The following is a 60948-nucleotide window of genomic DNA, read 5'->3' on the forward strand; positions in this document are numbered from 1 at the left end:
GATTCACATCCAATGTTCCTAACTTGAACCCGATGGGAGGTAACACTTTTAATAATTCTCTTACCACTAACCATGGATTCATGCAGGATACAGGTATCAATCATGCTATGGCCAGAGAACTACAAAAACTGAAGGATATGATATCAAGTGTTCCAGGGGTAGTCAAACCTATCCCAGAGATTGCAGATGGAAGCCATAAGGTATCTCGTTTTGCACCACCAATTTGTGATGCTGAGATACCCAAAAGGTTCCATATCCCTACTATGAAGCTGTATGATGGTACAACGGATCCTGAGGAACACATAGCACAATACAGGGAAAGGATGGAGATCAATCCAACTCAAGAAAAGCTAAAGGAAGCATGCTTATGCAAAGGATTTGGATCCACTCTTACTGGATCAGCTCTTAAATGGCTGCTAAGTCTTCCCCCTTACTCTATTACCTCATTTGCTAATCTAGTTAATTTATTCAATAATCAATTCTCTTGTAGTAGAAAATTTGAAAGATTGACTAGTGATTTATATAGGGTAACTAAGGGTCATAATGAATCATTAAGGGATTATATAACCAAATTTAGTAAAGAATCCTTGGACATTCCCAACTTGGATATGGCCACAGCTGTTGAGGCCTTCAAAATGGGATTGCTTAGGGATTCATTGTTCTATGATGATCTTGTTATGACACCATGCAGGAACCTAGATGAAGTAAGAACTCGTGCACTCAGGTTAATCCGGCCAGAGGATGACAAAAGGATCCAGGAAAGACAAGTAGGATCCTCAAAACAAGAAAAGCAAGGATCCTCTTTCAAAAGCAGCAGATTCAAATCCTACAATAGAAATGACAACCAGAACGTGCATGCCGTTGACCAAGAAGAGGATGATGAGGATTATCCTCCAATTTCTGAATACTGTTTTTCCGTTGATAACCATGAACTAATCCTTGCAATGCAGAATCTAGGAGAAAAAGCCAGATGGCCTAGAAAGAATGACAAACCAGCCGGAACTAAAGACAAATCGAAGTGGTGTGCATACCACGAGGATTTTGGGCATTTAACCGAAGAATGCATCGCGTTAAGAAAGGAAATTGGATATCTGCTAAGCAAGGGGCATCTAAAAGAGTTATTGGGAAGAAAAAAGCAAAGGACTCAGGATCCTGAAAGGATCCTTGAAAAAGCTCCAGCCCCTCCGGCAAATGCACAAGTGATCAACTTTATTTCCGGAGGATCAGACATATGTGGTACATCCTTCTCGGCAGCTAAAAGGCACGCAAAGGAAGCCAAAATGGATAACGGAGAAAGACCTATTCGAACATCAAGTGTCTCGGAAGGAAAAGTTATAACCTTCGATGAGGATGATAGAATTAACATCCAGGATCCTCATCGTGATAGTTTAGTTATTACTCTCTTTATTTCTAACCACTTTGTCCGCAGGATCCTTACTGACGGAGGAAGTTCGGTAAACATTGTCCAGCTTGATGTTCTGAAGAAGATGGGTATTCCTGAATCAGACATCACTCCAAGATCCTCCGTACTCGTGGGATTCAGTGGGGAAACTAAGAAAACCCTGGGGGACATCAAACTCCCAATTTATGTGGAAGGATTACATAATTATCAAAAATTTTGTGTTATAGACTGTTTGTCTTGTTGTAATGTTATCCTTGGCAGGCCCTGGATACATGATATGAAGGCAGTCCCATCCACCTACCATCAATGTGTGAAGCTCCCTAGCCCATGGGGAATAATCAAGATCGACAGTGATCAACAGGAGGCTAAGGATTGTTACACCTCGTCGATGAAACCGGCCTCGAAGCCAAGGGAGCAATAGCAATTACAGTATCCTCCAAGGGATGTCTTGGAGGCGAGAGAGCAGGATGTGGACGAAATCCTTTTGGATCCTAATGATCCTGAATAAAAAATCTATATCGGATCAGGGATCCTTGGCAAGATGAAAGAAGACATAGTATCCTTCCTCAAAAGAAGAAAGTCTACCTTTGCATGGAAACATGAAGATATGACAGGTATATCTAAGGATATTATCACTCATAAACTTGGCATTGACAGATCAATCAAAAAAATCCATCAAAAAAGGAGGAAGTTTGCACCGGAAAGAAATGCCATTATCCAGGAAGAAGTAGAAAGATTACTTCGAGCAGGTATGATCAGAGAGGTAAAATATCCAAAATGGCTAGCCAATGTGGTTGTTGTTCAAAAGAAAAACGGAAAGTGGAGGGTATGTGTCGATTTCACTGACTTGAATAAGGCATGTCCCAAGGATCCTTTCCCATTACCCCACATTGACTCCATGGTGGATGCAACGGCGGGTCATGAACTGTTAACCTTTATGGATGCATCATCTGGATTCCAACAAATTCAGATGGAGCCATCTGACCAGGAGGATACGGCTTTTATGACCCCAACCGGTTTATATTGTTATATTGCTATGCCTTTTGGATTAAGAAATGCAGGTGCAACATATCAAAGGCTGGTAAATATGATGTTCAAAGATCAAATTGGACAAACTATGGAAGTGTACATAGACGATATGGTGGTGAAATCCAAAAAAGCTGAGGATCACCTAAGGGACTTGGAGGAAGCATTCGATATCCTTGATAACTATAATATGAAGCTTAATCCTTCAAAATGTCACTTTGGTGTTAAAGTAGGAAAATTCTTAGGATATATGGTAACCCAGAGGGGCATTGAAGCAAGCCCGGAACAAATCAAAGCATTGGTGAATATCAAATCCCCTGCCAACGCTAAGGATGTGCAAAGGCTAACAGGCAGGATAGCAGCTCTAAACAGATTCATATCCAAATCCTCAGAAAAGTGTAAAGAATTCTATGACATCCTAAGAAAGAACAAGAAATTCGAATGGACTGAAAAGCATGAGAATGCTTTACAAGCCCTAAAAGAATACATGTCCTCAGCCCCAACATTGATGAAACCAGAAAAAGGAGATGTGTTATCCTTATACCTTGCGGTATCCTCAAAAGAAGTAAGTGCAGTCCTTGTTAAGGATCATGAAGGTACACAATATCCTGTCTATTATGTAAGTAAGAGTTTACTTGATGCTGAATCCAGGTATTCACACCTTGAAAAACTTATTCTTGCACTGATTATGGCATCTACTAAACTAAGACATTATTTTTAAACACATGTTATTCTTGTTAGAACTAATTTCCCAATTAAGAATGTACTCAGGAAACCAGAGATGTCCGGAAGAATGGCTAAGTGGGCAGTAAAGCTTAGCGCCCATGATATAAGATATGAACCCAGAACAGCCATCAAATCCCAAGCATTAGCAGACTTTGTGGCTGATTTCAGTAGTGATTTACAAAAGGAAGCCGAATTGGAAGTCCAGCAGCTGGATGAAACTAAGGATCCTTGGATACTACATACTGACGGATCCTCAAATGTCAAAGGCACGGGGCTTGGTATACTACTAAAATCGCCACAGGGGGACATAATACCCCATTCCATAGCTTGTGAGTTCCAAGCAACTAATAATGAGGCTGAATATGAAGCCTTAATCGTTGGTTTACAAATCGCTAAACATATGAGGATCAGGTATCTTGAGGTATACGTGGATTCATTGTTAATCACTAATCACTTTAACGGATCCTATGCTGTTAAAGGTGAAAAACTAACCAAATATTTAGAGATAGTCAAAGAATTGGCACTCTCCTTTGTTTCCTTCAGTTTGACACAGGTACCAAGGGAGGAAAATACAGAGGCTGATGCATTGGCCAATCTAGGATCATCTTTGAAGATCCCAGAGGATATAAGTATCCCCATCATCCATATCCTGGCTCCTGCTATTGAAACTCAGGTGGCCATGGAAATAGAAGAGGATACTCCAATGATCCCTAGTGAGGATACTCAATCTTATTCAGGATCATGGATCTCACCAATCATGAGATACTTACAACACGGGGAGATTCCTATGGGAGAAAATCCTAGGGCTTTCAGGATTAAGGTATCTCAATTCACAATCTTAAATAATGTGCTATATAAGCGATCTCTTGCAGGACCATATTTAAGATGTATCGAGGATCCTGAAGTTCAAGAAGTGTTAAAAGACTTCCATGAAGGAGATTGTGGAAACCACACTGGGGGCAGGGCATTGTTCTCAAGGATCTTAAGGACAGGATACTACTGGCCAACTATGAAAAGGGATGTTGTGGAGTATGCTAAGAAGTGTGATCCTTGTCAAAGACACAGCAATATCCTTCATCAGCCGGCTGAATTTCTACATCCTATACCATCCTCTTGGCCATTCATGAGATGGGGGATGGATATAGTTGGCAAGCTCCCTAAGGCACCTGGTGGAAAAGTATTCATGCTTGCTATGACTGACTACTTCTCCAAGTGGATAGAGGCTGAAGCTTTTGCCCAAGTCAGAGAAAAGGAAGTTATATCCTTTATTAAGAGAAACATTATAACTAGAATTGGCATTCCTTCTGAAATTGTATGTGATAATGGTTCCCAATTTATTGGGAGCAGGACTACTAACTTTTGTGACAGTTGGGGGATTAAGATGATAACATCAACACCAGTCCACCCACAAGCCAATGGTCAAGCAGAATCATCCAACAAGATCATCATCAACAATCTGAAGAAGAAACTTGGATCCAAGAAGGGGAAATGGGCAAGGAATTGCCTTATGTGCTTTGGGCTGATAAGACAACTCCCAAGAATGCTACTGGTCAAACACCCTTCTCTTTGGTGTTTGGGGCAGAAGCAGTGATCCCAACAGAAATGGTGGTTCCAACTGCTAGAACAAGTAATCGTGATCCTGAAGAGAATGCTGCAAACTTGGCTCAGGACTTGGATACTATTGAGGAAATCAGGGATCTGGCTAGGATAAGGATGGCGAGCTACCAACAAAGAATGGCTGGTACTTACAACAAAAATGTCAGGATAAGGAAATTTCAAGTTGGGGATATGGTGTTGAGGAAAGCATTCCAAAACACCATCAATCCTGCTGACGGGAAATTGGCACCAAAGTGGGAAGGCCCTTACTTGATTGAAGCCGAGGCAGGAAAGGGGGCATATAGATTGCTAACCATGGAAGGAAATTTGTTACCAAGAGCCTGGAATGCTGTTCACTTAAAGAAATATTTCATGTAAGCAGGATCCTCCTGGCACATATGATCCTTACATTGAAAGCATCCTCGAAGGATCCCAGTGATGTCAATACCCTGGTAATGTCCTAATCCCAAACTATTCCATTTTCTTATTTTTACCTAAGGATAAGGATCATGTATCCTTCATCCTCCTCTCAAGAGAATTTGAGTTCTGATAGTCCAGGTATCCACAGCATATCATTAAGAATCTTCAAAAGCATCTCAGATCCTTGGGTTCGACCCCAGTTATCCTTGGGCTTGTCCCCAGTTTTCGCCTGTAGCGCACGATGATCCTGGTATAGTTCATGTCTTTGGGACCAGTACCCACTTTAGGGGCTGATAACCTCATCGTACTGACTATACCTAGGATCCTACGTATAATGGTAGACGTACCATACATACGTTCCTAAGGTTTCTAACGTTTTCACGTTAGCTAAGGTTTTGGCATTTTCATGTCACTAAGTTTGGATAGTCGCCAGTAAGGGCCATACTCCAGTTTACATACGATCCTTGGGCTTGTCCCCAGTTATCCTTTGGGCTTGTCCCCAGTTACTAACATATCTTTTATATTGGCTTAGTCCCAAGTTATGTTTTACTTTTCAGGTTTTCAAAGTTAAACAATTAAGGATCCTTAATCCTTATTATCCATTAAAGTTTCACTTATGGTTATCTTGATTAAAAGATAGGATCCTAACTTGGATCCTCAGGTATGATCCTCAACTATTTTCAATTTCATTCATTAATTGTTTGAATAACCCTTAGACTTTGACAACTGAACCTATGATCCTTAAAATAAACTACTTTGAAAATTTTCGATAAAGGATATTTGATCCAGGATCATATCCTAAACATAATTTGCTTAACCTTTCTCACTCAGGCAAATATATATCAAAACAATTGGAAATTAAAAGGATAACAACACAAGATAAGCCAAAAAGATCAGAGTTATTCTATTAACAAAGGTTTAAAACCCTTCATAAGTTGTCAAAATTGCCAACCCACGTTTCTACCAGCAAAACGTGGCCCGTCCACATGGGTTGGCAAAGGGTGTCCATTGTTTGTGCGGTCATAGCATGCAGGAAATTAAAAGACGGCAGGATCACAATGGCTTCATCCCCCAAACAGAGGATCCCTCCACCATGTGTAATACTACCTATTGTCTGAAGGATCCTGGATCCTCAACCCTAAACCTATTGTTCGAAGTTACAGACCATAATTGTTTAAAAACATCAACAAACACAAAAAATTGGGCTCCGGCTATGTCTAGAAGTTTCCTTCATCGCCCAATCCTGCAGCTCAAGCCTTCGCTGCACCATCACCACCAGCTCCACTTGCCTCTCCACCCTGATCCTTGCCAACATCACCACCCTCAAGCATCGGGACCTCCTCAGCCTCTTCATCATCCTCCAACTCTGCCAGCCTCGCCTTCCAGCCCTCCACGTCCCATGTGCTTTTGTCGAAGGCAGGATCCTGAGCTTCCGCAGCCATCTGCAACTGGATCTTATACATGGTTATTGCAGCAGAAACCTTGGCTTCCTGGGTGATATCATGCTTCTCATAATCAAAGTTGATCAGCATTTTGGCAGCATCATCCTTGGTAGCCCGGAGCTCCTTCTCAAGATCAGCAATCTTGAGATCCTTCAGCACACCCATTTGTTGGAGGTCAGCGATTTGGCGGTCTTGATCCTCAACGTGGCCAACATAAGTCTCTATTTCAGCAAATTTCTGCAAGGAAGACAAGGCATAACATCAGAAACAAGTGATCCTCAAAACTGTCAGGATACACAAATAGGGGCAGTGATCCTTACCTCGTTGAAGTAATCCAGAAACTGTTGGCGGAGCAGGGGTAGACCTTGGAGATCCTCGGCTTCAGAGGCCTTTCTCTTCTTTCCTTTTCCCCTAATAGGTGCTTTAGGGGCCGACGCACTTGGGCTAGCAGGAGTCTTCTTCCTTGAGGATTTGACATTAGTAAGATCAGCAATACCGAACTTAGAAGCAGACTTAGAGGATTTTCCAGCACCTACACAACCAAAACAAGATAAGTATCTTAATTCTATTTGACTCTCATTATATATATACTCCTTAAAGGATACTTACTCGACATTGTAACAGAAGCAGAGGATACTTCCTGAGAATCCTGGATGATGATCTGGAAAGTTCTTGTTTCAGGATCAAGCTTCCTAAAGGCCAGCAGTCTCTCTTTGGCAGCAGGTGTCAACTTCAGATGAGAGATGGAGATAGCTGCACAAAAAAAAACAGAATATCAGTGATCCTCATCTTAAGGAACAAGTTCTGTGGTGATCCTTCCAGGATCCTCTATCCTACCATGGGTAGCCCACTCCTTGGGCAAATCCTTCCCATTAGGGATGGAATCTCTCCTAACAAAAAAGAATCGTCGCTTCCAGTTCGTGTCGTTTTTGGTCACTTTGAAAACAGGGTGATCCTCTCCAGCTTTTCGCTTGAACAAATATCGGTGGGATCCAAAAGTTGTAAGATCATACATCTCACCCAACTCCGCCATACCAAGGTCAATCCCCTCTTATTCAATGATCCTCTCAAGGGTGTATAACACCCTCCAGATCATGGGCATAGCCTGGATATAGCAGATGCCGGTAAGAGAGAAAAAGGATTGAGTGAACTGTGGGAAAGGATACGAATATCCTATCAAGAACGGAGTAACCGGGAAAGCTACCCAAGTATCAGAAATAAAATCACTCAAAGCAGTGGGGGTAAAAGACTTGAAGAGAGTGTTCGCCGGAAAACATTGACGGATTCTGTCGATCTGAGGATCGGTAAAACAGCATCTCTCGGTGGGAGAATCTTTGATGATCCCTTGACCCTTCAAGGGACTGTTCTTCTTAGGATCCTTATGCGGGGAGTTCCGGAGCAACATCTTTATAGAAGAATAGAAAGAAGAAGAAAAACAGAGCAAAAGAGAAGAAGATGAGAAGAAGAATACCTGGTTGATCTTCCGAATACGGTTATAAAGGGAGTCGCTTTGAATTTAAATGCGTTCGATCCTATCCCTAATTCTATTTATAATGATGATTTGTGCAAGGTTGTCACTTCCGTGACGTCAGATCGCAACGGATAGTTCCATTGTAACGGCTATATATCCGTTAAGTCAGTTAGAGATAAGACCGGCAAAATATAACTCGTTTATATTAGATAAATACTCCTTATATTTTGGGGGCAATTGTTAGGGCTGGATTTTTATGACTTATGATCCTTACATGTGATCCTAACCAGTGATCCTTGTTTCTTTGGCAGATAGTGATCCTCAGAAGAGTTCCAGGATCAGGATCACGGACCATCCTAGGGATCCTCATACTAACGATTGTTCTCTTTGGATTTAATGTTGTCTTGCAGGAATTTCGAGTAGGATCCGCTCTTAACAACGTAAACAAGGAACCTGTCACGCTACTTTGGCATATGCATAATCAAAGATGGACGTTGTGGACAATATGGAAACTCAGCACAATTTAAGGGCGATAATTTAGGCTAAATTTACTTCTATTCTTGAAGGGGTAACGAGCTAATAGTTAGGTTATTTACCTAAAATACGACCACACACACTTGTATAAGTAGCACTCTTCAACATTCGGAAGACACAACACATTTCTCACACGCTTTGACACACGATACTATAGTGATCCTTGTACCTAGCTCGTTACCATCCGAAGTTGTAAAAATATTGTTTGTTATATTGAAGTTTGGTGATCGGTAGTTGCCATCACCCGAGGTTTTTTATGCCGGAGATCATTCATTGATCAAGGGCTTTTTCCTCGTATAAATCTTTGTGTCACTCGCGTATTTTACATTAAAGTGATCCTTTACTTTGTTCAACATACCAAGCATCATTCCCCGTTTACATAAGAGTTTGGTTGCATTATCCTTGTGTGATTTTTGACCAAAACAGTTAGTAGTAAGAGAATTATTAAAAGTGTTACCTCCCACCGGGTTCAAATTAGGAACTCCGGATGTGAACCCATATTGTTGAGACTCTGGAATGATCAAAGGACCAGTAGAAGCAATGGTCTGCATTGGAATAAAATCTCCCTGATGGATATCCGAACTTCCTGATTGCAAACTCCTTAAGGATCACGGCATCTGGAAGGATCCATGAAACTGGGATGATCCTGGAACATAGGAGGATCCTTGAACCTGGGAGGATCCTGGAACATAGGAGGATCTTTAAACCTGGGAGGATCCTGGAACATAGGAGGATCCTTGAACATAGGAGGATCCTTGAACCTGGGAGGATCCTGGAACATAGGAGGATCCTTGAACCTGCGAGGATCCTTGGAATGGCCAGAACCCTTGAATCTGCTGCGCTCCTGGATATCCTCCTGAACTCGTGAAGGATCCTATATGCTGAGGATGGGATCCTGTTGGCTGGAAGTATGAACCTGATGCCTGAGTCATTGTTGTTGATCCGTAGTGCACTCCTTTTGGTCCTCCCACATATTGAATGTCTGGAATCACTGAAGGCTGAGAAGTTATCACCGGAGTATCGAAATTCAAAGATCTGGGCATCAGTGGGGAATGATCTTCTGCCGATCTCTTTTGTTTCTTGAGGTCTCCGATTTCTTTGAGAATCCTTTCGTTGGTCTTATCCTGCTGCTGTATATGCTCCTTCATCTGCAAAATCAAAGTAAACATGTCACTAGTAGTAGGAGTATAAGAAGCAGAAGAAGTTGGAGGTTTTGAGAAAATGGGAGTTGGTTTCTTCTCAGCATTTTTCTGAGATCCAGCAGGTGGTGGAGGCAAAGGTGGAATGCCCTAAGATGAATTGACCGCAGACATTGCAGTAGAAGTATTCTTTGATGATGAAGCCATGTACTTGAATGCAATGAACCGGAATGATCACAAATAGAAGAACTTCTTAGGAATGAAGCACCAATTGCCCCACGGTGGGCGCCAAACTGTTTTGGTCAAAAATCAGACGAGGATAATGCAACCAAACTCTTTGTTATGGGGTATGATGCTTGAATTGATGAACAACGATAAGGATCACTTCAATATGAATTGCACAAGTGACACAAAGATTTATACGAGGAAAAAGCCCTTGATCAATGAATGATCTCCGGCATAAAAAACCTCGGGTGATGGAAACTGCCGATCACCAACTTCCAATTAACCAATAATTGTTTACAACTTCGGATAATAGCGAGCTAGGTACAAGGATCACTATAGTGTATCGTGCAGAAATGTGTAAAAATTGCTAAGTGTTTTGCTGTATGCTCAAGAGTGCAGTTGTACGAGTGTGTGTAGCCAAAATTAGCCAAGTGTTTCTAAAGCTAGCTCGCTACCCCTTTTAAAATAGAAGTTAACTAGCCTAGCAAACTATCCGCAATTCGTGCCATGCTCCCACGTTCTCCACAACGTCCATTTTCAGTCAAACACGTGCGAAATAACCGTGGAATATTCCTTAGTAACGTTTCCAAGACCAAGTTCAACTTGTTACTCCTGCAAAACAATACGAAATTCAAAGTGAACAATCGTTAGTATAAGGATCCTTAAGGTGATCCATGATCCTGATCCTGAAGCACTTCTGAGGATCACTATCTATCACAGAAGTAAGGATCACTAAAAGGATAACACATGAGAATCACAGGTCATTAGAAAATCCTCCCCTAACACTTTGGAGAACAATGACCTGCCCCCAGTGTGGTTACCATAATCCCCTTCATGTATATCCTGAAGTACTTCTTTGGCTTCAGGACCCTCCAAGCACCTCAAATACGGTCCTGCAAGAGATTTCTTGTATAAAACATTGTTTATAATAGTGAATCGTGATACCTTCATCCTAAATGCCTTAGGATTTTCATCTCCGGGGATATGTCCTTCCTTGAGATATCTCATGATTGGAGTCATCCAGGATTTAGGATCCTTTTCAGGATACTCTGCTCCAGGATCCTGAATACCTGCTACTTCTTTATCCTGAGGATTCGTTGCAGGATACAAGATATGTAATATTGGTACTTGGGTCCCGTCTGGTATCCTGATCGATGATCCCAGGTTTGCTAAGGCATCTGCTTCAGCATTATCCTCCCTTGGTACCTGTTTAAGTGTAAAAACATCGAAATATCCTGCTAATTTTATGAGAATATCGAGGTATTCGATTAACTTCTCACCCTTGACTGCATAGGATCCATTAAAATGATTAGTAATTAACAAGGAGTCAACATATACCCGCAAATTCTTGATACTCGTATTCTTAGCCAATTCTAATCCTGCAATTAAAGCCTCGTATTCTGCTTCGTTATTGGTAGCAGGGAATTCACACCTAATAGCCTGGGGTAATATGTCCCCCTGTGGCGATTTTAGTAGTATTCCCAATCCTACTCCTCTTACATTAGATGCACCATCAGTATATAACGTCCAGGATCCTGAAAATTCTCCTAACTGCTGGACTTCTAGGTCTACCTCATCCTGAATGTCACTACTGAAATCAGCCACAAAGTCAGCTAAAGCCTGAGACTTTATGGCATTTCTAGGTTCATATACTAAGTCATAAGCACTCAACTTCACTGATCACTTAGCCATCCTACCGGACATCTCTGGTTTCCTAAGCACATTTTTAACAGGATAATTAGTTTTAACATGAATCCTATGTGTTTCAAAGTAATGTCTAAGCTTCGTTGATGCCATAACTAATGCTAGTATCAATTTTTCTAAATGAGAATACCTAGTTTCGGCATTTAACAAACTTTTACTAACATAATAAACAGGATATTGCTGACCTTCATGATCCTTTACAAGGACGGCACTTACAGCATTCCCTAATACTGCGAGGTATAGGGATAGTGGTTCACCATTCTCAGGCTTCATCAGTAGAGATGCAGTTGAAAGATATTGCTTCAAATCCTGCAGGGCTGCTTCATGCTTCTCACCCCATTCAAATTTCTTGTTCTTTTTCAGGATATCATAAAACTCTTTGCATTTTTTTGAGGATCTTGAAATAAATCTGTTTAATGCTGCCACTCTCCCTGTTAATCGTTGAACATCTTTCATATTTGAGGGTGATTTAATATCCAAGATGGCTTTAATCTGCTCCGGGCTCGCCTCTATTCCTCTTTTGGTCACCATATATCCTAGAAATTTTCATGCCCCCACTCCGAAATGACACTTAGTAGGATTTAGCTTCATGTTATATTGGTCCAGGATATCAAATGCTCCTTTAATATCCTGAAGGTGATCCTGGGCTTTCTTTGATTTTACCACCATATCATCAATGTATACCTCCATGGTGTCCCCCAGCTTGTCTTTAAACATCATATTTACCAATCTCTGGTATGTTGCACCTGCATTTTTCAAACCAAAAGGCATAGCCATATAACAATAAATACCTGTTGGTGTCGTGAAGGTAGTATCCTCCTGGTCAGAAGGTTCCATTTGAATCTGCTGAAATCCTGAGGATGCATCCATGAAGGTCAACATTTCATGCCCGGCAGTAGCATCCACCATTACATCAATGTGAGGAAGAGAAAATGGGTCTTTAGGACAAGCCTTATTCAAGTCTGTGTAATCTACACAAACTCTCCATTTCTCATTCTTCTTTTGAACCACTACCACATTTGCCAGCCATTTGGGAAATCTGACTTCTCTGATCATCTTGGATTTCAATAGTCTTTCAACCTCTTCTTGAATAATTATGTTCCGTTCAGGAGCAAACTTCCTTCTCTTTTGCTGTACAGGCTTGAACGACCTGTCGATTCCAAGCTTGTGAGTGATAATGTCTTTGGATATACCTGTCATATCCTCATGCTTCCATGCAAACGTTGACATCCTGCATTTCAAAAAGTTAGTTAACTGCTCTTCAATATCCTGAGGGATATTGGCTCCTACGAGCACCGAGATATCAGGATTATCCTGATCCAGGATAATTTTCTTCACATCCTGCTCCGGATCCTCCACGATATCCTGGGCCCGCATCTTTAATTGCTATGCTGCACTAGGTTTGGTCGAGGATTTCATCGAGGATGAGTAACATTCTTTCGCCTCCTGCTGATCACTATCGACTTTGACAACTCCCCAAGGGGTAGGGATCTTGATGCATTGGTGATATGTTGATGGCACAGCCTTCATATCGTGAATCCATGGTCTTCCCAGTATGATGTTATAGCAGGATAGAGAATCCATCACACAGAAGCGTTGTATCGAGTTGACTCCTTCAACATATACTGGTAACTTTATCTCTCCCACTGTGTTCCTAGCCTCTCCACTGAACCTAACAAGCACGGTGGACTTTGAAGTGATATCCATCGGAGATACATTCATTCTCTTCAGAGTCTCTAGTTGGATTATGTTGACGGAGCTGCCATTATCAACCAATATCCTGCGTACAAAATGGTTAGCCACATATAACGTTATTACCAGAGCATCATGATGAGGATCCTGGACAGTATCCCTGTCATCAGCATCAAATGTGATCACTTTGTCAGTTGTGAGGGGAGTCATCCTGACAGGTTTGTCTCCCCTTTCAGTCTTAGCTTCTTTTGCATGTCTCTTCGCCGCCGAATACGAAGTCCCACAAATGTCGGATCCCCCCGAAATGAAGTGGATTATCTTGGCATCCGCGGGAGGTGAGGCTGCTCGTTCAGGATCCTTGTCAGTATCCTGACCCTTATTCTTCTTTCTTCCTAAGAGATCTTTCAGATACCCCTTGCTCAGAAGATAGCTTATTTCTTTCCTTAGGGCAATACAATCCTCAGTCACGTGTCTGAAATCTTCGTGGAAGGCATACCATTTTGACTTATCTTTCCAATCAGCTTTTTATTGATTCTTTCGAGGCCACCTAGCCTTGTCTCCTAAACCCTGCATGGCATACATCAATTCAGGAATGTTAACAGAAAAGCAATATTCAGATAATTCAGGATATTCTTCAGGATCCTCGTCTTCAACAGCATTCACTTTCTTGTTATCATTTCTACCATATGGCTTAGAGCGGTATGGTTTGTACGAGGATTCTGACTTCCTGTTAGTTGATTCATATGTTGAGGATGCATTCATCCTCTCTTGCATTTTCTTATCATCCTCCAGCCTGATATATCTCAATGCCCTGTTACGAGCTTCGTCCAGATTCCTGCAGGGGTTCATTACAAGATCCTGGTAAAATTGAGAATCTTTTTGCAGCCCCATCTTGAAAGCTTGCACAGCTGTTGCAACATCAAGATGCGGAATGTCTAAAGACTCCCGACTGAACTTGTTCACATAATCCCTCAAGGATTCCTGAGGTCCTTGAGTTATCCTGTAAAGATCACTGGTTAATTTCTCAAAACTCCGGCTGCAAGAAAATTGACTATTAAATAAGTTAACCAAATGAGCAAAAGAAGTAATTGAGTGAGGAGGAACGTTTAACAGCCATTTTAAGGCTGACCCTGTTAAGGTAGAGCCGAAACCCTTGCATAAGCATGCTTCCTTAAGTTCCGGGGGGATAGGATTGATTTCCATCTGTTCCCTATACTGGGCAATATGCTCCTCAGGATCCGTGGTTCCATCATAAAGCTTCATGTTGGGAGTTTGGAATCTTTTTGGGATTTCAGCATCACAAATAGGATGCACAAACCGAGATATCCTGTGGCTATCCTGGGATACTTCAGGAATTGGTTGAACCACCCCAGGTACACTGGATATCATATCCTTTAGCTTCTGAAGCTCCCTAGATAATGCTGATGTCACAGCTGTATCCTGCAAAGATCCAACACTGTTAGTGGCAAGAGTATTATTATTATTAGACACGTTACCAGTCTGAGGATTCTGCCCATATCCTGAAGCATATCCTGAGCTCCTCATGGTTGACATCCTGACCGAGGAGGGTATTTCAGGAGTATGATTCTGAGGAAGGCTGGGCACAATATTCCCCCTATTATCCTCAGTATACACAGCCGAACTGAAGTTCAAAGTTATGGGTTGTAGAGGAGTGATGATATCTTCGGTGGATCTGCTCGAGCCAGCTTTTAAGAGTTATATTTCTCTTAACAGCATTTGATTAATTTCCTGTTGCTGTCTCATTTGTTCCTGCACACTTCCAAACAAGGTTAGAATTTCATCATTAGAAGCTAAAATCGGAGCAGATCCCTGAATACTCCGAGTAGGGATAATATCCTGAGGTTGTGAAGAAGATTGCATCCTTGGAGGAGGTGGTGGAAGCACCGGACCAGTAGTAGCAGAAGTTGTAGCAGACACAGTGGAGGAGCTCATGCTTGATCTTGTGGCCATTGTAAACAATGTGGCAAAAAGTTTTGAAAACAGAAAACTGATTAGCGATTTCACGAAAATTTTTAGTAAAGAGAGCACCACTTGCCCCACGGTGGGCGCCAAATTGTTTTGGTCAAAAATTACCGAAGCAATTAAGTGATCAAATTAGTTAAGTGAGGTAGTGTGCTAAAAAATGTGTTGAAAATATGTTGGTTAAGTTGTTTAGAAAAAACAGTGTACAGGATACGGCTCAGGATATTGAGCTGTATCTACGATCAAACAATGAGCAAAAAGTAAAGGGGTTGACACGAGATGTACGAGGAAAGCCCTTAATCAATCTAGATCGCCGGTATAAAACCTCGGGAGCTGACAATCGCAGTTGCCTAGTTCTTCTTATTGCTTCAAACTTCAGGATACAGTGCAGGATATTGACCAGATCGCTAAGTGTTACAATGCTTTGTGTGAAAGTAAAAGTTGCGAGAGAGCAAGTGTGAAAGTGTAGTGAGTGTTGATGTGATATCCTTTTATATCTGGTATACCCATCTATTTATAGTAACGAAATACAAACTAGAATTCCTATAAACATGGGATGCTCCGAATATTCCATAGTGAACGTTGTAGACCGAGTAATGCGGCTTCAACGGCTTCATGTGAACGACTTGGACCGAGTCTTAAGTAGAAAAGATCTTCATGAACGTTGCTAGCTTCTAACTCACGTACCTGCACATAATCCGTTAGTGATCCTGAGGATACCATTCAGGATGTTACCAATATCCTGAATCAGCATCCCGGATGTGAACAGATATCATATAACCAAGATATAATTCAAGATAATTCTCAGGATATGGGCTCAGAATTTCACCCATAACACATAGGATAGCTCTTCTGCCCATTTTCCTTTCTTGGATCCAAGCTTCTTTTTCAAGTTGTTGATGATGATCTTGTTAGATGATTCTGCCTGACCGTTGGCTTGTGGGTGGATTGGTGTTGATGTTATCATCTTAACCCCCCAGCTGTCACAAAAGTTAGTAGTTCTACTCCCAATAAATTGGGAACCATTATCACATATAATTTCAGAAGGAATACCAAATCTAGTAATAATGTTTCTTTTAATGAAGGATATAACTTCCTTTTCTCTGACTTGGGCAAAGGCTTCAGCCTCTATCCATTTGGAGAAGTAATCAACCATAGCAAGCATGAACACTTTTCCGCCAGGTGCCTTAGGAAGCTTACCAACTATATCCATTCCCCATCTCATAAATGGCCAAGAGGAGGATATAGGATGCAAAAGTTCAGCTGGTTGTTGAAGGATGTTACTATGTCTCTGACAAGGATCACAGTTCTTGGCATATTCCACAACATCCCTCTTCATAGTTGGCCAATAGTACCCTGTCATCAGGATCCTTGAGAATAATGCCCTGCCCCCAATGTGATTTCCACAATCTCCTTCATGAAAATCCTTTAAGACTTCTTGGATTTCAGGATCCTCGATACATCTTAGATATGGTCCTGCAAGAGATCGTTTATACAACATATTATTCAATTTTGTAAATTGAGATACCTTAATTTTGAAAGCCCTAGGGTTTTCTCCTGAAGGAATCTCTCCATGTTGTATGTATCTCATGATCGGGAGGATCCATGATCTTGAACGAGATTGAGTATCATCACTAGGGATGATTGCAGAATCCTCTCCTATCTCCATAGCTACATGATCCTCAATAGCAGGGGTCAGGATATGGATAATAGGAATACTTATATCCTCCGGGATCTTCAAAGATGATCCTAGATTAGCCAATGCATCAGCCTCTGCATTTTCTTCCCTTAGTACCTGTGTCAAACTAAAAGAAACAAAAGAGAGTGCCAATTCTTTGACTATCTCCAAATACTTGGTTAGCTTTTCACCTTTAACAGCATAGGATCCATTAAAGTGATTGGTGATCAATAATGAATCTACGTGTACCTCAAGATACCTGATCCTCATATGCTTAGCGATTTGCAAACCAGCTATCAAGGCTTCATATTCAGCCTCATTGTTAGTCGTTTGGAACTCACAAGCTATAGAGTGGGGTATTATGTCCCCCTGTGGCGATTTTAGTAGTATTCCAAGCCCTGTTCCTTTGACATTAGAGGATCCATCAGTGTAGAGTATCCAAGGATCCTTAGTTTCCTCTAGCTGTTGGACTTCTAACTCAGCTTCCCTTTGCAAGTCACTACTGAAATCTACCACAAAGTCAGCTAAGGCTTGGGATTTGATTGCTGTTCTAGGCTCGTGTTTTGGTCAAAAATCACACAAGGATAATGTAACCAAACTTTATGAAAACGGGGTATGATGCTTGGTTAATTATGAAAGTAAAGGATCACTTCTGTGATAAAGATGCAAAGACACAATGATTTATACGAGGAAAAAGCCCTTGATCAATGAATGATCTCCGGCATAAAAAACCTCGGGTGATGGCAACTACCGATCACCAACTTCAATATCACAAAAATATGATTACAACTTTGGATGATAATGAGCTGAGTACAAGGATCACTATTGCTTTTGGTGTCTAAGTGTGTGAGAGTTGCGTTGTATGTCGTGTGTGTTCTTCCAAATGAGGAAGAGTGGTATTTATACGTGTGTAGGTGACCTATTTTAGGTAAAAGGACTAATTATCAGCTCATTACCCCTTTAGAAATAATAGACAATCTAGCCTAAATTGCTGCCCATGGATCAAGCCATGTTTCCATATCTTGTGCAACGTCTATCTTCAATTAAGCTCTTGCCATAATTGTGAAGACGCGTCCCTGGATCATGATACCTAGAGCATATCCTGCTAGATGTTCCTGCAAAACAATATTGTATTGAGCGGAAGTGGCCGTTAGCATGAGGATCACCATAATGTCCCATGATCCTGATCCTGAAGTTCTGCTGAGGATCACTGTCTGCCAAAGAAACAAGGATCACTGGTTAGGATCATGTGTAAGGATCACCTATAATAAAAATCCAGCCCTAACAATTGCCCCCAAAATATAAGGAGTTAATTGTAAATAGACGAGTTATATTTTGTTTCGATCTTATCTCTAACGGGCGATTCCGAATAACTAGCCGTTACACATGGACTAGCCGTTGTGATCATTACGTCATAGATGTGACAATCCCTGCAAATCATCATTATAAATAGGAGATAGGGTTAGGATCATTCTACATTTAAATTCGAGATATCTTCCCTTTATAATCGCTACCGAAGACTGATCAGGTATCCTCTTCTTCTCTCTTTCCCTTCTTCCTTCTCTTTGCTCTGTTTTTTCTACTCCGTCTCTGTTTCTGTTCCGTCACAAACATGTTGCTCCGGAATTCTCCACACAAGGATTCCAAGAAGGATAGTCCCCTGAAAAGCCAAGGGATCATTAAGGATTCTCCTACGGAGAGATGTTGCTTTACCGATGCTCATGTAGATAGGATTCGTCATTGCTTTCCGGCGGATGCCGTTTTCAAATCCTTCACATCCACTGCCTTGAGTGATTTTACTTCAGATACCTGGGTGATCTTTCCTGCAACTCCATTTATCATAGGATATTCGTATCCTTTTCCGGCCTTCACCCAATCTTTCTTTTCTCTGACCGGCATATCTTATATCCAAGCTATGCCGATGATCTGGAGGGTCTTGTATACCTTCGAGAGGATCATCGAGCAGGAGGGGATTGACTTAGGGATGGCAGAGCTGGCCGCACTTTATGATCTTACCACGTTTGGTTCTCATCGATATTTGTTGAAACGGAAGGCCGGGGAGGATCATCCTGTTTTGAAAGTTACCAAAAATGACACAAATTGGAAGCGTCGTTTCTTCTTCGTGAGAAGGGATTCCCTCCCTAATGGGAATGATCTGCCCAAGGAGTGGGCTACTCATGGTAGGGTAGAGGATCCTCGAAGGATCACTATCAGTCCTGTCTCATTTGATGAAGATCACTAATATCTCTTTTCCTTTGCAGCTATTTCCATCGCTCATCTCAAGTTAACCCCTGCTGCAAGAGAAAGAGTTTTAGCTTTTAAAAGGCTTAATCCTGAGGTCAGAAGTTTTCAAGTCACCATCCGAGATTCACAAGAAGTATCTTCCGCGTCTGCCACAATGTCAAGTAAGTATCCTTACCAAAAAGTAAGTTTTAGGTAAAAAAATATTAAATTAGTTAGGAGACTTATCTTGTTTTGATTGTGTAGGTGCTGGGAAATCCGCTAAGTCTGCCAAATCTGCCTCCTTGTTTGGGATTGATGATCTTGCCAAGGTCACGTCTTCGAAGAAGAAGACTTCGGTTGCTAGTCCTTCTGCTTCAGCCCCTAAATTACCCATTAGGGGTAAGGGAAAGAAGAGGAAAGTTTCTGAGGATCTTCAAGGATTTCCCCTCCTCCGTCAGCAATTTCTTGATTCTGTCAACGAGGTCAGGATCACTGCCCCTGTTGGTTATCCTGATGGTTTTTGAGGATCACCCGTGTCTGACGTTATATCCTGTTGTTTTTGCAGAAACTTACTGAAATAGAATCTTATGTTAGCCACGTTGAAGATCAGGATCGCCAGATTGCCGACCTTCATCAAATGGGTGTGCTGAAGGATCTCAAGATCACTGATCTTGAGAAGAAGATCCGGGCTGTTAAGGATGAGGCTGTCAAAGCATTGATCAAGTTCGATTATGAGAAGCATGACATTACTCAGGACGCTAAAGTCTCTGCCGCGATAGCTATGTACAAGATACAACTGCAGATGGCCGAGGAGGCTCAGGATCCTACCTTTGACAAAAGCTCGTGGGATGTTGAAGGTTGGAAGGCAAGGCTGGCAGACCTGGAGGACGAGGATGAAGCTGAGGATATCCCAATGCTGGAGGGAGGTGATGCTGACAAGGATCAAGGTGGAGCAGCCGGTGGTGATGGAGCAGCAAAGGAGTAGGCTGCATGATTGGGCGATGATGGATATTGTTGACTAGGCCGGAGCCCAATTTTTTAGGTTTGGTAGTGGTTTTTGTGGTTGTTGATGGTTTGAGACAATTATGGTTTGTAATCTTCGAACAATAGTTTTTAGGGCTAAGGATCCTGGATCCTTTGAACAATGGGTAGGATTGCAAAAGGTGGAGGGATCCTCTGTTTGGGGGATGAAACCTTTGTGATCCTGCCGCTTTTTAATTTCCTGCATAATGCTAAGACCGCATAGACAATGGACACCCTTTGCCAACCCATGTGGACGGGCCACGTTTTGCTGGTAGAAATGTGGGTTGGCAATTTTGACAACTTTTTGAAAGGGTTAATGATCCTTTTATTTAATAATATAACTTAACTTTTCTGGCTTACCTCGTGTTGTTATCCTTATCTTCTTGTTTCTCAGTTGTTTTTGTAGTATATTTTAAAGTAGCAAGAGTTGAAAATATGTTATCCAAATTTAGGATATGATCCTAGATCAAATATCCTGATATTGAAAGTTTTCAAAGTACTTTAGTTCAAGGATCATAGGTTTGGTTGTCAAAGTATAAGGGTCGGTTAGGATAATGAGTATAATCAAAATAGTCAAGGATCATACCTGAGGATCCAAGTTAGGATCCTAACCTTCAATCAAGACAATCATAGATAATACTTTGATAGTTAATAAGGATTAAGGATCCTTATATGTTTAGACATCCAAAACCTGAAAAGTGAGATATAACTTGGGACTAAGTCAATGTAAAAGATAAATTAGTAACTGGGGACATGCCCAAAGGATGACTGGGGATGATCCCGGGGGATCACTGGGGACAACCCAAAGGATAACTGGGGACAAGCCCAAAGGATAACTGGGGACAAGCCCAAAGAATCGTATGCAAGCTGGAGTATGGCCCTTACTGGCGACTATCCAAACTTAGTGACATGAAAATGTCAAAACCTTAGCTAACGTGATAACGTTAGAAACCTTAGGAACGGATGTATGGTACGTCTACCATTATACGGAGGATCCTAAATATAGCCAGTACGATGAGGTTGTCAGCCCCGAAAGTGGGTACTGGTCCCAAAGACGTGAACTATACCAGGATCATCGTGCGCTGCTGGCGGAAACTGGGGATAATCCCAAGGATAACTGGGGTTGGACCCAAGGATCTGCGGTGCTTTTGAAGATCTTTGACGATATGCTGAAGATACCTGAACTTATCATAACTCAAATGTTTCGTGAGTAGAGGATGAAGGATACATGATCCTTATCCTTAGGTAAAAAGTAAGAAAATGCAATAGTTTCTAGGATAAGCATATTACCAGAGTAAGGATCACTGATATCACCGGGATCCTTTAAGGATACTTCAATGTAAGGATCACGTGCATGGAGGATCATGTTCACATGAAATATTTCTTTAAGTGAACAGCATTCCAGGCTCTTGGTAACAAGTTTCCTTCCATGGTTATCAACCTGTATGCCCCCTTTCCTGATTCAGCTTCAATCAAGTAGGGACCTTCCCATTTTGGTGCTAGCTTCCCGTCAGCAGGATTGATAGTATTTTGAAATGCTTTTCTCAACACCATATCTCCGACTTGGAACTTCCTTATCCTGACATTTTTGTTGTAGGTACCAGCCATTCTTTGTTGGTAGCTTGCCATCCTTATTCTAGCTAGATCCCTGATTTCCTCAATAGTATCCAAATCCTGAGCTAGGATTGCAGCATTTTCTTCAGGATCACGAGCAATTGTTCTAGCAGTTGGGATCACCATCTCTGTTGGGATCACTGCTTCTGCCCCAAATACTAAAGAGAAAGGTGTTTGACCAGTGGCATTCTTGGGAGTTGTCCTATCAGCCCATAGCACATAAGGTAACTCCTCTGCCCATTTTCCTTTCTTGGATCCTAGCTTCTTCTTCAGATTGTTGATGATGATCTTGTTGGATGATTCTGCTTGACCATTGGCTTGTGGATGAACTGGTGTTGATGTTATCATCTTGATTCCCCAACTGTCACAAAAGTTAGTGGTTCTGCTTCCAATGAATTGGGAGCCATTATCACATACAATTTCAGAGGGAATGCCAAATCTAGTTATAATGTTTCTTTTAATGAAGGATATGACTTCCTTTTCTCTGACTTGAGCGAAGGCTTCAGCTTCTATCCACTTGGAAAAATAGTCAGTCATGGCAAGCATAAATACTTTTCCACCAGGTGCTTTAGGGAGCTTGCCAACTATATCCATTCCCCATCTCATGAATGGCCAAGAGGATGGTATTGGGTGTAAAAATTCAGCTGGCTGATGGAGGATATTGCTATGCATTTGGCAAGGATCACATCTCTTAGCATACTCTACAGCATCCCTTTTCATGGTTGGCCAGTAGTATCCTGTTCTAAGGATCCTTGAGAATAATGCCCTGCCCCCAGTGTGGTTTCCACAATCTCCTTCATGGAAGTCTCTCAACACTTCTTCAATTTCAGGATCCTCAATACATCTTAAATATGGTCCTGCAAGGGATCGTTTATATAGCACATTATTTAAGATTGTAAATTGAGATACCTTGACCCTGAAAGCTCTAGGATTTTCTCCCATTGGGATCTCTCCGTTTTGCAAGTATTTCACGATTGGTGGGATCCATGATCCTGAATAAGATTGAGCTTCTTCACTAGGGATTACTGCAGTATCCTCTTCTATTTCCATGGCTACTTGATTTTCAATAGCAGGAGCCAGGATATGGATGATAGGGATACTTATGTCTTCTGGAATTTTTAAGGATGATCCTAGGTTGGCCAATGCATCAGCTTCCGTGTTATCCTCCCTTGGTACCTGTGTTAAGCTAAAAGAAACAAAAGAGAGTGCCAATTCTTTGACTATCTCTAAATATTTGGTTAGTTTTTCACCTTTAACAGCATAGGATCCATTAAAGTGATTGGTGATCAATAATGAGTCTACATATACTTCGAGATATTTTACCCCCATATCCTTAGCAATCTGTAAGCCAGCAATTAAGGCTTCATATTCAGCCTCATTGTTAGTTGCTTGGAACTCACAGGCTATGGAGTGGGGTATTATGTCCCCCTGTGGCGATTTTAGTAGGATCCCGAGCCCTGTGCCCTTGACATTTGAGGATCCGTCAGTGTGTAGTATCCAAGGATCCTTGGTTTCATCCAGCTGCTGGACCTCCAATTCTGCTTCTTTTTGTAGATCACTACTGAAATCAGCCACAAAGTCGGCTAAGGCTTGTGATTTAATGGCTGTTCTTGGTTCGTATCTTATATCATGGGCACTAAGCTTCACTACCCATTTAGCCATTCTCCCTGACATCTCCGGTTTCCTGAGGACATTCTTAATTGGAAAATTAGTTTTAACAACAATAGTATGGGTTTCAAAATAATGCCTTAACTTAGTGGATGCCATGATTAATGCAAGAATAAGTTTTTCGAGGTGTGAGTACCTGGATTCGGCATCAAGTAGACTTTTACTTACATAGTAGATAGGATATTGTGTACCTTCGTGATCCTTGACGAGGACAGCACTTACAGCGGTTGAGGATACCGCCAGGTATAAGGATAATACATCTCCTTTTTCCGGTTTTGCTAATGCTGGTGCTGAGGACATATATTCTTTAAGGGCTTGTAAAGCGTTCTCATGCTTCTCAGTCCATTCAAACTTCTTATTCTTCCTTAGGATATCGTAGAATTCTTTGCATTTTTCTGAGGATTTCGATATGAACCTGTTCAAAGCTGCTATCCTGCCTGTCAGTCTTTGAACATCCTTGGCATTGGCAGGAGATTTGATATTTATTAATGCTTTGATTTGTTCCGGGCTTGCTTCAATGCCCCTCTGGGTGACCATGTATCCTAAGAACTTTCCTGCCTTAACACCAAAATGGCATTTTGAAGGATTAAGTTTCATGTTGTAATTGTCAAGGATATCGAATGCTTCTTCCAAGTCCCTTAGGTGATCCTCAGCTTTCTTTGATTTGACTACCATATCATCTATGTATACTTCCATAGTTTGTCCAATTTGATCTTTGAACATCATATTCACCAGCCTTTGGTATGTTGCACCTGCATTTCTCAATCCAAAAGGCATGGCAATATAACAATACAAACCTGTTGGGGTCATAAAGGCTGTATCCTCTTGGTCCGATGGTTCCATCTGAATTTGTTGGAATCCAGATGATGCATCCATAAAGGTTAACAGTTCATGCCCCGCCGTTGCATCCACCATGGAGTCAATGTGGGGTAATGGGAAAGGATCCTTGGGACATGCCTTATTCAAATCAGTGAAATCGACACATACCCTCCACTTTCCGTTTTTCTTTTGGACAACAACCACATTGGCTAACCATTTTGGATACTTTACCTCTCTGATCATACCTGCTCGAAGTAGTCTCTCTACTTCTTCTTGGATAATGGCATTCCTTTCTGGTGCAAACTTCCTCCTTTTTTGATGGATTGGTTTGATAGACCTGTCAATGCCAAGTTTGTGAGTAATAATATCCTTAGATATACCTGTCATATCTTCATGTTTCCAAGCAAAGGTAGATTTTCTTCTTTTGAGGAAGGATATCATGTCTTCTTTCATCTTGCTAAGGATCCCTGATCCGATATAGATTTTTGATTCAGGATCACTAGGATCCAAGAGGATTTCATCTACATCTTGTTCCCTTGCCTCCAAGACATTTCTTGGAGGATACTATAATTGCTATTGCTCCCTTGGCTTCGAGGTTGGCTTCATAGATGAGGTATAACAATCCTTAGCCTCCTGCTGATCACTATCGATCTTGATTATTCCCCATGGGCTAGGGAGCTTCACACATTGATGGTAGGTAGATGGGACTGCTTTCATATCATGTATCCAAGGCCTGCCAAGGATTACGTTGCAACAAGATAAACAGTCAATAACACAAAATTTTTGGTAATTATGTAATCCTTCCACGTAGATTGGGAGTTTGATGTCCCCCAGAGTTTTCTTCGTCTCCCCACTGAATCCTACAAGCACGGAGGATCTTGGTGTGATGTCTGATTCTGGGATTCCCATCTTCTTCAGGACATCAAGCTGGATAATGTTCACTGAGCTCCCTCCATCAATAAGGATCCTGCGGACAAAATGGTTAGAGATAAAGAGAGTGATAACTAAACTATCATGGTGGGGATCCTGAATGTTGATGCGATCATCCTCATCAAATGTTATCATCTTCCCTTCTGAGACACTTGATGTTCTAATAGGCCTTTCTCCATTATCCATTTTTGATTCTTTTGCATGTCTTTTGGCCGCCGAGAAGGATGTACCACAGATGTCTGATCCTCCGGATATAAAGTTGATCACTTGTGCGTCTGCCGGAGGTGCTGGAGCTTTTTCGGGGATCCTTTCAGGATCCTGGGTCCTTTGCTTTTTTCTCCCCAACAATTCTTTTAGATGCCCCTTGCTTAGCAGGTATCTAATTTCTTTTCTTAAGGCTATGCAATCTTCAGTCAGATGCCCGAAATCCTCATGGTATGCACACCATTTGGACTTATCTTTAGTCCCGGATGGTTTACCATTCTTCCTGGGCCATCTAGTTTTTTCACCTAAATTCTGCATTGCAAGGATCAGTTCATGATTATCAACGGAGAAACAATATTCTGAGATTGGAGGATAATCTTCATCATCCTCTTCCTGGTCAACAGCATGCACATTCTTGTTCTCATTTCTATGGTAGGATTTAAATTTGTTGCTCTTGAAGGAGGATCCTTGCTTCTCCGGTTTTGAGGATCCCACTTGTCTCTCCTGGATCCTCTTGTCATCCTCTAGCCGGATAAACCTGAGTGCTCGAGTTCTTACTTCATCTAAATTCCTGCATGGTGTCATAACAAGATCATCATAGAATAATGAATCCTTAAGCAGTCCCATTTTGAAGGCTTCAACAGCCGTAGCCATATCCAAGTTGGGAATGTCCAAGGATTCTTTACTAAATTTAGTTATATAATCCCTTAATGATTCATTATGATTTTGAGTTATCCTGTACAAATCGCTAGTTAATTTTTCAAATTTTCTACTACAAGAGAATTGGTTATTGAATAAATTAACTAAATTAGCAAATGAAGTAATAGAGTAGGGGGGAAGACTTAGCAGCCACTTAAGAGCTGATCCAGTTAGAGTGGATCCAAATCCTTTACATAGGCATGCTTCCTTCAACTTTTCTGGGATAGGATTGATTTCCATCCTTTCCCTGTATTGTGCTATATGCTCCTCTGGATCCGTTGTGCCATCATACAGTTTCATGGTAGGGATATGGAACCTTTTGGGTACCTCTGCATCACAAATTGGTGGTGCAAAGCGAGATACCTTGTGGCTTCCATCTGCAATCTCTGGGATAGGCTTGACTACCCCTGGAACACTTGAGATCATGTCCTTTAGTTTCTGTAATTCCCTGGCCATAGCATGATTGGTACCTGTATCCTGCATGAATCCATGGTTAGTGGTAGGATAATTATTTAAAGTGTTACCTCCCATTGGGTTCAAGTTAGGGAATCCATATTGCTGGGATTCCGGAACAACGGAGGGACCAGTGGAAGCAATGGTCTGCATTGGAATGAAGTCCCCTTGATGGACATCTAGACTTCCTGTTTGCAAACTTTTTAGGGATCCTGGCATCTGTAAGGATCCTGGTATCTGGGATGATCCTGGAACGAAGGAGGATCCTTGAACCTGGGATGATCCTGGAACAAAGGAGGATCCTTGAACCTGAGATGATCCTGGAACAAAGGAGGATCCTTGGCCCTGGAATGATCCTGGAATAAAGTAGGATCCTTGAAACTGCTGTGTCTCCGGATAGGCTCCCGAATTCCTGAAGGATCCCATGTACTGAGGATAGGATCCTACAGGCTGAAAATGTGAGCCTGATGTCTGAGTCATTGCTGCCGAGTTGAGATGTGATCCTCTTGACTCCCCTATGATTTGCACGTCCGGGATCCCTGATGGCTGGGAAGTGATCATTGGAGTATCAAAGCTCAAGGATTTGGGCATCAGTGGAGAATGATCCTCTGCCGCTTTCTTTTGTCTTTTGAGATCTCCAATTTCCCTGAGGATCCTTTCGTTAGTTTCATCTTGCCGCTGCATACGATCCTTCATCTGCAAAATTAAAGCAAATACATCACTAGTACTGGGAATAGAAGAATTCATAGCAGAAGAAGATAGAGGTTTAGAGAAAGTGGGAGTTGATCTCTTCTCAGTATTTTTCTGAGATCCTGCCGGTGGAGGAGGCAAGGTGATCTGTGATGAGGTGACTGCAGACATCGCCGTGGACGTGTTCTTCAATGATGAAGCCATGTAACTCTTTCAAATGATTTCGAACAAAAGAATTTCTTATGAATGAAGCACCAATTGCCCCACGGTGGGCGCCAAACTGTTTTGGTCAAAAATCACACAAGGATAATGTAACCAAACTTTATGAAAACGGGGTATGATGCTTGGTTAATTATGAAAGTAAAGGATCACTTCTGTGATAAAGATGCAAAGACACAATGATTTATACGAGGAAAAAGCCCTTGATCAATGAATGATCTCCGGCATAAAAAACCTCGGGTGATGGCAACTACCGATCACCAACTTCAATATCACAAAAATATGATTACAACTTTGGATGATAATGAGCTGAGTACAAGGATCACTATTGCTTTTGGTGTCTAAGTGTGTGAGAGTTGCGTTGTATGTCGTGTGTGTTCTTCCAAATGAGGAAGAGTGGTATTTATACGTGTGTAGGTGACCTATTTTAGGTAAAAGGACTAATTATCAGCTCATTACCCCTTTAGAAATAATAGACAATCTAGCCTAAATTGCTGCCCATGGATCAAGCCATGTTTCCATATCTTGTGCAACGTCTATCTTCAATTAAGCTCTTGCCATAATTGTGAAGACGCGTCCCTGGATCATGATACCTAGAGCATATCCTGCTAGATGTTCCTGCAAAACAATATTGTATTGAGCGGAAGTGGCCGTTAGCATGAGGATCACCATAATGTCCCATGATCCTGATCCTAAAGTTCTGCTGAGGATCACTGTCTGCCAAAGAAACAAGGATCACTGGTTAAGATCATGTGTAAGGATCACCTATAATAAAAATCCAGCCCTAACAGCTCGTATCTTATATCATAAGCACTGAGCTTCACTGCCCACTTAGCCATCCTTCCTGACATTTCAGGTTTCCTGAGAACATTCTTAATGGGAAAATTAGTCTTAACAATAATGGCATGAGTTTCAAAATAATGTCTCAATTTAGTAGATGCCATAATCAAAGCAAGAATAAGTTTCTCCAAATGTGAATACCTGGATTCAGCATTAAGCAAACTCTTACTTACATAATAAACAGGATGTTGTGTACCTTGGTGATCTTGACAAGGACCGCACTTACTACTTTTGAGGATACTGCCAGATATAAGGATAAAATATCTCCTTTTTCTGGTTTCATCAAGGCAGGGGCCGAGGACAGGTAATCCTTAAGAGCTTTGAGAGCTTTTTCATGCTTTTCAGTCCAATTAAACTTCTTGTTTTTCCTCAAAATGTCGTAGAACTCTTTGCATTTTTCTGAGGATTAGATATGAATCTGTTTAAAGCTGCAATCCTGCCTGTTAACCTTTGAACATCCTTAGCATTGGCAGGGGACTTGATGTTCACTATAGCTTTAATTTGCTCTGGACTGGCTTCAATACCCCTCTTTGTCACCATATATCCTAGGAATTTACACGCTTTAACACCAAAGTGACACTTGGAAGGATTAAGTTTCATATTATATTTGTCAAAGATATTGAATGCTTCTTCCAAGTCTCTAAGGTGATCCTCAGCTCTTTTAGATTTAACCACCATGTCGTCTATATAAACTTCCATAGTGTGTCCAATCTGATCCTTGAACATTATATTGACTAGCCTTTGATAAGTTGCACCTGCATTTCTTAGTCCAAACGACATAGCAATATAACAGTATATACCAGTTGGAGTCATAAAGGCTGTATCCTCTTGATCAGATGGTTCCATCTGAATTTGTTGAAATCCAGATGAAGCATCCATAAAAGTTAACAGTTCATGACCCGCGGTTGCATCCACCATGGAGTCAATGTGGGGCAATAGGAAAGGATCCTTGGGACATGCTTTATTTAAATCGGTAAAGTCAACACATACCCTCCACTTTCCGTTTTTCTTTTGAACTACAACCACATTGGCCAACCATCTTGGATACTTAACCTCCCTAATCATACCTGCTCGAAGTAATTTTTCTACCTCTTCCTGGATAATGACATTTCTTTCTGGTGCAAACTTCCTCCTCTTTTGATGGATTGGTTTGAACGACCTATCAATGCCAAGTTTATGAGTGATTATATCTTTGGATATACCTGTCATGTCTTCGTGTTTCCATGCAAAGGTAGTTTTTCTTCTTTTGAGGAAGGATATTAGGTCCTCCTTCACTTCGCCAAGGATCCCTGATCCTATGTAGATTTTGGATTCAGGATCTTGAGGATCCAAAAGGACTTCTGTTACATCCTGCTCTCTTGCCTCCAAGACATCTCTCGGAGGATGCTTTGATTGCTATTGTTCCCTTGACTTTGAGGCTGGTTTCATTGATGAGGTGTAGCAGTTCTTAGCCTCCTGCTGATCACTATCAATTTTCACCACCCCCATGGGATAGGAAGCTTCACACATTGATGATAAGTGGATGGGACTGCCTTCATGTCGTGTATCCAAGGCCTGCCAAGGATATCGTTACAACAAGATAAACAATCAATAACGCAAAATTTTTGGTAAGAATGTAGTCCTTCAATATAGATTGGGAGTTTGATGTCCCCCAGAGTATTCTTAGTCTCGCCACTGAATCCCACAAGCACTGAGGATCTTGGTATAATATCAGATTCAGGAATATTCATCTTCTTAAGGACATCAAGCTGGATGATATTCACAGAGCTCCCTCCGTCTATAAGGATCCTACAAACAAAATGGTTAGAAATAAAAAGAGTGATAACAAGACCATCGTGATGAGGATCCTGAATGTCAACACGATCATCCTCATCAAAAGTTATGATTTTTCCTTTGGTGACACTGGATGTTCGAATAGGTCTATCCCCATTATCCATCTTGGTTTCCTTGGCATGTCTTTTAGCTGCTGAAAATGAAGTTCCACAAATGTCTGATCCTCCAGATATAAAGTTTATAACTTGTGCATCTGCTGGAAGGGCTGGAGCTTTTTCTGGGATCCTTTTAGGATCCTGAGTTCTCGACTTCTTTCTCCCGAAAAGTTCTTTCAAGTGCCCCTTGCTCAACAAGTATCCAATTTCTTTTCTTAATGCGATGCATTCTTCTGTGAGATGCCCAAAATCTTCGTGATATGCACACCATTTCGATTTATCTTTAGTGGCAGCTGGTTTGTCACTTTTTCTCGGCCACCTGGCTTTATCACCTAGATTCTGCATTGCAAGAATTAGCTCATTGTTATCAACAGAAAAACAGTATTCAGAAATTGGAGGATAATCCTCATCATCCTCTTCTTGTTCTACTGCATGCACATTCGGGTTATCGGACTTGTTGGACTTGAACTTGTTGCTTTTGAAATAGGATCCTTGCTTTTCCTGTTTCGAGGATCCTGCTAGTCTCTCCTGGATCCTTTTGTCATCCTCTAAACGGATGAACCTAAGGGCCCTGGTTCTTACCTTATCTAGATTCCTGCAAGGCGTCATAACAAGATCATCATGGAATAATGAATCCCTAAGCAATCCCATTTTAAAGGCTTCTACAGCCGTTGCTATATCCAGGTTAGGGATATCCAAGGATTCTTTACTAAACTTAGTGATATAGTCTCTCAATGATTCATTATGACCTTGGGTTATCCTATATAAATCACTAGTTAAACGCTCAAATTTTCTACTACAAGAAAATTGGTTATTAAACAGGTTAACTAGATTAGCAAATGAGGTAATAGAGTAAGGGGGAAGACTTAGCAGCCATTTAAGAGCCAATCCAGTAAGTGTGGATCCAAATACCTTGCATAGACATGCTTCCTTTAATCTTTCTGGGATGGGATTGATCTCCATCCATTCTCTGTATTGTGCTATGTGTTCTTCAGGATCAGTTGAGCCATCATATAACTTCATGGTCGGTATCTGGAATCTTTTGGGTATCTCAGCATCACAGATGGGTGGTGCAAAACGAGATATCTTATGGCTGCCGTCTGCAATTTCAGGGATAGGCTTGACAACTCCTGGAACACTTGATATCATATCCTTTAGCTTTTGCAATTCTCTAGCCATAGCATGATTGACACCTGTATCCTGCATAAGGCCATGGTTAGTGTTTTGGTCAAAAATCACACAAGGATAATGCAACAAAACTCTTTGTAAACGGGGAATGATGCTTGGTATGATGAACAAAGATAAGGATCACTATAATGAAAATTGCACAAGTGACACAAGGATTTATACGAGGAAAAAGCCCTTGATCAATGAATGATCTCCGGCATAAAAAACCTCGGGTGATGGAAACTACCGATCACCAAACTTCAATATAACAAATAATGGTTACAACTTCGGATGGTAACGAGCTAGGTACAAGGATCACTATAGTATCGTGTGCTAAAGCGTGTGAGAAATGTGTCGTGTCTTCCGAATGTTCAAGAGTGCCTTTTATACAAGTGTGTGTGGTTCTATTTTAGGCAAATCAACTAACTACTAGCTCGTTACCCCTTTAGAAATAGAAGTAAATTTAGCCTAAATAATCGCCCTTGAATTGTGCTGAGTTTCCATATTCTTCATAACGTCCATCTTTGATTATGCGTGTACGAGATTAGCATGACAGATTCCTTGTTTACGTTGATGAGACCAGATCCAACTCGTAATTCCTGCAAGCCAACATTAAGTCCAAAGAGAACAGTCATTAGTATGAGGATCCTTAGGATGATCCGTGATCCTGATCCTGGAGCTCCTCTGAGGATCACTATCTGCCAAAGAAACAAGGATCACTTGTTAGGATATCATGTAAGGATCATAGGTCATAAAAAATCCAGCCCTAACAATTGTCCCCAAAATATAAGGAGTATTTATGTAATATAAACGAGTTATATTTTGCTGAATCTTATCTATAACTAACTCAACGGATATATAGCCGTTAAGGTGGAACTATCCGTTGCGATCTGACGTCATGGAGGTGACAACCCTGCACAATCATGATTATAAATAGAAATAGGGATAGGATCGAATGCATTTAAATTCAAAGCAACTCCCTTTATAACCGTATTCAGAAGATCAACCAGGTATTCTTCTTTTCATCTTCTTCTCTCTTGCTCTGTTTTTCTTCTTCTTTCCATTCTTCTGTAAAGATGTTGCTCTGGAACTCCCCCTGCAAGGATCCTAAGAAGAACAGCCCCTTAAAGGGTCAAGGAATCATCAAAGATTCCCCCTCCGAGAGGTGTTGCTTCACCGACCCTCAAATCGATAAAATTCGTCGTTGTTTCCCGGTGGAAACCCTTTTCAAGTCTTTTAGTCCTACCGCTTTGAGTGATTTCATCTCTGAGACTTGGGTAGCTTTCCCGGTCACCCCTTTCTTGATAGGATATTCATATCCTTTTCCTCAATTCACCCAATCTTTTTTCTCCCTTACCGGCATCTGCTATATCCAGGCTATGCCGATGATCTGGAGGGTGTTACACACCCTTGAAAGGATCATTGAGCAAGAGGGTATTGACCTTGGTATGGCGGAGTTGGGTGAGATGTATGATCTTACAACTTTTGGATCCCACCGATATTTGTTCAAGCGAAAGGCTGTAGAGGATCACCCTGTTTTCAAAGTGACCAAAAATGACACGAACTGGAAGCGACGATTCTTTTTTGTTAGGAGAGATTCCATCCCTAATGGGAAGGATTTGCCCAAGGAGTGGGCTACCCATGGTAGGATAGAGGATCCTGGAAGGATCACCATAGAACTTGTTCCTTAGGATAAGGATCACTAACATTTTCTTGTTTATTGTGCAGCTATATCCGTTGCTCATCTTAGGTTGACTCCTGCTGCAAAAGAGAGACTCTTGGCCTTTAAGAAGCTTGATCCGGAGATAAGAACTTTTCAGGTTGCCATCCAGGATTCTCAAGAAGTATCCTCTGCCTCTGTCACAATGTCAAGTAAGTATCCTCATTTAAAAAGTAATTCTATGTAGGATTTTCAAGTTTAATTAGAATACTTATCTTATTTTGGTTGTGTAGGTGCTGGGAAATCCTCTAAGTCTGCTTCAAAGTTCGGCATCGATGATCTTACTAATGTCAAATCTGCAAGGAAGAAGACTCCTACTGCTAGCCCAACCGCTTCAGCCCCTAAAGCACCTATCAGGGTAAAGGAAAGAAGAGAAAGGCCTCTGAGGATTTACAAGGTCTGCCCCTGCTCCGCCAACAGTTCCTGGACTACTTCAACGAGGTAAGGATCACTGCCCCTGTTTGTGTATCCTGACAGTTTTGAGGATCACTTGTTTCTGATGTTATGCCTTGTTTTCCTTGCAGAAATTTGCTGAGATAGAGACTTATGTTGGCCACGTCGAGGATAAGACCGCCAAATTGCTGACCTCCAACAAATGGGTGTGCTGAAGGATCTTAAGATTGCTGATCTTGAGAAGGAGCTCCGGGCCACCAAGGATGATGCTACCAAAATGCTGATCAATTTTGATTATGAGAAGCATGAGATCACCCAGGATGCCAAGGTCTCTGCTGCAATAACCATGTATAAGATCCAGCTGCAGATGGCTATGGAGGCTCAGGATCCTGCCTTCGACAAAAGCACATGGGATGTAGAGGGTTGGAAGGCGAGGCTGGCAGAGTTGGAGGATGATGATGAAGCTAAGGAGATCCCGATGCTTGAGGGTGGAGGCGCTGGCAAGGATCAGGGTGGAGAGGCAAGTGGAGCCGGTGGTGATGGTGCAGCGAAGGATTGAGCTGCAGGATTGGGCGATGAAGGAAACTTCTAGACATAGCCGGAGCCCAATTTTTTTTGTTTGGTGGTTGTTGATGTTTTAAAACAATTATGGTCTGTAACTCGAACAATAGGTTTAGGGTTGAGGATCCAGGATCCTTCAGACAATAGGTAGGATTACAAATGGTGGAGGGATCCTCTGTTTGGGGGATGAAGCCATTGTGATCCTGCCGCCTTTTAATTTCCTGCATGCTATGACCGCACAAACAATGGACACCCTTTGCCAACCCATGTGGACGGGCCACGTTTTGCTGGTAGAAACGTGGGTTGGCAATTTTGACAACTTATGAAGGGTTTTAAACCTTTGTTAATAAAATAACTCTAATCTTTTTGGCTTATCTTGTGTTGTTATCCTTTTAATTTCCAATTGTTTTGATATATACTTGTGAGAAAAGCTTAATCAAATTATGTTTAAGAAGTTTAGGATACGATCCAGGATCAAGTATCCTATAGTTGAAAACTTCCAAAAAGTAATTCATTTTAAGGATCATGGGCCAGTTGTCAAGGTCTAAGGGTTATTCAAATGAATAATGAATGAAATTAAAAATAGTTAAGGATCATACCTGAGGATCTAAGTTAGGATCCTAACCTTTAATCAGGATAACCATAAGTAAAACTTTAATGGATAATAAGGATTAGGGATCCTTAACTGTTTAACTTCGAAAACCTGAAAAATGGAATATAACTTGGGACTAAGCCAATATAAAAGATAAGTTAGTAACTGGGGACAAGCCCAAAGGATAACTGGGGACAAGCCCAAAGGATAACTGGGGACAAGCCCAAAGGATCACTAGGGACAAGCCCGAAGGATAGCTGGGGACAAGCCCAAGGATCGTATGTAAACTGGAGTATGGCCCTTACTGGCGACTATCCAAACTTAGTGACATGAAAATGCCAAAACCTTAGCTAACGTGAAGACGTTAGAAACCTTAGGAACGGATGTATGGTACGTCTACCATTATACGTAGGATCCTAGGTATAGCCAGTACGATGAGGTTATCAGCCCCTAAAGCGAGTACTGGTCCCAAAGACGTGAACTATACCAGGATCATCGTGCGCTACAGGCGAAAACTGGGGACAAGCCCAAGGATAACTGGGGTTGAACCCAAGGATCTGAGTTGCTTCTGAAGATTGTCGACATTATGCTAAAGATACCTGGACTTATCAGAACTCAAAATCTCGTGAGAGAAGGATGAAGGATACATGATCCTTATCCTTAAATAAGAAGATATGTAAATAAGAGTTCAAGCTTAGGACATTACCAGAGTAAGGATCATTGATGCTTCAGGGATCCTTGAAGGATACTTCCAATGTAAGGATCACTCGTGCCAGAAGGATCCTGCTTACATGAAATATTTTTTCAAGTGGACAGCATTCCAGGCTCTTGGTAACAGATTACCCTCTATGGTAAGCAATCTATATGCCCCCTTTCCTGCTTCGGCTTCGATCAAATAAGGGCCTTCCCATTTTGGTGCCAATTTCCCATCAGTAGGATTGGTGGTATTTTGGAATGCTTTTCTCAATACCATATCCCCAACTTGGAATTTCCTTATCCTGACATTTGTGTTGTAAGCACCAGCCATTCTTTGTTGGTAGCTGGCCATCCTTATCCTAGCCAGATCCCTGATTTCTTCAATAGTATCCAAGTCTTGAGCCAGGTTTGCATCATTTTCCTCAGGATCACGGGTACTTGTTCTAGCAGTTGGAACCACCATTTCTGTTGGGATCACTGATTATGCCCCAAACACCAAAGAGAAGGGTGTTTGACCAGTAGCATTCTTGGGGGTTGTCCTATCAGCCCAAAGCACATAAGGCAATTCCTCTGCCCATTTCCCCTTCTTAGATCCAAGTTTCTTCTTCAGATTGTTGATGATGATCTTGTTGGATGATTCTGCTTGACCATTGGCTTGTGGGTGGACTGGTGTTGATGTTATCATCTTAATCCCCCAACTGTCACAAAAGTTAGTAGTCCTGCTCCCAATAAATTGGGAACCATTATCACATACAATTTCAGAAGGAATGCCAAATCTAGTTATAATGTTTCTCTTAATAAAGGATATGACTTCTTTATCTCTGACTTGGGCAAAAGCTTCAGCCTCTATCCACTTGGAAAAGTAGTCAGTCATAGCAAGCATGAATACTTTTCCACCAGGTGCCTTAGGGAGCTTGCCAACTATATCCATCCCCCATCTCATAAATGGCCAAGAGGATGGTATAGGATGTAGAAATTCAGCCGGCTGATGAAGGATATTGCTGTGTCTTTGACAAGGATCACACTTCTTAGCATATTCCACAGCATCCCTTTTCATAGTTGGCCAGTAGTATCATGTCCTTAAGATCCTTGAGAACAATGCCCTGCCCCCAGTGTGGTTTCCACAATCTCCTTCATGGAAGTCTTTTAACACTTCTTGAACTTCAGGATCCTCGATACATCTTAAATATGGTCCTGCAAGAGATCGCTTATAAAGCATATTATTTAAGATTGTGAATTGAGATACCTTAATTCTGAAAGCCCTAGGATTTTCTCCCATAGGAATCTCCCCGTGTTGTAAGTATCTCATGATTGGTGAGATCCATGATCCTGAACAAGATTGAGTATTCTCACTAAGGATCATTGCAGTATCCTCTTCTATTTCCATGGCCACCTGATTTTCAATAGCAGGAGCCAGGATATGGATGATGGGGATACTTATATCCTCTGGGATCTTCAAAGATGATCCTAGATTGGCCAATGCATCAGCTTCTGTATTTTCCTCCCTTGGTACCTGTGTCAAACTGAAGGAAACAAAGGAGAGTGCCAATTCTTTGACTATCTCTAAATATTTGGTTAGTTTTTCACCTTTAACAGCATAGGATCCGTTAAAGTGATTAGTGATTAACAATGAATCCACGTATACCTCAAGATACCTGATCCTCATATGTTTAGCGATTTGTAAACCAGCGATTAAGGCTTCATATTCAGCCTCATTATTAGTGGCTTGGAACTCACAAGCTATGGAATGGGGTATTATGTCCCCCTGTGGCGATTTTAGTAGTATACCAAGCCCCGTGCCTTTAACATTTGAGGATCCGTCAGTATGTAGTATCCAAGGATCCTTAGTTTCATCCAGCTGCTGGACTTCCAATTCGGCTTCCTTTTGTAAATCACTACTGAAATCAGCCACAAAGTCTGCTAATGCTTGGGATTTGATGGCTGTTCTAGGCTCATATCTTATATCATGGGCACTAAGCTTTACTGCCCACTTAGCCATTCTTCCGGACATCTCTGGTTTCCTGAGGACATTCTTAATTGGAAAATTAGTTCTAACAACAATAACATAGGTTTCAAAATAATGTCTTAGTTTAGTAGATGCCATAATCAGTGCAAGAATAAGTTTTTCAAGGTGTGAATACCTGGATTCAGCATCAAGTAAACTCTTACTTACATAATAGACAGGATATTGTGTACCTTCATGATCCTTAACAAGGACTGCACTTACTGCTTTTGAGGATACCGCAAGGTATAAGGATAACACGTCTCCTTTTTCTGGTTTCATCAATGCTGGGGCTGAGGACATGTATTCTTTTAGGGCTTGTAAAGCATTCTCATGCTTTTCAGTCCATTCGAATTTCTTGTTCTTTCTTAGGATATCATAGAATTCTTTACACTTTTCTGAGGATTTGGATATGAATCTATTTAGAGCTGCTATCCTGCCTGTTAGCCTTTGCACATCCTTAGCGTTGGCAGGGGATTTGATATTCACCAATGCTTTGATTTGTTCCGGGCTTGCTTCAGTGCCCCTCTGGGTTACCATATATCCTAAGAAGTTACCTGCTTTAACACCAAAGTGACATTTTGAAGGATTAAGCTTCATGTTATAATTATCAAGGATATCAAATACTTCCTCCAAAGTCCCTTAGGTGATCTTCAGCTTTTTTGGATTTCACCACCATATCGTCTATGTACACTTCCATAGTTTGTCCAATTTGATCTTTGAACATCATATTCACCAGCCTTTGATATGTTGCACCTGCATTTCTTAATCCAAAAGGCATAGCAATATAACAATATAAACCGGTTGGGGTCATAAAAGCCGTATCCTCTTGGTCAGATGGTTCCATCTGAATTTGTTGGAATCCAGATGATGCATCCATAAAGGTTAACAGTTCATGACCCGCCGTTGCATCCACCATGGAGTCAATGTGGGGTAATGGGAAAGGATCCTTGGGACATGCCTTATTCAAATCAGTGAAATCGACACATACCCTCCACTTTCCATTTTTCTTTTGAACAACAACCACATTGGCCAGCCATTTTGGATACTTTACTTCTCTAATCATACCTGCTCGTAGTAATCTTTCTACCTCTTCCTGGATAATGGTATTTTATTCTGGTGCAAACTTCCTCCTTTTTTGATGGATTGGTTTAACTGACCTGTCAATGCCAAGTTTATGAGTGATAATATCCTTAGATATACCTGTCATATCTTCATGTTTCCATGCAAAGGTAGATTTTTTTCTTTTGAGGAAGGATACTATGTATTCTTTCATTTTATCAAGGATCCCTGACCCGATGTAGATTTTAGATTCAGGATCATCAGGATCCAAGAGGATTTCATCCACATCCTGCTCTCTTGCCTCCAAGACACCCCTTGGAGGATACTTTAATTGCTATTGCTCCCTTGATTTCGAGGCTGGTTTCATTGATGAGGTGTAACAATCCTTAGCCTCCTGTTGATCACTATCGATCTTGATTATTCCCCATGGGCTAGGAAGCTTCACACACTGATGGTAGGTGGACGGGACTGCCTTCATATCGTGTATCCAGGGCCTGCCAAGGATAACATTACAACAAGACAAACAGTCAGTAACACAAAATTTTTGATAATTATGTAATCCTTCCACATAAATTGGGAGTTTGATGTCCCCTAGGGTTTTCTTTGTTTCGCCACTAAATCCTACAAGCACGGAGGATCTTGGTGTGATATCTGATTCAGGGATACCCATTTTCTTCAGAACATCAAGTTGGATAATGTTTACTAAGCTTCCTCCGTCAATAAGGATCCTGCGGACAAAGTGGTTAGAAATAAAGAGAGTAATAACTAAACTATCATGATGAGGATCCTGGATGTCAACTCGATCATCCTCATCAAAGGTTATCACTTTTCCTTCCGAGACACTTGATGTTCGAATAGGTCTTTCTCCGTTATCCATTTTAGCTTCCTTTGCATGCCTTTTAGCTGCTGAGAAGGATGTACCACAGATGTCTGATCCTCCAGAAATAAAGTTGATCACTTGTGCATCTGCCGGAGGAGCTGGAGCTCTTTCAAGGATCCTTTCAGGATCCTGAGTCCTCTGTTTTTTTCTTCCCAACAACTCTTTTAGATGCCCCTTGCTTAGCAGATATCCAATTTCCTTTCTTAATGCGATGCATTCTTCGGTTAAATGCCCAAAATCCTCGTGGTATGCACACCACTTTGATTTGTCTTTAGTTCCGGCTGGTTTGTCATTTTTCTGGGCCATCTGGCCTTTTCTCCTAGATTCTGCATTGCAAGGATTAATTCATGATTATCAACGGAAAAAACAGTATTCAGAAATCGGAGGATAATCTTCATCATCCTCTTCTTGGTCAACAGCATGCACATTCTGGTTGTCAGTTCTGTTATAGGATTTGAATTTGTTGCTTTTGAAAGAGGATCCTTGCTTTTCTTGTTTTGAGGATCCTACTTGTCTCTCCTGGATCCTCTTGTCATCCTCTAGCCGGATGAACCTGAGTGCCCGAGTTCTTACTTCGTCTAGGTTCCTGCATGGTGTCATAACAAGATCATCATAGAACAATGAATCCTTAAGCAATCCCATCTTGAAGGCCTCAACAGCTGTGGCCACGTCCAAGTTAGGAATATCCAAGGATTCTTTACTAAATTTGGTTATATAATCCCTTAATGATTCATTATGACCCTGAATTATCCTGTATAAATCGCTAGTCAATCGTTCAAATTTTCTACTACAAGAAAATTGATTATTGAATAAGTTAACTAAATTAGCAAACGAAGTAATAGAGTAAGGGGGAAGACTTAGCTGCCATTTAAGAGCTGATCCAGTAAGAGTGGATCCAAATCCCTTGCACAGGCATGCTTCCTTTAACCTTTCTAGAATAGGATTGATCTCCATCCTCTCCCTGTATTGTGCTATGTGTTCCTCAGGATCCGTTGTACCATCATACAGCTTCATAGTAGGGATATGGAATCTTTTGGGTATCTCAGCATCACAAATTGGTGGTGCAAAACGAGATACCTTATGGCTTCCATCTGCAATCTTCGGGATAGGTTTGACTACCCCTGGAACACTTGATATCATATCCTTCAGTTTCTGCAGTTCTCTGGCCATAGCACGATTGATACCTGTATCCTGCATGAATCCATGGTTAGTGGTAAGAGAATTATTAAAAGTGTTACCTCCCATCGGGTTCAAGTTAGGAACATTGGATGTGAATCCATATTGCTGGGATTCTGGGATGATGGAGGGACCAGTGGAAGCAATGGTCTGCATCGGAATAAAATCTCCTTGATGGACATCTGGACTTCCTGTTTGCAAATTCTTCAAGGATCCTGGTATCTGAAGGGATCCCTGAACATGGGATGATCCTGGAACGAGGGAGGATCCTTGGACCTGGGTGATCCTGGAACGAAGGAGGATCCTTGAACCTGGGATGATCCTGGAACGAAGGAGGATCCTGAGTTCATGAAGGATCCCATATGCTGAGTATAGGATCATGCCGGTTGGAAATATGATCCTGATGCCTGAGTCACTACTGCTGGGCCGAAATGCACTCCTCTTGATCCACACATATGTTGAATGTCTGGGACCTCTGATGGCTGAGAAGTAATCATCGGAATATCAAAATTCAAAGATTTGGGCATTAGTGGGGAATGATCCTCTGCCGTTTTCTTTTGCCTTTTGAGATCTCCGATTTCCTTGAGGATCCTGTCATTAGTTTCATCCTGCTGCTGCATACGATCCTTCATCTGCAAAATCAAAGTAAATATATCACTAGTACTGGGAATAGAAGAAGTTAGAGCAGAAGATGATGGTTTAGAGGAGATAGGAGTTGGTCTCTTCTCAGCATTTTTCTGAGATCCAGCTGGTGGTGGAGGCAAAGGTGGAATGCCATTAGATGAGTTGACTGCAGACATTGCTGTGGAAGTATTCTTCAACGATGAAGCCATGCAACACTTCCGGAATGATCACCAACAGAAAAATTTTCTTATGAATGAAGCACCAATTGCCCCACGGTAGGCGCCAAACTGTTTTGGTCAAAAATCACACAAGGATAATGCAACCAAACTCTTTGTAAACGGGGAATGATGCTTGGTATGATAACACTCTCTACTAGTGTAGTAAACTATTCCCGGCTCATACTGGCCTTAGAGACAGTGTCTGTCTGGTGCTGGCTATGTCAACACGTTTACTGGGTTATCCGTTCATTGTGCTACTGTGCTTTTGTGCATCAAGTTTGTCACTATAGTTCTCTGTAAATAAATGAAGTGACAGTTAATAAGGTATGATGCATGTATTTGTATGTATCAGAATTCAAGTAGCAGCCACAATTGTAAGCAAGCACAGTAATTAAGCATTAATTAAATATCAATTAATTCGTACGGATACCTGATTTGGTGAGGGTTGTCACATGGTGGTGGCTGATGGTGCATATCTGGTAAAGAGAGATGGGTTTTAATTATGTAAAGAGAGATAGGTTTATATATATTTAATTTAATATCAATAAGTTAAAGATAAAACATATTTAAAGAAATAATAATAAATTGTATGATTTTTAATGTTTTATTGTTATTTTAATAGTAACGGTAATTTTGCAATTTCACATCCACTTAACACCAAAAACTAACCTTCATCCATGCTAGTGACTATCCTGGAACGAAATTGAAAAGTTGAGGACTATAGAGGTAATTTTAGAAAGTTAGGGACTAAAGGTGAAAAAAGATCAAACCACAGGGACTATCCGGACATTTAACTCTAATAACAATTAACAACCAACAAGATGTAAACAAGCCTAACCCAAACTCTATTATTTATCTACTATAAATAAACAACATTTCAATGCATAGAGGTGTTGTACTCTATGCATAGGGTGGTTTTCAAAAATATATATATATATATAATGTTATACTTTTAGTCCTAAAGTTAATTGATATTTTACTTTTAGTCCAAAAGTTTTCGTGTTTTCCAATTTAATCTTATAATTTTCTTTAACTTTCAACTTTGGTCCCCTAACTTTTCATATTTCACAAAATTTTCGTTTTACCTTTTGTTCTAATTTTGCGAGTTAACATGACGCAACGTTCGTGTGTGGTTCAATGTTTTTTTACGTTTTGTTTTACGCTTTGTTCTATATTTTGCAAGTTAACATGGTGCAACATGCGTGTGTGGTTCAACGTTTTTATGTCATCTATTTTTTCCCGTTTGACAGACCCGTCGCAACGTGAGGGTCTTTAATCGACTTAGTTATTATTTTCCATGTTTTACGTCTTGGTCTCATTTCTCCGCATTAACACGCCGTAACTTCAGTGTTGATGCTCATTGATGGTGGTGTGGTATTAGTGCTATTTGTCATGGCTTTACGACCCCACCACAACGCACGTGCACCGTGGATGGCGGTGGGGGGGGGGGTGAGGGTGTTAATACTAGTTTTACTTTAAGAAGGATTGGTGTGTAATTTGAGGAAAACATAAAGCTTGATTTTAGTTGATTTATAGTACCAAAAAAAGCTTGATTTTAGTTGATTTACAATATTGAAACATAAGTTAAACTTGGATTCTAATCTTTTAAAATAAGTATTATTTTTCAGTAATGATATTTCGATGCATATGAACATATTTAAAAATACATATTTAATTTCAATCTCCCTATAAGATATGGAATATGCTTATATAACCAGATTGTTTATCAATCGGGGCGAATAAAAAACCAGACAGTAGTAATAAACAATATAAAGATACAAAACTATTTCATCTTTTAATGTGATTTTGCAATGTTTACAGATTATGAAGACCGAAATAAACAGATTATGAAGCCTAAAGAGCAAATCAGATTTTGGAAGGAAAAAGAAATAAGAAAGAATGTATTAATTTTGGAAATCCAGTGTTACCACCTATATGGTTCGCTAGTTAATTATTAAATAATAGTCCTTCCAACTGCAACGCAGAGGTTGTGACATCCGGATCCGGGTGAAGGCTTGGCTCGGGATTCAACCTGGGTTCGAATCCAACGGGGGGCGAGGGTTTATCCATTCCATAGGGTTCCCGCGTATCAGGGGTGTGCTAGGCTTTCTAGCGGTGGTCGAATAGTCGACCTTTGGACATAGCTCCGAAATGGTGGATTTACACGTGGAAAACAGTTAGCCGTTTAAAAAAAATATTAAATAATAATCCGAACCAACCTTTAAATTAGTCGGCTTCAAACTTGATCCCTACGCTACCGCGAGTTGCTACCTTACACAAACAAACCAAGAGTGACTCACACACTTGAACTCAGCAAAAGTGACAATGCAACTTGAAACCGAAGCTGCAGCTTAGGGTGAAGGGAGTGGGGCGGCAAACCCATCGGCAAAGGAGAATGCTGAGCGGGAACACCGCCGCCATCCTATTTTTACCGCGCGGCAAACTTCACAATCGGTATGTGGTCACCGATCGACAAAGGGGAGAGACAAGACCTTGGGGGTGTGTGTAATTAATTTGATGCTTTATCATAAAAAAAAATAAAAAATTATACTTTTCATTATATAAATCAACATTTAATGTAGTTTTTTTTAATTAATTTGATGCTTTATTGTTTTTATTTAATACATAATTTTTAAAAACAAAAAAACAAAAAAAAAAGTTTGCCACTTTCAACTATCTAAACCATTGCCAACACTTTTCAGCAAAGTTTAAACTTTTTCTCCTCTCGTGTCTGATTCTGATTAGTCCATTTTAAAGTTTGCCACTTTCACCTGTTTAACCACTCCTTCACCCTTGTTAACAATGGCTTCACTCACAAAGACGATGATCCAGCTTCAGTACGCTACGAAGAAGCTCTCACTTCTTCCGTCTTCAACTGCCGACCTTCTCCATCTTCTCAAGGTTAGGGTTTCATATTTTTCTAATTAGTTAGTAACTCATTGCAATGATCTGAACTGATGATGCTAACTGTTGAATTTTGCTCGATAATTAGGGTTCTGAACACATGTATGATTAAGCTTCATGCAATTTTGCCAAATGTCATGATATCAACTTTCACTTTTTTCGATAACTAGGGTTCTGAAACACATGTATGATTAAGTTTCGTGAATTATGTATGGATAGACTGTTGTGCCATTAAGAAGACACATGCTTGTAAGATGGAGGTAGCGGAGATGAGGATGTTAAGGTTTATGTGGGAGCATACAACCTAGACCGGATAAAAAATTGAGGTTTTTAGGGAAAAACTAGGTGTGACTAGTTTGTCAGATAAGATAAACAAGGGCAGATTGAGATGGTTTGGGCATGTGAAGAAGAGGCAAACGACAACACTAGTTAGAGCAATGGAACTCTTAACTGTGGAGGGGAGGAGTAGGGGCAGACTCAAAATGACTTGGGATGAGCGGATTAAGCAACTTGCACCTCTATGAGGACATGGTCCAAGATAAGGGTCTATGGAGACGTAGGAATAAGGTTAAGGACTTTTGGGAGAGGGTTCATTTTTGTCTTAGCTTTGTTGTAATGACATAGATTTCCTAAACTTTAGGTGGACATTGCATGTGATTGTCTTTTTTACATCTATGTCTATATGTGGTCTTATGACTTTATATATCTGTTCCTATACTACCATGTTACTTATCCACCGCCTTTTTGTTATTTGGTAGCTCTTTTTTTCTGTATTTCTAGGCTTGGTTGCTTGTCTGCTGTTTGTTACTAGCGCCTAGGTCTTTCTGGAAGCAACCTCTCTATCCCCATGGATAGAAGTATGGTTTGCCTACATCCCATCCTCCCTAGACCCTACCAATAACTTTGCCATTTGTGGAATATACTGGGTACAGTTGTTGTTGCTGCTGTTGTAATTTTGTTCGATATCAACTTTTACTCATGTTTCTATTTCCATTCGTGTGCTATCTTTTGTTTTAATATGGTCATTGAAGTTTTCTCAGTCTTTAGCATGGTCGTAGGTGCCCGGGGGTGAAACACCCCCCCCCCTCCCCCCACAATTTTTGGTTAGAAGTGTATAATTTCCGATTTTTTGTCCGAAATTTTTAAAATTATATAGGATTGCCTCTCCAATTATTTTGCCGAAATATTTATACAATATATAAATCAATGTAAAGTTTGTTACCACTTTAAATCTTAAAGGTCGTCGGGCTGAGTTGTAATTCTTCGTCTAGGTTTCATTTATCTCGTACCATTATATATATATATTGGTCTTTTGTTTGTTAAACAATATTTAGTTTTTTTATATGTAAGAACGGATCTTTTGAATGGATGAAATTTTTTTAGTTTTATTTGGAACTATTATTATTTGACCCGACCCGCTACCCGAAACATAACGATAGGAAATTTTTTTTTGGGTCCCATGGCTTTACGCCCCCTCGAAACTTTTGGTCAAGCTTCGCCACTGGTCTTTAGCATTAATGATCAAGTCCCAATCGACAATCAAACTGAATAGATAAATAGAAGAAAAGAATTTATATTGAATAATTCTCAATCTTATTAATAAGAAAATAACTCAAAACTGATTACTCTTCTCTTAACCTTTATCACAACTTTGATCAGGTTATATAAGAGTTAGGACATTACTTGGTTACCATTAGAGTAGGACTCAACTTCCTAATTAGATAATAATATAAACCCCATATTTATCTAACCTATCTATTATAAATTAAATATAACTCATCTAATTTATCTATTATTTACTTAACCAAATAAGCGTACTAATCCATAACTCGAACTACTCGGCCCAACCCGCCTCATACGCTACGGGAAGTACGTCCAAAAAATGAAGTGATTACTCAACAAAATTTCCATTTATGCTCATATTTGGTTTTTGTAATAGCAATTGGAGGAAATTTTATCAAAGGTACAACAGTCGCCTTCGAAATCGATAAACAATGCACTGAAACCAATAATTGAGGGAATCTTTGCTAAAGAACTTGTGAGACATGCTGACATGAATGTAAACATCTCAGTTGCATGCTGCATATGTGAGATCATGAGAATCATGTCACCAAAAACCCCCTACAATGATGAACAAACAAAGGTATGAAACATATGAATGATGTTTAATTTAATAACCTTTTAAAAGTAACTGTTTTGTTGTCTTGTTTGTGGGTCACAGGATTTGTTTGAAATGGTTGTAATTACCTTTGAGAAATTATCTTTTTCAAATGGTGGATGCTATGCTAAGATGAGAAAAGTTCTAAAAACATTTAGCACTCTCAGATTGTGGGTGCTGATGTTGGACCTCAAGCTGGATGGACACGGACTAATAGTACGGTTGTTTAAACAATTTCTAACAGTTGCCAAGTAAACACTCTATTTCTTTGCACTTATGATTTAGTAGAATGTAACCAATTTTCAGGTTGTTATTATTATTATTTTGCAAAATTAGCAAAAATTTCACCTGATCACTGGTTTAGCAGGTCATTTTTGTGGACTTTTCTTTTTATTTCAAATTTATTAAATGACAAATACTTAGCATTATTAATCTATTTCTTAACATAACAATTAGAAACTAAAAAATATCCTGAAGCAATAACAACCAAACCCAGTAAATCCCACAAATAGCAGAGCTACTGGTAGGGTGGCATGATATGGGGAGAGTAAGACGTAGGCAAACATTACCTCTATCCCTAGAGATAGAGAGACCCTCAGCTCAAATCCAAAAAAAAAGATATATAAATAATAATATTCCAAAGAAAAAAAGACAAAAATGACATGCTAAACTGGTAATCTTGGTTGGATTTATGACAACACGAACCTAACACGAAATTCGCGAGTTTGGATTTAGTCTAAACAGGTTGATGTCAGTTTCAGGTTGAACTTGTTTAGCTAAACGTGTCGGGTTCATGTCAACCTTGACGGATTGACCCGTTTAACCCATTTATATCATAGGGGATGGATCATCATCATCATCATTTATATCTAGGGCTGCAAACGAACCAAACGTTCGGCGAACAGTTCATGAACCGTTTGGTGGGAAGTTTGTTTGTGTTCGTTCGTTTATTAAACAAACGAACACGAACAAGAAATTTCGTTCGTTTAGTTAAATGAACGAACATGAACAGAGGTCGTGTTCGTTCGTTTATGTTCGTGAACGTTCGGTAACGTGTCCGTTTGTGTTCGATAGTTCATTTGTGTTTTTAGTTTTTATATTTATTTAAATACTTCAAAATTCCGACAAATTAAATATCTAACAAGTGTCAGTGTATCATATATGTTGTTCATGAACGATTGTTTGTGTTCGTTTGTTTCCATTTGTGTTCATGAACATTAGTTTGTGCCCATTTGTGTTCGTCAACTTTTGTTGCCTAAAATTAACAAACAAACACAAACACAAACGAACACGAAAAAGTTCATTTCCTTAACAAACGAACACGAACATAAAATCTCGTTTGATAAGTGTTCGTGAACAGTTCGCGAACACATATATTCCTTAGCAAACGAACACGAACAAGGTCTTGTTCGTGTTCGTTCGGTTCATTTGCAGCCCTATTTATATCATAGGGGATGGATCATGAGAAAACGAAAAACCTCCCAAAAAAAACCTCTCTAAGTTTCTAGAGTTGTACCTCTCTAAGGACATGGTCCAGGATAGGAATTCGTGGAGACGTATGATTAAGGTTAAGGACTTTTAGGTAGTACTGGTGTATCTTTACTTTGTCTTGGGGGCTTCGTTTTTCCCTAAACTTTTGGAGAATTTACATAGGATGGTCTTCCTGTTTTCTATGCACATATGTTATTTTTTTTTGATGTATCTGGCTATTTTTATCATGTTAGCACTTACAGCTCTTATTCTATTATTGATAGCTCTTTATGTATACATTCTTTAGTTTTGTTTATTTGCATGCTATTTGTTTTGGAGTCGGGGGTCTCTCTGAAAGCAACCTCTCTATCCATAGGGATAGGGATAAGGTATGCCTGTCTACATCTCACCCTCCCCAGACCTTGCCAATAGCTTTACTATGTGTGGGATTTACTAGGTATGGTTGTTGGTGTTTTAAGGTGGGCGCCCCCTTAAAAAATATATGGTATTTTGTAGGAAAAAATGTCTATCCCCCCTCTCCCCCCCCAAGAAAATATATGTTTTAAGGTGCGATTTACATGTTCTTGTTTGTTGGCAAGGCATTGACGGGTTCTCATGATTACCAAAAGAATTAGTAATCCGGTAAAATGTTACTCAACTAAGTTTCTTGTTTCGTGGAAGAGTTTAATGCTTAACTCGGTTTCTTCTTCTTTTGGATTTTAAGCTCCAATTCCTCTGCTATCGTATTCGAGATGGAGAAAATTATGACCATGATCATTGATGAAAATAAGGAGCTCGCGCCTGAGCTTCTAAGGCTCATAGTTACAACCATGGAACGTGATAATCAGGTGATCATTGTGTTCTTGTTCTTGACTTTCAATTCTCACTAATTATAGATAGTTGGGGTGAGCTCGATACCGGTACCGAAAGTACCAATCTCGAAAAATCGCCAAAATTCCAGTATTTGAAGGTAAAAATCGGTAAAATACCGGTACCGTACTGAACTCTAAGGTACTGCTCCTGAAAACCGCCAAAAAGTGGGAACCGAATTGGTACCAAAAATGATTCAGTACAAGAAATTCGGTACCGGTACCAAAAATGATTCAGTACAAGAAATTCGGTACTGTACTGGTACCAAATGCTGATCCCTACACATAGTTATCAAAGGCGCTAGGCGCATAGGGCTTGCCTGGGGCTTAAGCGAAAGACACAAAACATAGTTGTTAATAGCGACCATAGCGGTCGCTATAGCGCGATTTATAGCGATGCGACGTACTGTCGCTATTTGGTTCATAGCGACGAATATCGAATTTAGCGACAGTTATTATTATTTTTTTTATTTTTTTATGTTATAGCTATAAAATAGCTAGATTTATAGGTTTTTGTTAAGTATACATGTAAAATAGCATATATACAAGGGTATTTTGATGTAATATACATATAAAAATTTTCAAAATTCTTTTTCTAGTGTAATCGCTATTTTATAAAATAGCCGTCGCTATTTGTCGCTATTCGCTACGTAGCCTAGCCATGCCTTGTCGCTATTTGTCGCTATTCGCTACGTAGCCTAGCCCCTCTGAGGCACATATATATTAAAAACACCATGAGGCGCGCCTCAGGCTCGTTTTTTGGCTGTTTCGCCTGGAGGCGCGCCTGGAGGCGCACGCCTCAAACGTTTTTTAAAACCATGGTAACTACATTTATGACCTATACTAAGTGTTCCTTTTGCAGATTACTTCGCACGTTTGTTGGAAACTAGGTGAAAAAGTTCTAATGAACTATGCTGCTCATCGCATGCCAAATCTCCCCGAAATGGGACAAGATATGAGCATAGCTCTTTATGATTATTCCAAAATTGTTGCACGCATTTGTGAGACTGCATTAGAAAATGAAGTTACGGTGCTTGTTACTCTTTCTCGTATCTTATAAAGCATTTGGTTCAATCTCTTAATCCCGGAAATACAAAATTATAACCCAATTTTTTATATATATATTTATTTATTTTTTGAACAATTTTATCCTACTCCTAAACTACACACCAAATATTATACTTGTCCAGGATTGAACAACCTGAGACCTCCCTATAAATGGTGCTCCTAGAGGCATTGCCTTTGCCACTAGGCCACTAATAACACAGAATAATGTTTGTTATTGTTACGTACAAAAAAATTACAAGATGTCCTATATATAGGAAAAGATATTACACTTAGATACCCTTAAGAATAGTAAATATAAAAATACTATCTAAAATATATTGTCTAACATCCCCCCGCAAGTTGAGGGCGGGGAACAACCTGCAACTTGGACCTTAATAGCAGGAACCTTTGTGATGGCAGAGGCTTTGTAAAAATATCTGCAATCTGATCATGTGTAGAGATAAACCGGACTGCCAATTTCCCTTGGGTAACTTGTTCACGAACAAAGTGATAATCGACTTCAACATGTTTAGTTCGGGCATGAAAAATAGGATTGGCAGAGAGATATGTTGCACCTAGATTATCACACCAAAGTGTAGGTGAGACTTTGGAGATAACACCAAGTTCATTTAAGAGAGCTTGTAGCCAAGTTATTTCTGCAACTGTGTCAGCCAGTGCTTTAATTCGGTTGAAGATCGTGAGACCGTTCTTTGTTTGCGAGCATTCCACGAGATAAGATTGGAACCTAGGTAGATGGCAAATCCCCCCGTGGACCGACGGTCATCAGGACAGCCAACCCAGTCAGCATCATAATAAGCTTGCAAGGTAGTTTGCTAGTTGACATCAGTAAATGCCTAGTAAATGCCTGAAGAGTAGAACCAGAGTTCTGGCGAATGAAAAGACCGTAGTTAGATGTACCTTGAAGATATCGTAAGATTCGTTTGACAGCTGACCAGTGATTATCTGTGGGAGAGTGCATGAACTGACACACTTTATTGACCGCAAAGGTTATGTCGGGTCGGGAAAGAGTGGCATATTGAAGAGCACCGACAGTTTGGCGATATTTGGTAGGATCAACAAGCAAAGGGCTGTCAGCAATAGCCAAGGATTGTGAGCTACTCATAGGAGATGGAACAGGTTTGCATTCAGCTAAACCTGCTTTGGTGATTAAATCATAAATATACTTTCGCTGAGAAGAATGAGATTCTTGCCAGTAGGTATAATTTCAATTCCCAAAAAATAATGCAAAGTGCCGAGGTCTTTAACTGCAAACGCAGTTCCCAACTTGCTAATGATGTCGGTAATGGCTGCTGGATTATTTCCTGTAACAATAATATCGTCCACATAAACAAGAACATACACCAAGGTTTCCGGTTGCTTGAGGATAAATAAAGATGGGTCAGTTTTAGAGCCAATAAAACTGAGATGATGTAACGTGGTAGAAAAGCGTTCAAACCATGCTCGCGGTGCCTGTTTGAGACCATATAGTGACTTGTGTAGTAAACATACATGATCAGGTCTGGATGTATCCTTGGTTTTAAAAAGCGCGCCGCAGGCGCGCCTAGGCGCAAGGCGCAACAAGGCTAAGGGCCTGGGGCTTTTTTGCTTCTCGCCTTGTGTAATTACAGGAAGCGACCAAAAAGCGCATTTTTTGATGTTTTTTGTGGGCTTTTTGGCATGAGGCGCGTGCCTCATGTACCTTAGGCATTTTACTGCATAAAAATGTTGTACCTTGGGTTTTTTGACTTGGTTAAAGGAAGCTAAAAACCTTTGGGATATGTATGGGATATATATAAAAAATTATATAAACATCTTGCGCCTCGGGTACGAAAAGCCCACCGCTTTTGCGCTTTGCGCTTCGCGCCTCAATTTTAGACCTCGTCGCTTTTGTGCGCCTCTCGCTTTTTAAAACCAAGGATGTATCAACAAAACCCTGTGGTTGGTGAAGATTGACAGTTTCTTTTAAATCACCATGGAGAAAGGCATTTTGAACGTCTAACTGTCGAAGTGGCCATTGATTTGTAACTGCAAGATACAAAAGTACCCGAATAGTAGTAGCCTTGACAACCGGGCTAAATGTTTCTTGATAATCGATACCGATTTTTGATTGAATCCCTTTGCAACAAGACGTGCTTTGTACCTAGTAACCTGCCCATTTGCATCCTTTTTAATCCTGTAAACCCACTTTGAATCAATAATATTAGTATTGGGAACTGAGGCACAAGAGACCATGCTCCATTTTTAACAAGAGCATCAAACTCTTCAGCCATGGCTTGATGCCACTTCGGAGATCTGTTGGCAACAATAAAAGAAGACGGTTCCAAAGGTTCAGAAGGATGAGTAGAAGTGTGGTAGGCTGAAGGATCATAGCGGGTTGTAGGTTTTGGATTTTGGCGAAGGTTGGATGGACGAGGGCGGGGTGGAGGAGATGGAGGTTAGGAGGTGGGTGAAGACACGGGTTCAATTGGGGTAACCGTGGGGGCAGTAGCGACTGTGGGTGTGGTTGTGGCTATGTGGGTTGGGGTGGCCGTGGGGGTTGTATCAGCCGTCAAGGTTGTTTCAGCCGTGGGGATTGAGCCAGGTATGTCAGGGAAGGTGTAGTAGTAGGGAGGGGTAGGTTTAGTGGTAGGTCGAGGGATTTTAGGTTGAAAAGGAAAATGGGTTTCATTGAAACGAACGTGACGCGCAATGTACACGCGTTCGGTGTCTAGATCCAAACACCGATATCCATGATGTAATGGGCTATAGCTGAGAAAGACACATGGAGTGGAACGAAAATGCATTTTGTGTCGATTGTATGGTCGTAGATAGGGAAAACATTGACATCCGAATACCCTTAGAAAGGAGTAATCAGGTGGTCGTTTGAAAACATGTTCAAAGGGTGATTTGTTGGAGTTACTTCGAGAGGGCAAACGATTGATTAAGAAAATCGACGTTCCGAAGGCAAAGCTCCAAAAACGTGGAGTGTTAGAATGAGCCAAAAGGACAAGGCCTGTTTCAACAACGTGACGGTTTCGACGCTCGACGATGCCATTTTGTTCACTTGTGTGTGGGCACGAACGTCGATGGATAATACCAAGTGAAGAGAAGAATGGTGCAAGGTTGCGTTGGCAGCAGGGTTAAGGCAACAGAAATTGGGATAAACTGTAGGGTTGCGGCTGGAATATGGCTGCAGAAGGGTTAACAACAACGAGGTTACAGCAGCTACAGGGATGTGGGGGATAAAGTACTGTAGGATGTTGATCGACTGCAGGGGTGTTATGAAAAAAAAAAAAAATTGCCTGACGGCAGGTAGGGTTTAGGGTTAGGTTAATTACCTAGCTGTGATACCATAATAACACAGAATAATGTTTGTTATTGTTACGTAAAAACAATTACAAGATGTCCTATATATAGGAAAAGATATTACACTTAGATACCCTTAAGAATAGTAAATATAAAAATACTATCTAAAATATATTGTCTAACAACCACTAGGGGTGTAAATGAGCCTGTCCAAGCCCGAGCTTTCCACTACGCGAGCTCGGCTCGTCATGTTTTTATGAAGCTCGAGTTGAGCTCGGTTCGAGTCTACTTATTTAAGCTCGAGCTCGACTCGACTCGAGCTATTTGAGAACAATCTCAAATGAGCTAAAAGCTTGCCTCGAGCTCGCTTTGATATCGCTTAAACGAGCCAAAGCTCGGTTCGAGATCGGCTCGTCAATGTTATTAGTTTAAATCATATGGGCCTATGTTGAAACCGACTTGGGCTTTTAGGATTTGGTTATAATCATCATTATCATTATAACATATATAAAAAAAACTAAAATTTTGTTTGGGCTCGTTTAGGCCTAAACGAGCTTTGTATTTCAGGCTCGATAGCTAAACGAGCTGTATTTTAGGCTCGAGCTAGGGTTCGGTGATGCAGGAGCATGCATATCTTTTATTTGTTTAAAATTCAAATTTCCAATTTTATCTTCTTAATTGTTTAGTATAAATAGGGCATCTAGGGTTTATTGGTTTTCAGTTTTTGATTGATTTTTAATGATAAGAACTTTGTTCTTGAACCCTTTGGTTCGTTTTATCGTCTTTGATTAATCAATCGTTCTTGAGCCATTTGAGTGCACGCGAAACTGCATCATTCGGGCTCGGGCTCATTAAGGTTCGGCTTGTTCGAGCTTTTAACCGAACCGATTCCAAGTAGCTCTCGAGCCTATGGGCCACCAATATCAAAAATTCAAAACCAAATGAAAAGGGTTTCTGTAGATGCAACATTTAAATCTGCAGTCATGATAAATCAAACTTTTTCAAAGAGATACAACCACTGAAGTTTGTTTCAAGGTCACATATGCTGATGTGGTGTTGTTGACATGTGCCAATGATTATATTTTAGTCATATAGTAAATCTCAAAATTTTGAAACAAATTAAGTTACTCAATTTTGTTTAGTTACATTTCAGTCATATAATATAAATCTTATAAATTTCAAAGAGATTTATTTAACCACTCAAATTTGTTTAGGTAAGTTACATATGCTGACGTGGGGTTGTTAACGTATGCCATAATTTCATATCTTTTCCAGGAGGCTAAAGAAACCATTCCATATACAACTCACAAGATAAAACTTAAGTGTCCAGAGACACTAAAGAGTTGTCAAGATGCAATTCGGCATACAGTTAATGAGAAACAGGTAATGCCTTCTTCTTTGTGAACGTAATGTTATTTAAAATGGGGTGGTTGGTTGGGTTGGTTCACGGGTCAAAACAATTATTTTCTAGTACATGCCATATCGGGTCGGGCTGACGTGTGAATTATACCCCTCATTGCGACGGTTTGGCAGAACAATATACATGCATTCACATTCACACTCAAATACAACAAATATACATACATTCACACACATATACAAAAAATAGAACTCGATGATATCGTAACAATTGCATGCTATTACAAACTTGGCAAACGAAGAACTTGAGGATATCGTAATGGTTACAGATCATTAAGAACTTAATGAAACATACATGTTAAGTCTTTCTTGGCGGATGAAGAAAATGAACTTGGACGAAGAAGATGAGGTAATCGGTTCTTTCTTGGTCGACAAAGAAGATGAGATTGAATTATACTTTGAAAGGCCGATGATATCTTGATTAATTGGAAAGGTGAACTTGGACGAACTAGTTTTTTTTTTTTTTTTTTTAATTATAATCAGAAAGGTTCGGTCTTACCCGGAATCGTCTAGCCATGAAATCTCAGAACCTTGGACCGACCCATGTGGCTTATAAGGTTCTTGAATATGGCTCGAGTTCGTGGGTCCGGAGGGTAGGAACCAGAAGTCACTCACCCCCACTTGTGATATTGCGCTTAAACCCATTTAAGCACATACTTGATTAACATTGCTGCAGTGTGCGGCCCTTTTTAATCATATGCCAAAAACAATGTTGTTTATATGTGGTTTCTTGAGCATACAGATTCAACATAAAATCAGGGGCGGACCTAGGTGAACCCAGGGTGGGCGGGCGCACCCCTTGAAAAAAAAATTTAGTGTATATTTTAGGCAAAAAACCTGACCGCACCCCCTGAAAATAATTTCTGGGTCCACCACTGCATAAAATACTATATTATTATCATTAGAATCTAATTTTGGAAACAATTCTATACTGATTCAGGCCCAATCTGTTGAGCATGGCGGAAATTTGGTGGGGAGCAGGATAGAAGTTTGGTGGCCTGCAGATAGAATGTAAGCATCATAGCCCTTGAATGAGATTTATGAATTTTTATGACTCGTTTAACGTGTATATCTTCTGACGTAGGTATTATCCTGGAGTTGTTACGTTTTTTGACTTCAAAAAGAAGAGGCATAAGGTGTAATGTTGACAAAAACGTTATCATTTTCTATAATACAATGTGTTGATTATCATTGTCTATATACTTTTTATGTTGACTACCATTATCTTCTTAGGTATTGTATGATGATGGTGATGTAGAACTTATAGACCTCAAGCGTCAACGATGGAAGTGGTTAGAATATGCGTCTGCACTGCCGGGTTCTGTATATATCTCCCTCTTTCTTTATACATGAATTCATAGTTATTAAAGGCACAAGGTGCACTCAGGGCGATTTGTTGGGCACGGGGCCGATTTGCGCCTAGGCGCGCCTGGGTGCTCGCTTTAATAACTATGCAGAAGATTATTGGCATACATGAACTAACCTGAAGATTAAAGGTGCGAGACGCACTCTAGCGCGCCTGGGCGCTCGCTTTAATAACTATGCATGAATTTTCTTTAACTCAACTCCATGTTATTAAACTAAATTCTATTTCGTATAGCTCGAACACACGCTACCGGACACTGTACGCGTCCACGGCTACAACGTGAAGCAGAGTGTTGCGCCGGTTCTTGAAGCCATTATCAATAAACACGGCGACATTGCAGCCAAATGTGTATTCAAAGCGGCTTCTGTTAGAGCATCCCTCCTAGAGCTTGTTTGTGACATTGTCAAGCAGTTGGAACCCAAAACCGATGGAGTTATTGACAAAATGGAAGATATTGAGAACCAAGTGTCAAGTGTAGAGAAGGCTAACATTAACGGGTCATGGCTTCAGGCTCATTTGAAAGCCATTAACAAAACTAACGATGGCAAAACGGATTTACTAACGGGTTAGAGTTAAAGAGTTTCTCCCTCACGTCTATACATGTGTTGACCTGTGACTTCAACTTATCGATGATGACCTACATCTCTATTATCACTATAACTTGATAACTTCAAATTCTTATTTACAACTTCAAATTCTTATTAAAATTGTAATAGTAATGCTTGGTTTCATGACCAAAACCACCGAGTATCATAACTTCATCATCAATCTCCGGATGGACATATGGATGATGACCTCCATACACATGTTGAATTTGTTCATATCTGTTGTAAAGGTCAGTAACATTGATAATGATTGCTCGATTTTGGTATACATGCCATGTATATGAATATGGAAGAGGCGGGTATGATCTTGAAATATTAGACTAATAATGAGCCCTAACAATCAGCTGAGACTTATGATAATTAGAATAATGTTAGCCAAGATTTATGCTTAGCTTTAGAATAGAGATTTCCATATTTACCTTTTTCATATTTACATGTAATCATCTCTATTTATACTCCTTATGTATTCTGCTAATTCACATCAATAAAACACAGAAATCTTTATGTTTAATATGGTATCAAGAGCCTGTCTCTAACCCTAATTGCTGCCTCTTTTTTTTTCTAGCCACCGCCGGACAGCAGCTGTACAGCCGTGAGTAATATCTCCGGCCATCTACTCAACAAACTCTCTTTGAACAGCAGCGACACCCATTCCAGTCTTCATTATGGCCACCCTTGCCCTCTTTACCACCCAAGAAAAGACCATTCACAACTCTCACAAGTTCGCCTTTACACTCTCACCCTCAAATTATGGCTATTAGAAAGCAATGGTCGAACCATTCCTTGTCTCCAATTCCCTGATTGGTTACATTGGTGGTTCCATACCCTGCCCATCACCCAAAGTTTCCACTGATGCGGCTGCTGCTGATAACCCGAACTACACCCGGTGGATTGCAAACGACGCCCATGTCCGCATGCGTATCATCTCAACCGTGTCTGAAGCCTCCTTCCAACATGTCCAGGGCACTACTTCTTGAGACGTTTGGCTGTCTCTGGAACGCGCCTACGCGCCTCAAACCGCCTCACATGAGTATACCTTGAAGACCGACTCTTGAAAATAGCCATGAAAGGGGATGAGAAAGTTGTTGACTATTTAACTCGTGCTCAAGAATATGCAACAGCCTTGGCTAACATCAGGGAGCCCCAGAAAGACAAAGATGTGGTGATGCTTACTATTGCGGGTCTTCCGGGAGGAGTACAATAGCTTAAAAGGTAACCGCTGGCTCGTAATCCACCTGTTCAGTTTAACGAATTATATGGTTTATTGACCGACCATGATTACATGATTACTAAAAACCAAGAACCACAACCCTCCCTAATACCACAGGCTTACAACAGCACCACAAAACAACCTCCCATCATTAACAACATCCAATCTCAACTCCAAAATCTTTAACTGCTTGCTGCTCAACTTAGCTATCAACTACAGCCTGCTCCTAACACCAACCAGCCGTCCCCAGCCTTCAGCCCACAACCCTAAGCTTACTTTGCCCCACGGTCTTACAACAACCGTGGCAATCGACGTGGTACTTATCGTGGCAACTCATGTGCAAATTTAAATCGGGGTCGTGACAATTCTGGTAACAATAGACAATTTTCTTGGGCTGCTACACAAAACACTGTTTTTGGCCATTGTAACAGGTGCGGGATCGGTCACTTACCAACTCAATGCCCCAATCAGGCTGGTCCCTCTAGGCAGCCTTCTCAGGCCAACTTTGCTGCCTTTTCGGATACCAGCTCATAATATGATGTCATTTGGAAGCCCGACACTGGAGCCAATGATCATGCCTCCCCGGATTTAGCAAGTCTTGACAACTCTGAAGCTTATCAAGGTAATGATTCTCTCCACGTTGGCGACGGTACACCCCTTCCCATCTTTCATATTGGTTCTTAAAAAATTTACACCCCGCACAAAACCTTTAATATCTCTAATATTCTTCATGTTCCTGCCCTAAAACAAAATCTCTTTTCCGTTCAAAAATTTTGCTCAGATAATGATGTTTTCTTTGAGTTTCATGCTTCTTTTTTTGTTGTGAAGGACGAGTCTACACGCACTATCCTTCTAACGGGACCAAGTGAGCAAGGCCTTTATTCCATCCGCCTTCCTACATTCAAGTCTCTTCCTAAAGTCGCCTTCACAGCAACAAAAGAGTCCTCCACCATTTGGCACCATCGTCTTGGACACCCGCAGTTTTTAGCCCAAACACTATGCCTCCCCGACCAGCTGACCCAGTCCAGCCCACACCCTTCGATTCCTCTTCTGAACTGGGTCCAGCAGAACCGACCACATCAGCCCCGAATCCACCTATTAATGCTACCCAATCTGCCCAACCTGACTCTCCCACTCGACCTCGCCCAGCCCATCTTCGTCCTAACCCAAAACGTCTGAACCGCTATAACCCATCAGCCTATTACACCACCACTTCCCCTGATCAACTCATTGAACCCACTTCCTTTACCGTCGCTAACAAGTCTCAGGAGTGGCGTCATGCCATGAACGAAGAGTTTCATGCACTTAATAAAAACAGGACGTGGTCATTAGTTCCTTATGTTGATAATTCTAATGTGGTTGATTGTAAGTGGGTGTACAGGTTAAAGAGGGATGCACAAGGCAAAGTGACTCGCTACAAAGCTCGTCTTGTAGCCAAAGGGTTTCATCAACAGGCTGGGGTTGACTATCATGAGACTTTCAGTCCAGTAGTTAAGGCTACTACCATTCGAGTTGTTTTATCTCTGGCTATCACTCACAAATGGGCCCTACGCCAATTGGACGTTCAGAATGAATTCCTGCATGGTGACCTTCAAGAAACGGTTTACATGAGACAGCCACAGGGCTTTGTTGATCCCTCCAAGCCACATCATGCTTGTCCCCTTCATAAGTCTCTATACGGACTCAAACAAGCTCCTCGGGCCTGGTTCCATAGGGTATCCACTGCTCTTCAACAGCTTGGTTTTCATGGGTCCAAAACAGATCCGTCTTTGTTCATTCTCAACTCACGAGGTACAATTATTTATGTTTTGGTCTATGCTGATGATATCATCATCACTGGGAACAACAACCAGGCCGTTGATCACATCATTCAGAGTCTAAGCTCTTCGTTCGCTGTAAAAGATTTGGGCTCTCTTCATTATTTTTTGGGCATTGAAGTCATTCGCCATGGTCTTGATCTTATCCTATCTCAAAAGAAATACATCTGGGATACTTTACAGCGTTCAGGGTTATCTGACCGCAAACCGGTCAATTCACCTATGAGTACATCTCAGGTTCTTATACCTGATGACAGTCCCTTGATGCCTGACCCGACCAAGTATCGTCAGGTTGTTGGAGCCTTGCAGTATGCTACTTTGACCCGTCCTGATATTGGCTTCTCTGTCAACAAAGTCTGCCAGTTTATGCATGCACCCACTGAGAACCATTGGACAACAGTCAAACGAATCCTGAGATACCTAAAGGGTACCACTGACTTGGGTTTACGTATTCGTCACGACTCGGGCTCTATTCTTCATGCCTTTACTGATGCTCACTGGACCAACTCGGTACAGGCATATTCTGACTCTGATTGAGCCGGGTGTCCCGTTGACCGTCGGTCCACGGGGGGATTTGCTATCTATCTTGGATCGAATCTTGTTTCCTGGATTGCCCGAAAACAACGCACTGTGTCTCGCTCATCTACTGAATCAGAATACAAAGCCCTTGCTACAAAGCCCTTGCTGATACAGTTGCAGAATTGATTTGGTTAAAGGCCCTTCTTCGTGAACTTGGTATTGCTAAAAATTACTCCCTCACTCTTTGGTGTGATAACTTAGGAGCCACCTACCTTTCGGCTAATCCAGTTTTTCATGCTCGCACAAAACATGTTGAAGTGGACTATCACTTTGTTCGTGAACAGGTGGCTCAGGGTAATCTGCATGTCAAATTCATAGCTACTAATGATCAGATCGCTGACGTCTTCACCAACCCGTTATCTTCTCAGCGGTTCCAGTTCTTACGGTCCAAGTTGCAGGTCGTTCCCCGCCCTCAACTTGCGGGGGGATATTAGACTAATAATCAGCTGAGACTTATGATAATTAGAATAATGTTAGCCAAGATTTATGCTTAGCTTTAGAATAGAGATTTCCATATTTACCTTTTCCATATTTACCTGTAATCATCTCTATTTATACTCCTTATGTATTCTACTAATTCACATCAATAAAACACAGAAATCTATATGTTTAATATGAAATCATGGTGAGCGAAATTGGTATGGCATGGATTCATAGTAATGTGTGTGTAGTGGGTATGGATTAATATCCATTGAAGTAGAAAAAAAGTTGAAATCTTTTAGTAGAAGAAGACAAGTTGCGGGTTGTCAATGGCCAAAGAAATCAAAGAAGTTGTGAATA

The 60948-nt window shown here is 40.8% G+C and overlaps 1 protein-coding gene across 6 annotated transcripts; it reads left to right on the forward strand.

The window, feature by feature from the left end:
- Positions 1 to 44184: 44184 nt before the first annotated feature.
- LOC110918526 (sister chromatid cohesion protein PDS5) lies at positions 44185 to 56880 on the forward strand. 6 transcript variants are annotated; one of them, XR_002581403.2, is made up of 10 exons: positions 44185 to 44340; positions 46283 to 46486; positions 46565 to 46752; positions 48696 to 48819; positions 49703 to 49870; positions 54448 to 54555; positions 55532 to 55602; positions 55676 to 55727; positions 55825 to 56087; positions 56192 to 56328. XR_002581403.2 is itself a non-coding variant. In XM_022162850.2 (10 exons), exons 1-10 carry the CDS (start codon positions 44242 to 44244, stop codon positions 56263 to 56265), a joined length of 1173 nt encoding a protein of 390 aa, XP_022018542.1. In that variant the 5' UTR covers positions 44186 to 44241; the 3' UTR covers positions 56266 to 56406. The 6 variants fall into 6 exon arrangements, 5 of the variants coding, with proteins under 5 accessions (XP_022018542.1, XP_022018523.1, XP_022018534.1 ...); XM_022162850.2 differs by having other exon boundaries at positions 44186 to 44340; positions 55825 to 55909; positions 56192 to 56406; XM_022162831.2 differs by having other exon boundaries at positions 44190 to 44340; positions 55825 to 55914; positions 56192 to 56880.
- Positions 56881 to 60948: the final 4068 nt, after the last annotated feature.

The sequence above is a fragment of the Helianthus annuus genome, chromosome 2, assembly GCF_002127325.2.
Source record: "Helianthus annuus cultivar XRQ/B chromosome 2, HanXRQr2.0-SUNRISE, whole genome shotgun sequence".
Classification (NCBI taxonomy): Eukaryota; Viridiplantae; Streptophyta; class Magnoliopsida; order Asterales; family Asteraceae; genus Helianthus; species Helianthus annuus.

Coding starts and splice junctions, on each gene's coding strand:
- LOC110918526 (XM_022162831.2), top strand. CDS start 44,242: ATGGCTTCACTCACAAAGACGATGATCCAGCTTCAGTACGCTACGAAG. Junction 44,341..46,282: donor ACCTTCTCCATCTTCTCAAG/GTTAGGGTTTCA, acceptor TTTTTGTAATAG/CAATTGGAGGAAATTTTATC. Junction 48,820..49,702: donor CCATGGAACGTGATAATCAG/GTGATCATTGTG, acceptor TTCCTTTTGCAG/ATTACTTCGCACGTTTGTTG.